Source organism: Scomber scombrus, chromosome 11, assembly GCF_963691925.1.
Source record: "Scomber scombrus chromosome 11, fScoSco1.1, whole genome shotgun sequence".
NCBI lineage: Eukaryota > Metazoa > Chordata > Actinopteri > Scombriformes > Scombridae > Scomber > Scomber scombrus.
The window spans coordinates 31,036,608-31,108,696 of record NC_084980.1 but is presented as its reverse complement, the minus strand read 5'-3'; the positions used below and the strand labels follow the sequence as shown (position 1 = coordinate 31,108,696).

The window sequence follows — 72,089 nt, the reverse complement described above, 5'->3', positions numbered from 1 at the left end:
TGGTATGAACACAGCTCTGTTTCTGTGATATCAATCCAACATTGACATGATTCTTTAACAGCTCACTGATACTGTTTGTTGCTGTTTTACAGAATGCAGAGCACAACAAGACAACGTGCTGCAGCCAAAAGGAGATGTGACTGCTACTGAAGGACAGACAGTAACACTTGGATGTCAATATGTAAGCAGTGGTACAAATAATTTCATCTTCTGGTACAAACAGGATGGAAATAACAGACCCAGATTCATCCTGAGCCACTATAAACTGGATGAAGGGAACACAGTAGATGAGTTTAAGGAAAGATTTTCATCAACTTTGAATTCAACCTCAAGATCAGTTCCTCTGAAGATCCAGAAGCTGCAGCTGTCTGACTCTGCTGTGTACTACTGTGCTCTGCAGCCCACAGTGACAGGAAACACCAAAACTCTGTACAAAAACCTTTGGAGCAAAGACAACAAAATACTCCACAACATCCACTAGAGGGAGTCACACACTGTTAAACTTCAGAGGTTTGCATTGGTCAGCACTTTATTTAAGTTCATATTCTTCTTGTGGATTGTCAGTAGAGAAAAATATTGATTGTTTTATTAAAATAATTCTAAAAATTAGAAACCAATGACTTTGACTTCTACTGGGCCTGTTGAGGATTTGTAATAATTCTGTGATTCGTCCGTTCTGCTGAAAATATGCATTATGAAAATATTGTAATTGTGTTTCTGAGATAATGATTACAGTCTCTACTCTGCTCTTACTCTACAGAGTTATACATGAAAATCATTTGGTATCAACTATTGCATTAAGGTCATCATTTAGTATCTGTGAAATATAAGGGACCCTCTTTGGAAACTGACCTGTTTGACACATCACATACTTAATAACAGTTAACTGATAAATTCAATGAGCTCATATTTGTATGGAGCAGTCTCTGACTACATTAATATCTATAAAACATGTAGATTAAAGTCACAGCATAGATGGGGGACTCGAGTCAGACTTAAGTCGCCAGATTGAGGACTTGTGACTTGATTGATCAACAGTGAGAAAAGACTTGACTTGGACTTGCATGAAATGACTCGACAAGTCATTGCTGTCTTGGTTAATTGGTGAATAATAATAATAAAAAATATTTTCGATTGGATGTTTCCTGTTGCATGTGGGCGAACCTGGCAACCGGTAATCTCTCTACTACGTGATGCACCCGCCCATCTTACAGTAGAGCTGCTGTTTGAAAGATGGAAGGTGCAGCCAGTGTTCCCAAAATTATTAAATTTGGATTTAAAGACTATTCAACTCAACAAAAGAAACGATTCGCCGTGTGCAAGGTGTGCAGCGCAAAAATATCCGACACGTCCAGCACCACGTCAAATTTCATCCGCCATGAATAAAATAACACACAATTTGACTGAAATACGGTAGCCTATCTGAAATTGCCAGATTGATTCACTTGGCAGATCAGGTCTAGGGTTAGGCTAGTTGCTAGTCCAAATTCTGATCCTGCTGGTCCTAGTGAGTATTTATAATTATTCTTTAGCCTTATATCCCCTTCCTCTATTTGTTAGCCCTTTTGTACAAAGGAGGGCTCTTAAAGTTTTAAGACGGTTGTCTTCCAGCTTATTATATTTCTATGACTTGACTTGACTTGACTCGACTTGACTCTCAAAAAAATGACTTGAGACTTGCATATGTGTGACTTACTCCCATCTTTGGATCACAGTTTGTTGTGAAGAGACAGACAGCAGCAGGAAGAACGAACAGAGCTGAAGAGGAGGAGAAAACCTGTGACTGAAGTTCAGAGAAGACACAAACTTTCACTGTGGACTTCAGAACAAACACAGCTGGTTTTAAGATGCTGTCAGTGCACTTTAGTCTGTTTCTGACTTTGTTTCTCATCACACTGACAGGTAGGTGAACAAATTAACTACTGCGTAATATTTTATTGCTTTGACTTAAAAAGGATGAAACATTTTAAACATTAACTCTAACAGAGTTATCTCTTCCTTTAGGTGTCAGCTGTGAAGAACTCACTCCAGTCAACAATGAAGAGTACAGTTTAGAAGGCAGCTCTGTTACTCTGTCCTACAAATACTACAAAACTATAGCGAGTAGTGATGAGTTCTTCTGGTACCAACAATATCCAGGAAAACCACCAGAGTTCATCATGTACATCTCAGGATTGAACATTTCTAGACCTGCAGACTCACTTAACAAAAGGTTCTCTGCTAAACTGTCTGGAGAAAATCATGTAGACCTGCAGATCTCCTCTGCTGCAGTGACAGACTCTGCTCTGTACTACTGTGCTGTGAGGCCCACAGTGACAGCAAACCCACAGTCTCTGTACAAAAACACAAGCTGACACACTGACAAGCTGCTGGAAGCCTTTTTTCCACACTGTTGTACTGAACTTTTTACCTCCACTAGAGGGCCACATTATCAAGTAGGCGGTGCACTACTTCTGCACTGTGTTCAACCATTCTGTCAATAATAACTGCTGCTGTGAAGAGAACAATTCTCACACTGAATGTTGAACATCACATAGTTTCTCCTGTTGATTTAAACCTTGTTGTAGAGATGGAACATTGGCTGTGGATTATTCTTGCTGCTCTTTTCTTTGGTAACATAGAAAACACTTCATGTTTTTATCATCTTGTACAAATATATGTAAATTGTACTGACTGACTTTTCCAGCTTTTTATTTCTAGTATCCAGAGTTCAGAGCATAAATGTGTGTTTTGATCAGTTTGTGTCCACAGAGTAACACTGTACAGTTGACATTTTCCACTGTCTTCTCCTCTCAGCCTCATGAACAATGTTAGTCTAATGGCTTCATTTTCTCTACTTTTTCCAGGACTAATAGCTGGAGACAAAATCTATCCTCAACAACATGAAGTCAGTGGAAGAGAAGGACAATCTGTCACACTCACATGTACATATGAGACAACTGAGGATAATGTTGGGCTTTTCTGGTACAAACATCTTTCTGATCTTCAGGCACCTGAGTTTATACTCTGGAAAGGAGCAAAGGGATACACATCTGAATATATTCCTGATAATAATAAAGATAGATATGAATCCAAAACATCGCCAACATCAACTGAGCTGACCATACAGAGACTAACCCTGGCAGACACAGCTCTCTACTACTGTGCTCTAGACACACAGTGATAGAAAGTGTAGAAGAGGCTGTACAAAAACCTGAACACAGATATGTGACTACTCTTCAAAGAGGAGGGAAGTGGTATTCAAACCACAGCTTCATATCAGATGGATTCTGCTAATTCCTGTTTTATCAGAGTCACTGTGGTTACAGCTGCTAATGAAACACTGTGGGAGGATTCACATGAGCAGCAAATCCACATCAATGACAAACCAGCTGGATGATGCTTCAAACACAAGACACCATTTCATAAACCAAAAGATTAAATAAAAAAACAAACTAACAGATTATTCACATTACATTTTGAATGTTTGCAGCTTTAATCATTTTACTGTCTTTTGGTTTTAATCAAGTTATCAAATTTTTTTCGTCACTATTCAGTCATGATTTGTCTGTCTTGCAACTTTTTCTTCCTTCATCACTTCTCTTCTCTCTTCTACACTTAAAGCTAAGAAACCGCGTCCAGCTGATAACAATGATGTTAGACCTGTGGCCCTGACTTTGATTGTTATGAAGAGTTTTGGGAAATACATGTTGTCTTTGCTTAAGGCAGAGGGCAGTTTGGCACTTGACCCATACCAGATGCTTATAGGTAGGGGAGAGGTACTGATGACACCACCAACAGCATCACCCACTTTACTGCCAAGCACTTGGAATGCCCTAAAGCATATGCACGGATCTTATTTATTGATTTTAGCTCAGCTTTTAACACACTCCAACCCCATCTGCTCATCTCAAAACTGAGGCAGAGGAGTGTCAACCCTTTTTTAATCAAGTGGTATTTTTCCTTCTTAACCAATGGAAGTCGAAGCAGGTAAGAGTTAATAACACCCTCTCAGAGTGCAAATCAATCAGCACAGGTGCCCCGCAGGTTTGTGTCAGCTCCCCGTTCCTTTTTACACTTTATACAAATGAATGTACAAACAGCCACCCAGGGAACCTTGTTTTTAAATGTTCTGATGATACGGCCATCCTTAGTTTACTGCACAAAGATTCAAGCCCTTCAGCCTATTTTTCTGAAATAGAAAACTTTGTGCAATAGTGTGATGCTCATCATCTCATTTTGAATGTAAAAAAAAATAAATAAAGAGATGGTCTTAGACCCGAGATCAGTAGGGGACTATAGTCCTGTTGTCATACATGACTCACCCATTGAGCAGGTCAGCTCATACAAGTATCTGGGAGTCACTTAGATGACACTTTTAGTTGGAGTGTCCATGTTGAAAGTCTGTGTTCCCATTTACAGCAAAGACTGTATTTTTTGCGCAGACTGAGAGTATGTTGTGGACAAAAGCATCATGTTTTTATTCTACCAGGCGGTCCTAGAGAGCTTAGATATGGGATGTCAGCCTGGTTTTACAACCTTACTGCAAAACTGAAACCTAAACTCGCTTATCTGGTGCACACGGCCATGAGGCTGATAGGAAGAAGTAACTATCAGAGCTTGCAGTCTATATATGAACAAACTGTTCTTAGGCAAGCCCAAAGGATAGTGACTGAGCCATCCCATAATATGAGCTCCTACCATCGGGCAGACGATATAGAGACACTAACCATAGGCGCCGACTTTTGTTTTTGCCCGTGGGTGCTCGCGGTTCCCAACTGGGGGTCGCGACCCATAAATTGCATAATAACGTTTCATATAGTCCTATTTATTTTCCCTGTGCATATCGCATCAATATTTTACAATAAAATAACCTATTTAAATTTAAATCGAAAATGGAATTACACGGCAAACGCTTGACGCGACACAACCGATGGCACTTATGACCAAAACTATTTCCCGGGATGAAAACAAGGTAAAGCAGTCAAGCTGAGCTTTGTAATATGACAAATCAATCTGTAGCCAGCCTAGTACATGTGTTGTAGTGTGGTAATATCACTTTGCTAAAAGATCTAGCCTACATTTTATCAAGGGTGGTGCTTTTATCCCTGCATTGAGTTTGGATAGGCTGCTAACGGATGGGTGCGCGCCATCTCCATTGGCACTTTTAATCTGACTCCCCTCCTCCAAATTTTCGACACTCAAAGGTTTCAGACATCATGAAAATATTTCTATTAACTGGTTTAGAGTTAGGCTAAAATAATGTCCAGGACAATAAAAGAAACGCTTATTTAATGCCTGAGCGAACAGAACGCACAGAGGCGAAACGTTGTTCGCTCTGAATAAAGGAGCGTAAAGTCAAACAAGTGCTTTCCATTTGAAACGTTTATTTACCTCTTATTGCAAGGCGAGTAGCCTAACTTTGGCACTGTCAACGTGAGTCCTAGGCATTGCATTTTTTTTTAACTGAGTAGCTTAATTTATTTAGCTGAGTAACCATGAAGTTGTATCAGGAAATTCAACAGGTAAAACAACAGGCTGATACTGAACGCTGGTTGATTGCAATCAAACAAGTTAAACACAATCACATTGCCCAAGATAACTGATTCCATTCATAAACTAGGCTAAATCAGTTGATTTAGACAGGTCTTGCTACTGGTTGTAGCCTATAACAGATTTAAACATGAGTGCGTTTGAAACGCTTCACAAAAATAGCCTATCTTTAACAGATGAGATGACAATAAAATAAAATAAATCAAGAGTGAAAATCATTAGGCTACATTACATTATCATAGCCTACATTTCATTGCATTCGTGAGACGCTTTATAACCAAAAATTAGAAGTAAGGAACTGAGAACGATGTTGCTGTAAGATTTAGAATGGTCATAAATGTATCATCTGGAATCGTGTCCCAAAGCTGATCTGCTGCATAGCACCACACTGCGGTTTGACAGGTGTTTCCAACAAGTTTTTCTGCTGAAATCTTAAAGACATTTTTGGTGTGTACCTGTACAGCAGCTGCTTCGTTGGGCAGGAGAGTGGTAGCGTGTGTGTGTGTGTGGGTGTGTCTGTGTGTGCGCGCACGCGTATCAGGGCAGCGATCCACACCCTTGGCACAGGTCCAAAACCTCCTTTATTAAGTAAATGACAACACTTCTCTGCGCAGCTTTATGCAAACATATTTTAAATAGAGCGCTATATATCCCAATCGGACGTCTATAATAAGTCTAAGTAGGAACAACGGTAGGAGTTACAGTGTTTTAACAGAGAAACCGCTAGTCTCGTCCGAAGTACGTGTTTGATTAAAAAAAAATGTCAGCTGGATCCCGTGGGTGCTCATGAATTCCCGTGGGTGCCCGGGCCCCGGAGCACCCACGGTTTCGGCGCCTATGACACTAACTTCAAACTCAACCGTCTTAAGAATTCATTTGTTCCAACCTCCATCAAACTCCTAAACAATGCTGCTTGAGGACGAAGATTGTGCAACAATTTTATAGTGCTTTTATTATAGTGATCTTTTAGCATGTATTTTTCCCATTGGTGTATGTATGTGTTGAGTGTAATATTATGGGATATTTGCAATACTGTTATGTAACTGTTGTTGGGATGGTAAGGCTGGTGATGTACTGTTTGTTGTCATTGTGGCTGTTTAGGCATTTATGGCGCATTTGCTGAGTCCAAGACAATTTTCCCTAAGCGGGACAATAAAGATTATTGTAATGTATTAAAGATTAACCACTGCAATGAGCTGCATCTACATTTGTCTAAATGCTTCATGCCTTCAACTAAATGTTTCTAAAACAGTCTGTATGTATGGTCATATAACTGGTGGGATATCAGTATACACCCCCCCTGCAGGGATCAGTGATGTCACAGTGATGTCATTAAGGGGGAGGGGCTTCCTTTACAGATGGGAGAAGCCCAGCTGTCCCCATCAGAAAGTAAGCAGACTTCAGAAAGTTGACTGTGAGGATTACTGAGCTGTTTATCTTTCAACATGTTGCTTTTAGTGGCAGCTCTGCTCCTCTGTATATTCACTGGTGAGTCACATTTTCATTTCATCTCTTGGACTTAAATTCAATGGCAACAACATTCATATGTGATCATGTAATTAAAGCAGCTACATAGTTACTGAAGCACAGAACAAGAAGCCCAAGAAAATGTCCATTTGTTCACTAACTGCTGGATTTAAATATTCTCATGCAGGTGTCAGCTGTGAAGATCTCACTGCAGTCAATAATGAAGAGCACAGTTTGGAGGGCAGCAATGTTACTGTGTCCTATAATTATCCAAAACTTTCAACCAGTGATTCTTTCTTCTGGTATCGACAATATCCAGGAAAACGACCGGATTTGCTCATCTCTCACTCAGGTTCTGGAAATGTAATTAATAATCTAACCTCTGTAATGGAGATTTGAGTGAATCAAAAACAAATCCACCTTCAGATCTCCTCTGCTGCAGTGACAGACTCTGCTGTGTACTACTGTGCTCTGCAGCCCACAGTGACAGGAAACACCAAAACTCTGTACAAAAACCTTTGGAGCAAAGACAACAGAATACTCCACAACATCCACTAGAGGGAGTCACACACTGTTAAACTTCAGAGGTTTGCATTTACTGCAAATATTTCCTTTGCTCCTGTTGATATAATCACAATTTATTAGAAGAGATTTACATTCATGTAGTATTGTAGTCATGCTATCCATGACTTGAGACTTGACTTAGACTTGCATGAAATGACTCGACAAGTCATTGCTGTCTTGGTTAATTGGTGAATAATAATAAAAAAAAATATTTTCGATTGGATGTTCTGCTGAACATATTTTGCATTATGAAAATATTGTACTTTTTTTCCTGAGGTATTGATTACAGTCTTTACTCTGCTCTTACTCTACAGAGTTATACATGAAAATCATTTGGTATCAACTATTGCATTAAGGTCATCATTTAGTATCTGTGAAATATAAGGGACCCTCTTTGGAAACTGACCTGTTTGACACATCACATACTTAATAACAGTTAACTCATAAATTCAATGAGCTCATATTTGAATTTGAACTTTTTCCCAAAGTTATTCCCAAAATACCGGGAAATTTCTCCATTGAAAATGGGATTATTTTTTTTAAACCACAAAATGTCACCTTTTTTTCAGAGTCACCTACCTCTGTCATACCTGCACGTAGAAATGTGATTCACACTTTAAAACGGAGGAAAACTTGTGCTCTCTCCAAAATACCAAACAGTTTTTACATAACATGTAAACTTTTCAAACTATGAGCAGTCAAACGAGGAGTGGAAATCACTTTTTCTTCAAAGTTAGAGTGGAAGCGTCAGTTAGCTTGAGTGTGAGAAGCAGTAAAAAATGAACCTAATTTTTTATTTTTAACTTGAGCTCACGGCCAAACTGTGAATAGGAAACAAATAATTTTTTGTCAAAATGTCGACATAGTTGTTGGGATTCATAAAATGTGACATTGACAGGCGGGGTCTGCACAAAATTTAAACGGGGGGGCAGAGACCGGCGGCAATACCTGTCTCGCTCCCCATTGACCCTAATGAAATCGTCTTTAAAAAAAAAAAGAATCTCACTCTGTCTTCGCACTGAGCTTATTCGCTCATTTTAATGAATATCTGAATAAAATAAACACTGTCAGAATCTGCCGGCTTCTGTGTCTCTGACAGTGTTTTCGGTTTTTGGACAGGAGTTACGGTTTACTCACAGTTTGCAATTGTTCGGGACCTTGTCAGAAGCCAAATTCTGGGGCATTTTGAGAATTTCCAAGCAGATTCTTACATCGCCGTAGCAACCGTAGAACCTTGGCTGCCCTTAGCAACCTGTTGCTGGGCAGAAACTGAGCTACTTTTTTGCGATTGGCTAATTCATGTCTGTCTGTTTTGCCAGTTAACCGAGCTAGTATTGATACTCTCTCTCTCTCTCTCTCTCTCTAGAGTGGGTAGAGGTGGTGACTTTGATTGACAGGTGACACTTGGTAGGGGGCGGGGCTTCAGCGAACTTGGCAGGCACTCCCACAGTGTTTGGGAGCAGAGAAAGTGGCTGAATTTTACACAACTTTGAAGCCTAATTTCACAAATTTGGCTTTTTTTTTTTTTAAATCATTCACATTCAGCAGGGTGGTTAACAACACACTTTCTGTGGTAACATATTTATTCATACTTACTTTACACGGACCTTAGGACTAATGTTAGACTAATGTTAGAACCGCCCACCTCATTAACATATGGAGACAGAAATAAAGCTCTCCACTTTGATCCTTCTCTCGAGGTAAGAAACTGTCTTCTTCATTAAGCTTGGCTAGCTTTACATTAGCTGCTCACAGAAGGCCTATTCAGAATTGTAGACTTTATTTCATCGCAATGTATTTGAATCAGTGAAAACATAAAATAAAAAAGTATAATAAAATCTACTCTCTTAATGATAAGATTTACTTAATAATTTCATAACAGTGATGTTCCTGTCTGTGAAAAAAGTGAAATAGACTTTAATTAATTAGTTTAAATAAATATAATTTATGCTTAAATTTGATGAACATTTACTTAATATTTCAGGGATGTTAAGTTGAGAATAAAGTACATTACACTTGATACTGACTAGTAAGATGTACTTAATACTGCGACAGTAAAAGTTACTTAGTGTTAGTGCAAAAGGATTGTATTACATAAAGTTGTTTTTTTAGAGTCCATGATTAGGCTATATACACATTTATAAACAATATACAGGGGGCGCTATAGTAACAATATAACAAAAAAATGTCTTGGAATCAGAATATGATCAGTGTGACTTGCCGGGATGAGTACATGTTTTATTTCCAGTCAATTTCCAAGCAGATTTCCAGTCATAAAAAAGTATAATGAAATCTACTCTCTTAATTTCACATTTTATTATTGTCAATTTGTGTATTAAAAATCAATAAATAAATTTCATTTCATAAGTTCTTTGGAGCAAAGACAACAGAATACTCCACAACATCCACTAGAGGGAGTCACACACTGTTAAACTTCAGAGGTTTGGTATCAAACACTTTGTAAAGCTGCTCTTTCTCTCTTTCAGAAGAAGTGAATTCTTGTGGTGTACCACAGGGATCAATACTGGATCTCACAACATGCTGATGACACATCTTTATATGTTCCATTAAAATCCTGTAATGTCAGCAGCTGGTCTTGTATCTTAGATTGTTGATAACAAGAAGAATACTGCTGTCAGTATGAGTCTGACCTTTGACCCTGAGCTTTCCTTTAATTTACAGCACAATAATATTGAACAGTGATGTGTTGTGTATAGGGATATTTCTGTAACTTCCTGTATATAAGGATCAGTAAATAACACTTCCCACATCCAGCTGATAGAAAATGCTGCTACCAGTCTGTTAACCAGGAGGAAGTGTAACTGAGAGAAGTGAAAATACAGATCTAAGAGGAGACGGAGAGATTCAGGGAGGAGCTAAGCTGTTACTGAACTATAGAAGAGAGAGGAACTTCCATATTCAGCAGAGTTCAATACACAAACCACAAACATTACCTTTATTCAACATGCTGTCAATGGATCATTGTCTACTTTCTTTGGTGTTTCTATCCATTTTAACAGGTATGTTACATTATACATGTTATAACATTTGGGATTAATCCATTGTGACTTTTACATGTTATAACAGAGTTATCTCTTCCTTTAGGTGTCAGCTGTGAAGAACTCACTCCAGTCAACAATGAAGAGTACAGTTTAGAAGGCAGCTCTGTTACTCTGTCCTACAATTACTCTCAAGCTGCAACTGGTCTTGATAATTTCTTCTGGTATCGACAATATCCAGGAAAACCACCAGAGTTCCTCATCTCTCATTCATGAATAGGAACTGCACTATCAAATCCAGTACCTGGACTGTCTTTTAATGTGAGTGGAGATAAAACCCAAATGGATCTTCTGCTGCAGTGACAGACTCTGCTCTGTACTACTGTGCTGTGAGGCCCACAGTGACAGCAAACCCACAGTCTCTGTACAAAAACACAAGCTGACACCCTGACAAGCTGCTGGAAGCCTTTTTTCCACACTGTTGTACTGAACTTTTTACCTCCACTAGAGGGCCACATTATCAAGTAGGCGGTGCACTACTTCTGCACTGTGTTCAACCATTCTGTCAATAATACCTGCTGCTGTGAAGAGAACAATTCTCACACTGAATGTTGAACATCACATAGTTTCTCCTGTTGATTTAAACCTTGTTGTAGAGATGGAACATTGGCTGTGGATTATTCTTGCTGCTCTTTTCTTTGGTAACATAGAAAACACTTCATGTTTTTATCATCTTGTACAAATATATGTAAATTGTACTGACTGACTTTTCCAGCTTTATATTTCTAGTATCCAGAGTTCAGAGCATAAATGTGTGTTTTGATCAGTTTGTGTCCACAGAGTAACACTGTACAGTTGACATTTTCCACTGTCTTCTCCTCTCAGCCTCATGAACAATGTTAGTCTAATGGCTTCATTTTCTCTACTTTTTCCAGGACTAATAGCTGGAGACAAAATCTATCCTCAACAACATGAAGTCAGTGGAAGAGAAGAACAAACTGTCACACTCACATGTACATATGAGACAACTGAGGATAATGTTTACCTTTACTGGTACAAACATGATTCAGACCTTCAGGCACCTGAGTTTATACTCTACAAAGGAGCAAAATCATATAGCAGTTATCAATATATTCCTGCTGAGAATAAAGATAGATATGAATCCCAAACATCACCAACATCAACTGAGCTGACCATACAGAGACTAACCCTGGCAGACACAGCTCTCTACTACTGTGCTCTCGACACACAGTGATAGAAAGTGTAGAAGAGGCTGTACAAAAACCTGAACACAGATATGTGACTACTCTTCAAAGAGGAGGGAAGTGGTATTCAAACCACAGCTTCATATCAGATGGATTCTGCTAATTCCTGTTTTATCAGAGTCACTGTGGTTACAGCTGCTAATGAAACACTGTGGGAGGATTCACATGAGCAGCAAATCCACATCAATGACAAACCAGCTGGATGATGCTTCAAACACAAGACACCATCAAACACAATAGTTCCTTGATTCTTTCTAAACCTTTCCAAGCTAATTGCTGTACCGAATATCTCAGAGCTTGTCACCATCACGTCCTCTTTTTATCACATAACAAGAGGGTTGTCCCGCCCACTGAGGTTCAACTCAACCAATGAGATTATTTCTGTCTCCAGAGCAGAAATGTTTGAGGAAGTCAAATCCCAATCAGCTTGATGCTGAGGAGAAGGGCTGTGCAGCAGAGAGGCTGTTTAGTTTCTTCATTCTACTGCAGTGGAAGAACATTGATCATCTGCTGTCTGTTTGCTTTCAACAACTCCAAAGACATGTTGCTTTACCTCTTTATACTTTTATCTCACTTTATAGGTGAGTGTTAGAACACAGATCAAAGTCTCATTTTACCTGATGTATTAACCACATATCTGTTTTTCACAGCTGGATGATTTTGTGGAAGTCAATTCACAAACAGAAAGAACATGTTGGCTTTTTAATGCATTTTAAATTATCAAAGATGACAGTAAAAGTCAAGAACCTCTGCTGAGTCTCTTTTAAAATCTCTTGCAGACTAACTGACATGAATGATTCATTTTGCAGCATTGGGCTCCATGAACAGCATAAAGCCAGAAAATACTGAAGAACATGTTGCAGAGGGAGGAAACATCAAGCTGTACTGTAGATATGAAGGTGCTATCTACAATATCCAGTGGTACCGACAATACCAGAGATCCAGACCAGAGTTCCTGCTCTACATCACAGAGGACGGATCGATTTATCCAACTGATTCTGATTTCTCAGCTCACATTAACTCAACAGAGAAACGTGTTGATCTGCAGATCTCCTCTGCTGCAGTGACAGACTCTGCTGTGTACTACTGTGCTCTGCAGCCCACAGTGACAGGAAACACCAAAACTCTGTACAAAAACCTTTGGAGCAAAGACAACAGAATACTCCACAACATCCACTAGAGGGAGTCACACACTGTTAAACTTCAGAGGTTTGCATTTGCTGCAAATATTTCCTTTGCTCCTGTTGATATAATCACAATTTATTAGAAGTGATTTACATTCATGTAGTATTGGTCGGCATTTTATTTAAGTTCATATTTTTGGTGTGAATTGTCAGTAGAGGAAATATTGATTGTTTTATTAAAATAATTCTCAAAATTAGAAACCAATGACTTTGACTTCTACTGGGCCTGTTGAGGATTTGTAATAATTCTGTGATTCGTCTGTTCTGCTGAAAATATTGTAATTTTTTTGCTGAGATATTGATTACAGTCTCTACTCTGCTCTTACTCTACAGAGTTATACATGAACATCATTTGGTATCAACTATTGCATTAAGGTCATCATTTAGTATCTGTGAAATATAAGGGACCCTCTTTGGAAACTGACCTGTTTGACACATCACATACTTAATAACAGTTAACTCATAAATTAAATGAGCTCATATTTGTATGGAGCAGTCTCTGACTACATTCATATCTACAGCGGGGCAAAAGTATTTAGTCAGCCACCAATTGTGCAAGTTCTCCCACTTAAGATGAGAGAGGCCTGTAATTTTCATCATAGGTATACCTCAACTATGAGAGACAAAATGAGAAAATAAAATCCAGAAAATCACATTGTCTGATTTTTAAAGAATTTATTTGCAAATTATGGTGGAAAATAAGTATTTGGTCAATAACAAAAGTTCATCTCAATACTTTGTTATATTCACTTTGTTGGCAATGACAGAGGTCAAACGTTTTCTGTAAGTCTTCACAAGGTTTTCACACACTGTTGCTGGTATTTTGGCCCATTCCTCCATGCAGATCTCCTGTAGAGCAGTGATGTTTTGGGGCTGTTGCTGGGCAACACGGACTTTCAACTCCCTCCAAGGATTTTCTATGGGGTTGAGATCTGGAGACTGGCTAGGCCACTCCAGGACCTTGAAATGCTTCTTACGAAGCCACTCCTTCGTTGCCCGGGCGGTGTGTTTGGGATCATTGTCATGCTGAAAGACCCAGCCACGTTTCATCCTCAATGCCGTTGCTAATGGAAGGTTTTCACTCAAAATCTCACGATACATGGCCCCATTCATTCTTTCCTTTACACGGATCAGTTGTCCTGGTCCCCTTGCAGAAAAACAGCCCCAAAGCATGATGTTTCCACCCCATGCTTCACAGTAGGAATGGTATTCTTTGGATGCAACTCAGCATTCTTTCTCCTCCAAACACGACAAGTTGAGTTTTTACCAAAAAGTTCTATTTTGGTTTCATCTGACCATATGACATTCTCCCAATCCTCTTCTGGATCATCCAAATGCTCTCTAGCGAACTTCAGACGGGCCTGGACATGTACTGGCTTAAGCAGGGGGACACGTCTGGCACTGCAGGATTTCAGTCCCTGGCGGCGTAGTGTGTTACTGATGGTAGCATTTGTTACTTTGGTCCCAGCTCTCTGCAAGTCATTCACTAGGTCCCCCCGTGTGGTTCTGGGGTTTTTGTTCACCGTTCTTGTGATCATTTTGACACCACGGGGTGAGATCTTGCGTGAAGCCCCAGATCGAGGGAGATTATCAGTGGTCTTGTATGTCTTCCATTTTCTAATAATTGCTCCCACAGTTGATTTCTTCACACCGAGCTGCTTACCTATTGCAGATTCAGTCTTCCCAGCCTGGTGCAGGTCTACAATTTTGTTTCTGGTGTCCTTTGACAGCTCTTTGGTCTTGGCCATAGTGGAGTTTGGAGTGTGACTGTTTGAGGTTGTGGTAAGGTGACTATTATACTGATAACGAGTTCAAACAGGTGCCATTAATACAGGTAACGAGTGGAGGACAGAGGAGCCTCTTAAAGAAGATGTTACAGGTCTGTGAGAGCCAGAAATCTTGCTTGTTTGTAGGAGATCAAAAACTTATTTTACTGAGGAATTTACCAATTAATTCATTAAAATCCTACAATGTGATTTCCTGGATTCTTTCCCCCCATTCTGTCTCTCATAGTTGAAGTCTGTCTTCGATGAAAATTACAGGCATCTCTCATCTTTTAAGTGGGAGAACTTGCACAATTGGTGGCTGACTAAATACTTTTTTGCCCCACTGTATAAAACATTTAGATTAAAGTCAAAGCATATTACATTTACTGTTCTCACAAAGTAATATTTACATAATTTATGAAGAAGCTACAAATTCCAGATAATTCTGCTTTTGTCAGGTGATCACAGTTTGTTGTGAAGAGACAGACAGCAGCAGGAAGAACGAACAGAGCTGAAGAGGAGGAGAAAACCTGTGACTGAAGTTCAGAGAAGACACAAACTTTCACTGTGGACTTCAGAACAAACACAGCTGGTTTTAAGATGCTGTCAGTGCACTTTAGTCTGTTTCTGACTTTGTTTCTCATCACACTGACAGGTAGGTGAACAAATTAACTACTGCATAATATTTTATTGCTTATTGAATTAAAAAGGAATTTCACTGATGAAACATTTTAAACATTAACTCTAACAGAGTTATCTCTTCCTTTAGGTGTCAGCTGTGAAGAACTCACTCCAGTCAACAATGAAGAGTACAGTTTAGAAGGCAGCTCTGTTACTCTGTCCTACAATTACTCCAAAACTATAGCTAGTGGTGATGACTTCTTCTGGTACCAAGAATATCCAGGAAAACCTCCAGAGTTCATCATGTACATCTCAGGATTGAACAACTCAAGACCTGCAGACTCACTTAACAAAAGGTTCTCTGCTAAACTGTCTGGAGAAAAGCGTGGAGTTAAACTGCAGATCTCCTCTGCTGCAGTGACAGACTCTGCTCTGTACTACTGTGCTGTGAGGCCCACAGTGACAGCAAACCCACAGTCTCTGTACAAAAACCTGACAGCTCCTCACTCAACATTTACACACTTCAACTCCTCCTTTTATTCAACAACAGCGCCATCAGGTGGACACTGACAACATGATTCACTGATCAAATGAAACTTACTACTGTGTCTTTCTTTTTACATTTTCATAAACACGTCTAATCCAGCTCATAGTGAGCTTGATTATAATTTTCTCTACACAGAAGAACTTGACAAGAACGTCCTTTTTCTCCACAGTTTGTGTTTCTGTCATTGTTGATCAGATGTGGTGACAGACCTCATGTTAGCTCCAGGAGACGTTATATGATAGGACACTTAACACTTTGATATAAACATCTCTTTTATATCTCCAACAAATAAATGAAGCTTATTGAGAGGATGATGATGATGATGGTGGAATACCAGGGTGGTTCACTGATTAAAGAGACCTTCCTGTTTAATAAAGTTGACAGGTTCAATCTCCTCATGATGAGATGCTCTGGATAAGAGCGGCAGCGAAACAGTTGAAATGTAATTGTGATGTAAATGTTGAGAGTTCCTCAACAGATGATAAAGAGGAAGGGCCAATGATGTGAAGGCCCAGATCCATCAGAGTATCAATGTTCTTCCTCTCTCTCCTCCCCTCTCACTGCAGACATGAAACACTGGCTGAGAAACATCCTGATTCTGACTCTCTGGCTAGGTAACTCTTTAAACCTGCTGATTGTTCTCCTTTAATCAATCATCTTTATTGATTCATCTCTTCCTCTGCATGTTCTGTTCTTCCCCAGAGTGTAAAGGACAAGACAGAGTGATCCAGCCACCAGGAGATGTCATTGCTACTGAAGGACAGACAGTTACACTTAATTGTACATTTAAGACAACTGACTCAAGTCCATATTTGTTCTGGTACAAACAAGAAGTGAATGATTTCCCAAAGTATGTTTTGCAACGTTTCAAGTCTGGAACAGGCGTTAATTCTCCTGATTTCAAGAGAGACAGATTTGATGCTACAGTCAACGGGACATCAGTTCCTCTGAAGATCCAGAAGCTGCAGCTGTCTGACTCTGCTGTGTACTACTGTGCTCTGCAGCCCACAGTGACAGGAAACACCAAAACTCTGTACAAAAACCTTTGGAGCAAAGACAACAGAATACTCCACAACATCCACTAGAGGGAGTCACACACTGTTAAACTTCAGAGGTTTGGTATCAAACAGTCTAGATTATTTTCACTGGGGAGAAAAATGACAAAGGCATGACAGTTGCTTCTGACTAAGACAGGAGTACAGAGAGTTATAATAATCAAGTCTAGAATAAATAAAAGCTCAGTTGTGCAGTGTGGACCAATCAGTAGAATCTCTGTTTTATTATTATTAAGCTGCAGGTAGTTTTGATGCATCCATTCTTTAATTTCAGGTAAACACTTTAACTGGTGGATTAGGCTGTTTAGGACATTTGGGGAGAAGATGATGTATATCTGGGTATCATCTGCATAACAGTGGTAGGATATATTATGTGTTTGTATTATGTGACAGACATTATGAGTCAGAGCTGTGAGAGCAGGGAGGAGGAGATTAAGGGAGGAGCAAAACTGTCACTGAAGTACAGAAAGACACAAACTTTCACTGTGGTGTTTCATACTAAACAACACACACAGTTTCTTGTTGTCTTCAAGATGGTGTCAATGCAATTAAGTCTGTTTTCAACTGTGTTTCTGATCACACTAACAGGTAGGAGACACACTTCATATTTACTTCTATTGATGTTTGCTTCAAAACTGAGCATGAAGTTGTACATATTCCTTTGATGAGTCTTTGACAACATGTTATAACAGAGTTATCTCTTCCTTTAGGTGTCAGCTGTGAAGAACTCACTCCAGTCAACAATGAAGAGTTCAGTTTAGAAGGCAGCTCTGTTACTCTGTCCTACAAATACTCCAAAGTAGCTGATGGTAATGATAATTTCTTCTGGTATCGACAATATCCAGGAAAACCACCAGAGTTCATCATGTACATCTCCGGATTGAACAGCTCAAGACCTGCAGACTCACTTAACAAAAGGTTCTCTGCTAAACTGTCTGGAGAAAAGCGTGGCGTCAACCTGCAGATCTCCTCTGCTGCAGTGACAGACTCTGCTGTGTACTACTGTGCTGTGAAGCCCACAGTGACAGGAAACACCAAAACTCTGTACAAAAACCTTTGGAGCAAAGACAACAGAATACTCCACAACATCCACTAGAGGGAGTCACACACTGTTAAACTTCAGAGGTTTGGTATCAAACAGTCTAGATTCTTTTCCCTCATGAGACAAAGCTTACATTTAAAAAAATCAGACACATCCTGTCTCAAAATGAGGCTGAAAAACTAATCCATGCATTTGTTACTTCTAGGCTGGATTATTGTAATTCATTATTATCTGGCTGTCCTAACAAATCTCTAAAGACTCTCCAACTGGTCCAGAATGCAGCTGCACGCGTTCTGACAAAAACTAGAAAGAGAGATCACATTACTCCTATTTTAGCTTCACTGCATTGGCTTCCTGTAAAATCTAGAATAGAATTTAAAATCCTTCTCCTCACTTTTAAAGCTCTTAATGGTCAGGCTCCATCATACCTTAAAGAGCTTATAGTACCTTATGACTCTACTAGAACACTGCGCTCCCAACATGCAGGCCTACTTGTGGTACCTAGTATATCTAAAAGTAGAATGGGAGGCAGAGCCTTCAGTTATCAGGCTCCTCTCCTGTGGAACCATCTCCCAGTTTCGGACATTTAAGAGTAGGCTTAAAACCTTCCTTTTTGATAAAGCTTATAGTTAGGGCCGGCCAGGCTTGTCCTGGACCAGCTCCTAGTTTATGCTGCTATAGGCTTAGACTGCCGGGGGACTCCTACCTCCATGATGCACTGAGCTCCTCTCTCCTCCTCTCTCTCTCTATCCATCCATCTATATCCAATAACATTCATGTACTATTAATGCATCAATAAGCTAAACTTCTTCCCCAGACTTGTCTATGTTTTCTCGTCTCACAGGTAATCTGGGCCTGTAGACGTCCGGATGACAGATTCCAGTCCCGGACCTTCAATGTGCTTCTCTCTCTCTCCTCTCTACCCCAACCGGTCGAGGCAGATGTTCTCCCACTTTGAGCCTGGTTCTGGTTCTGAGGTTTCTTCCTGTTAAAAGGGAGTTTTTTCTTGCCATTGTCGCTAAGTACTTGCTCATGTGGGAATGTTGGGTCTCTTTAAAATTAAAACCTGAAGAGTACAGTGTAGAACCTGCTCTATGTGTAAAGTGCCTTAAGATGACTTTGTTGTGATTTAGCGCTATACAAATAAAGATTGAGATTGATTGACAGCTGTGATGAAGACTTTTAGAAATGAATGTAATTTGACATATGAGTCTCCTCCTACTGACTGCAGAGGTGGCTGCATGGCAGAGAGCTGTTTGATTCCAGCTGTGAACATCAGACCAAACACAACTCACAAAACCACTCAACACTTATTCACACTGAACATTCAGTTACAGCATTTCACTTCTGGAAACATGGAAACACTCGCTGTCATTTTACTCTTTTCAACTCTTGTAGGTACGTATGTTTTTGTCATTGTGTGATATTTTACAAATGATGGATATTTCACTCTGGAACAGAACTTTAATACAACATGTTTCCTTCACTAGGTAACACCTTGGAAGATGATTTCTATAGAAATCAGTCAAATGAACAGTTGATCAGTTTGTGTCCACAGAGTAACACTGTACAGTTGATATTTTCCACTGTCTTTTCCTCTCAGCCTCATGAACAATGTTAGTCTAATGGCTTCATTTTCTCTACTTTTTCCAGGACTAATAGCTGGAGACAAAATCTATCCTGAACAACATGAAGTCAGTAGAAGAGAAGGAGAATCTGTCACACTCACATGTACATATGAGACAACTGCGGGGGGTGTTCTCCTTTTCTGGTACAAACATCTTTCTGACCTTCAGGCACCTGAGTTTATACTCTGGAAAGGAGCAAAATCAGGTAGCAGTTATCAATATATTCCTGATGAGAATAAAGATAGATATAAATCCAAAACATCACCAACATCAACTGCGCTGACCATACAGAGACTAACCCTGGCAGACACAGCTCTCTACTACTGTGCTCTAGACACACAGTGATAGAAAGTGTAGAAGAGGCTGTACAAAAACCTGAACACAGATATGTGACTACTCTTCAAAGAGGAGGGAAGTGGTATTCAAACCACAGCTTCATATCAGATGGATTCTGCTAATTCCTGTTTTATCAGAGTCACTGTGGTTACAGCTGCTAATGAAACACTGTGGGAGGATTCACATGAGCAGCAAATCCACATCAATGACAAACCAGCTGGATGATGCTTCAAACACAAGACACCATCAAACATACACAAACAGCCAAAACATTCAAACCACTACCTTGTTACAGACACTCACACATGAGACCTCTGAAGGTGTCCTCAGGTATCTGGTACTAAGATGTTAACAGCAGATCCTTTAAGTCCTGGAAGTTAAGAGGTGGGACCAATATGGATCACACTTCTTTATTCAGCACATCCTACAGATGCTCAATCAGATTGAGATCTGAGGAACTTGGAGGCCGAGGCAACACCTAGAACCCTTCATCATGTTCCTCAAACCAACAGTTTTGGTAGTGTGTCAGGGTGCATTGTCCTGCTGAAAGAAGTCACTGCCATCAGGTAACAGCTTTGCCATGAAGGGAGGTACTTGTTCTGTAGCAATGTTTAGGTATGTAGTTCATGTCAAAGTAACTTCCACATGAATGTCAGGACCCAAAGTTTCCAAGCAGAACATCACTCAGAGCATCACACTGCCTCTCTGCCAGCTGGCCTTCTTCCCATAATGCATCCTGGTGCCATCTCTTCCCATGTAAATGATGCACATGCACCCAACCGTCCACATGATGTAAAATAAAACCTGATACATCAGACCAGGCCACCTTCTTCCACTGCTCCATGGTTCAGTTGTAACACTGACGTTCCCATTGTAGGAGCTTTCAGTGGTGGACAGTGGTCATCATGGGCACTGTGACCGGTCTGCAGCCTCACAGCCTCAAACACAACAAGCTGTGATGCTCTGTGTGTTCTGACTCCTGTATATCATAACCAGCAACGACTTTTTCAGCAATTTGAGCAACAATAGCTCTTCTGTTGGATTGGACCAGATGAGCTGGTCTTCTTTTCCACGTGACCATGACCCAGTCAAAGGTTCATTGGTTGTCATTCCTTGGACCACTTTTGTTAAGTAGTGACCACTGCATACTGGGAACACCACACAAGGCCTGCTGTCCTGGAGATGCTCTGACCCAGTCATATAATCATCACAATTTGGCTCTTGTCAGAGTAACTCAGATCCTTACGCTGGTCCATTTTTCCTGCTTCCAACACATCAACTTCAAGAACTGACTGTTCACTTTCTGCCTTTCTTTCTTTAATCACAGCCTCCAGTTGATGCACTGCAAAGAGATTCCAGATTAATCAGAACTGTCATCAAAAGTTTCCAAAACTTCATCAAAAATTACAGAAAATAATCCTTCAAGTTGAAATTTCAGTTTCTTGTAAAAGTGAAAACTTTACTTAAATGTGTAGATGTCCAGTTATTTTCAGGATGTTTGATGGATTGAGCCGAACAACATAATGAACCCAACCAGCAGCCATCCTGATGATGTATGAAAGTGTATGTTTCGTTGCTGCCTCCACTGTTTGAACTACCAGTGTGATGAGATATGGTCACTGACTTCATGTTGTCTTCAGGTACTGACAAGTGTCAGTTGTCAGTGTTTTACTGTTATCTACCTGATAAAAGTCTGAAGTCATGAAAGCCAGAATCACAGCAGTGGAAAACACAATATTATTCAGAGCTAAACTGCCACTGAACTACAGAAAAGACTGTTACAAGAGTTTTTAATATAGAAAAAGAGTTCATCTTCATCTTTACATAAAGCTTTGATGTTGACAATGAAGACATAAGAGAAGAAGAAAAGTCTTGTGATGGTGGTATAACTGGTGGGATATCAGTATACACCCCCCCCCCCCTGCAGGGATCAGTGATGTCAGTGATAAGTGATGTCATTAAGGGAGGAGGGGCTTCCTTTACAGATGGGAGAAGCCCAGCTGTCCCCATCAGAAAGTAAGCAGACTTCAGAAAGTTGACTGTGATGATTACTGAGCTGTTTATCTTTCAACATGTTGCTTTTAGTGGCAGCTCTGCTCCTCTGTATATTCACTGGTGAGTCACATTTTCATTTCATCTCTTGGACTTAAATTCAATGGCAACAACATTCATATCTGATCATGTAATTAAAGCAGCTACATAGTTACTGAAGCACAGAACAAGTAGCCCAAGAAAATGTCCATTTGTTCACTAACTGCTGGATTTAAATATTCTCATGCAGGTGTCAGCTGTGAAGATCTCACTGCAGTCAAGAATGAAGAGCACAGTTTGGAGGGCAGCAATGTAACTGTGTCCTATAATTACTCCAAACTTACAACTAGTGATTATTTCTTCTGGTATCGACAATATCCAGGAAAACCACCAGAGTTCCTCATCTCACACAATGGTTTGGGGAATGTATTAAATAATCTAACCTCTGTAATGGAGATTAAAGTGGAACAAGTGCAAAAACAAATCCACCTGCAGATCTCCTCTGCTGCAGTGACAGACTCTGCTGTGTACTACTGTGCTCTGCAGCCCACAGTGACAGGAAACACCAAAACTCTGTACAAAAACCTTTGGAGCAAAGACAACAAAATACTCCACAACATCCACTAGAGGGAGTCACACACTGTTAAACTTCAGAGGTTTGGTATCAAACAGTCTAGATTCTTTTCACTGGGGAGAAAAATGACAAAGGCATGACAGTTGCTTCTGACTAAGACAGGAGTACAGAGAGTTGTAATAATCAGTAAAAGCTCAGTTGTGCAGTGTGGACCAATCAGTAGAATCTCTGTTTTATTATTATTAAGCTGCAGGTAGTTTTGATGCATCCATTCTTTAATTTCAGGTAAACACTTTTACTGGTGGATTAGACTGTTTAGGACATTTGGGGAGAAAATGATGTATATCTGGGTATCATCTGCATTACAGTGGTAGGATATATTATGTGTTTGTATTATGTGACAGACATTATGAGCCAGAGCTGTGAGAGCAGGGAGGAGGAGATTAAGGGAGGAGCAAAACTGTCACTGAAGTACAGAAAGACACAAACTTTCACTGTGGTGTTTCATACTAAACAACACACACAGTTTCTTGTTGTCTTCAAGATGGTGTCAATGCAATTAAGTCTGTTTTCAACTGTGTTTCTGATCACACTAACAGGTAGGAGACACACTTCATATTTACTTCTATTGATGTTTGCTTCAAAACTGAGCATGAAGTTGTACATATTCCTTTGATGAGTCTTTGACAACATGTTATAACAGAGTTATCTCTTCCTTTAGGTGTCAGCTGTGAAGAACTCACTCCAGTCAACAATGAAGAGTTCAGTTTAGAAGGCAGCTCTGTTACTCTGTCCTACAATTACTCCAAAGAAGCTGATAGTTTAGATAATTTCTTCTGGTATCGACAATATCCAGGAAAACCACCAGAGTTCATCATGTACATCTCAGGCAGTAACATCACAAACAAAGCAGACTCCCTGAAGTCTGAAAAAAGATTCTTTACTGAACTATATGATAAAAAGCGTGGAGTCAAACTGCAGATCTCCTCTGCTGCAGTGACAGACTCTGCTCTGTACTACTGTGCTGTGAGGCCCACAGTGACAGCAAACCCACAGTCTCTGTACAAAAACCTGACAGCTCCTCACTCAACATTTACACACTTCAACTCCTCCTTTTATTCAACAACAGCGCCATCAGGTGGACACTGACAACATGATTCACTGATCAAATGAAACTTACTACTGTGTCTTTCTTTTTACATTTTCATAAACACGTCTAATCCAGCTCATAGTGAGCTTGATTATAATTTTCTCTACACAGAAGAACTTGACAAGAACGTCCTTTTTCTCCACAGTTTGTGTTTCTGTCATTGTTGATCAGATGTGGTGACAGACCTCATGTTAGCTCAAGGAGACGTTATATGATAGGACACTTAACACTTTGATATAAACATCTCTTTTATATTTCCAACAAATAAATGAAGCTTATTGAGAGGATGATGATGGTGGAATACCAGGGTGGTTCACTGATTAAAGAGACCTTCCTGTTTAAAAAAGTTGACAGGTTCAATCTCCTCATGATGAGCTGCTCTGGATAAGAGCGGCAGCTAAACAGCTGAAATGTAAATGTGATGTAAATGTTGAGACTTCCTCAACAGATGATAAAGAGGAAGGGCCAATGATGTGAAGGCCCAGATCCATCAGAGTATCAATGTTCTTCCTCTCTCTCCTCCCCTCTCACTGCAGACATGAAACACTGGCTGAGAAACATCCTGATTCTGACTCTCTGGCTAGGTAACTCTTTAAACCTGCTGATTGTTCTCCTTTAATCAATCATCTTTATTGATTCATCTCTTCCTCTGCATGTTCTGTTCTTCCCCAGAGTGTAAAGGACAAGACAAAGTGATCCAGCCACCAGGAGATGTCATTGCTACTGAAGGACAGACAGTTACACTTAATTGTACATTTAAGACAACTGACTCAAGTCCATATTTGTTCTGGTACAAACAAGAAGTAAATGGTTTCCCAAAGTATGTTTTGCGACGTGATACTATTGGGGAAGGAGATAATGCTGCAGAGTTCCCCAAAGACAGATTTGATGCTACACTCAACAAACCATCAGTTCCTCTGAAGATCCAGAAGCTGCAGCTGTCTGACTCTGCTGTGTACTACTGTGCTCTGCAGTCCACAGTGACAGGAAACACCAAAACTCTGTACAAAAACCTTTGGAGCAAAGACAACAGAATACTCCACAACATCCACTAGAGGGAGTCACACACTGTTAAACTTCAGACGTTTGAATCTTCACATATTTGACTCAGCCTTGCAAAAGAAGAACGAAGAAAAGACTCATCTGTGTCCAACAATGTGAAACCTGTATCATGATGGTGACTGCAGCATCAGTGTGGAACAACTGGTGGGTCGGTGTATAAAGAACAATCTGTCTCTTAACGTCGATGAGACTAAAGAGATAATTGTGGACTTCAGGTCAAAGGTCATCTTCTATCAGGGCACTGTTGAGAGTGTCCTGATGAGCAGCATCACTTCCTGGTATGGAAGTTGTAGTGCAGCCAACAGAAAGACTCTGCAGCATGTTGTGAGGATGGCTGAGAGGGTCATCAGAGTCTCACTCCCTGCTATTGAGGACATTTACACAGACAGATGCAGGAGAAAAGCTCTCTGCATAGTGAAGGACTCCTCCCACCTCTCTCATGGACTGTTCAATCTCCTCCCGTCCAGCAGGAGATATCAATCCATCACATCAAGAACAACCAGAATGTGCAACAGATTTTTCCCACAAACCATCAGACTTCAGAAAGAGTTCAATTTCTGTTTCATCAGATTAGAGAATCTTGCTCCTCGTGCTCTCAGAGTTCTTTAAATCTTATTTTACAAACTCTCTGCAGGCTGTCATGTCTTTTACTCCAGAGTAGCTTCTCTGTATCTGCTCTATCATAAAGGTCTGACTGATGGAGAGCTGCTGAGATGGTTGTCCTTCCAGCAGGTTCTCTCTGTAGAGGACTTCTGAAGTGCTGTTAGACCCTTCTTGCCTGGTTACTCAGTTTCCTGGACAGCCAGCTATAGGAAGAGTCCTGGTGGTTCCAAACTTATTCACCATCATTCCTATTCATTACTTAGTTAGCAGCTCTGGGACTGGACAGCAGGTTTTAAATCGTTTTCTTACTTTCCTACTTTCTACATTTGTTAGTCCATACACCACATGTAGTAGCCCGTCTGTCTACTCTGAACACCAGGCCTAAGTGTTGGCTGCTTGTGTTGTGATTTTGTTTTTCCAGGTAAGAATAGTGCAGCCAGACAGGTTTGGTTTAGTGTATCTGGTTTTAGCATCAGTCAGTTATTGGGGATCTGTACGATTAGGAAGCAACTTTTATCTTTTATAGTGACACTAAACAATAAATGGCGGTTCTTACCTGACTACACCAGTGTTGTGTTGCTTCCCTCATCCTGAGATTCTTTCAGGGTTGTAACAGAGTTCCTTGGACCTTGTTGTACTTGAGGATGGTTGGTGGTGTGAGTGGGGAGGATGGACCAGCAGGCAGGAGTTGATTTGTCAGAACAGGAACATTTATTCAGACCAGCTAAAAAAAAGATTGAAAAACTAATTCATTAAGTTCATCATCTGCAGATAATTAGTGGGAAAACCTTCACAGTCCCCAAAACACTGACCCTCCTCCATTTTTCCTGGAGAAAGTAAAAAACAGAGCAACCAGTGTGTTGTTTCCAGAACCTTTTCTACCCTGTCAGCTGCTATCTGTGGACAGTCAGGGAGGGTCTTTGGACTTAGAGCCACTTTGACCCAGGTGGCATTAATCTCCCCTCGTTTGGAGTTAAATGACGAATAAACATCCACTTCTTTGGAACTGTTCAACATTACAGCAGGAAAAATACCCACAGAGACATTTTAAAGGGGAAGTGCACTCCTTCTTAAAGGGTCAAGCAGGTCAGGGAATTAAAGTCCCCCTACAGGAAACCTGTGTCAGCAAAAAGACGAGACACAAGTGAATTAGCAGTTGTGCAAGTTTTATCATCAAATGGTCTAGATGAGCATTGCCAGAGCTGAATTTAGTTCCCAGTCCAACCCTGACCCACAGTGACAGAAAACACCAAAACTCAAACAAAAGCTGACAGATTTTTGATGCTTCTCTAGTTTCACATGACAACAGATCAGTCATGTAAAAGCTGCTCCAGACAAAGTTTTCATGTTGACAATGAAGACATAAGAGAAGAAGAAAAGTCCTGTGATGGTGATATAACTGGTGGGATATCAGTATACACCCCCCCCCCCCCCCCCCCCCCCGCAGGGATCAGTGATGTCACAGTGATGTCATTAAGGGAGGAGGGGCTTCCTTTACAGATGGGAGAAGCCCAGCTGTCCCCATCAGAAAGTAAGCAGACTTCAGAAAGTTGACTGTGAGGATTACTGAGCTGTTTATCTTTCAACATGTTGCTTTTAGTGGCAGCTCTGCTCCTCTGTATATTCACTGGTGAGTCACATTTTCATTTCATCTCTTGGACTTAAATTCAATGGCAACAACATTCATATCTGATCATGTAATTAAAGCAGCTACATAGTTACTGAAGCACAGAACAAGAAGCCCAAGAAAATGTCCATTTGTTCACTAACTGCTGGATTTAAATATTCTCATGCAGGTGTCAGCTGTGAAGATCTCACTGCAGTCAAGAATGAAGAGCACAGTTTGGAGGGCAGCAATGTTACTGTGTCCTATAATTACTCCAAATATTCAACTAGCAATTATTTCTATTGGTATCGACAATATCCAGGAAAACCACCGGAGTTCCTCATCTCTCACTCAGCTTCTGGGGATGTAGTAACTCCAAAATCTGGACTGGAGATTAAAGTGGAACAAGAGCAAAAACAAATCCAACTGCAGATCTCCTCTGCTGCAGTGACAGACTCTGCTGTGTACTACTGTGCTCTGCAGCCCACAGTGACAGGAAACACCAAAACTCTGTACAAAAACTCCACAACATCCACTAGAGGGAGTCACACACTGTTAAACTTCAGAGGTTTGAATCTTCACATATGTGACTCAGCCCTACAAAAGACCCATCTGTATCCAACAATGTGAAACCAGCATTATGATGGTGACTGCAGCATCATTTCCACAGCTGAATCAGAGAAGTGTAACAGAAGGGTTGAATCGGTCGACTCTTTCTCTCTTGATAATGATTCCTGTCTCTCAGCTCAAAGTATCTGCTGATGTACTGATCCCATAGCAGCGCTCTCTTTTCCCCACATTAACATCTGTGCACCTCACTGCTGGAAACTCATTCAAACAACTTCAACATGAGGTCACATGAGGTCATGCATTGCTGTGGCACCAACACATTTAGATAAATATGATGAGTTTGTCAGCAGGCTGATGGATCTCAGTGTTCAACTGAAACTTTACACAACTGAAAGCCGTGTTAAACTGTGATGAAGTTCATGATATCATTGGTGCTTCATGAAGCTATAGAGGTGATTTCCTGGCCCCACCCACTGAGGTTCAACTCAACCAATGAGATTATTTCTGTCTCCAGAGCAGAAATGTTTGAGGAAGTCAAATCCCAATCAGCTTGATGCTGAGGAGAAGGGCTGTGCAGCAGAGAGGCTGTTTAGTTTCTTCATTCTACTGCAGTGGAAGAACATTGATCATCTGCTGTCTGTTTGCTTTCAACAACTCCAAAGACATGTTGCTTTACCTCTTTATACTTTTATCTCACTTTATAGGTGAGTGTTAGAACACAGATCAAAGTCTCATTTTACCTGATGTATTAATCACATATCTTTTTTTCACAGCTGGATGATTTTGTGGAAGTCAATTCACAAACAAACCTGCTGATTGTTCTCCTTTAATCAATCATCTTTATTGATTCATCTCTTCCTCTGCATGTTCTGTTCTTCCCCAGAGTGTAAAGGACAAGACAAAGTGATCCAGCCACCAGGAGATGTCATTGCTACTGAAGGACAGACAGTTACACTTAATTGTACTTTTGAGACCAGTGATACAACTCCATATTTGTTCTGGTACAAACAAGAAGTAAATGATTTCCCAAAGTATATTTTGCGACGTGATACTATTGGGGAAGGACATAATGCTGCAGAGTTCCCCAAAGACAGATTTGATGCTACACTCAACAAGCCATCAGTTCATCTGAAGATCCAGAAGCTGCAGCTGTCTGACTCTGCTGTGTACTACTGTGCTCTGCAGCCCACAGTGACAGGAAACACCAAAACTCTGTACAAAAACCTTTGGAGCAAAGACAACAGAATACTCCACAACATCCACTAGAGGGAGTCACACACTGTTAAACTTCATAAACACAGTCTAAACATCGTGCAGTGCTGATACATACAGCTGTATAAATACAGGTATATAGTCTGCATAGATTTGTTAACATAAGGACAAACTATGAATTGGCAAACACTATGATGGAATAAGTCAGTTACAATCAACAAGTATTACAGCAGAAAATGATTCATGAATATTATTCATCAGCTATGAGATGTGTTCTGTTTAACATGACCACATTTAACATGACATGGTGCTGTCACACCTGTCCCGTGTCTACAAGCACAATTTTGTAGTTCACAGGGTCAACCTGCTCAACTGTGCAGTACGGGCCAATCCACCGTGGGGCAAATCTAGCAGTATAATTATTGGAGGCCTTGGACAGGGGAGGGGCTTTCATTCAGACCTTGTCTTTCTCTTTGAATTTGACATGTTTTTAAGGTACGTTTGAACCTGTTTTCTTCTTGGCTGCCGCAGGTTTGACTGTACAAAGGCTTGGACATTTTTCGGAGCACTGGACACCTGTGATGAAGGCTCTGACAAAAGGTCCCTTTGAAGACCCTCTAGGCAGCAACTCAGCTGGAGTAAAGCCAGTGGCTTCATTGACTGTTATGCTTCTGCCCAACATGAGAAACTATCATGAACGGTGATCAAGGATGAACACAGTGAGTGAAGATCAATACACAGCAGGCAGTAGAAGATTGATTATGACAGATACAGGAAACATCCACTAGAGGGAGTCACACACTGTTAAACTTCAGAGGTTTGGTATCAAACAGTCTAGATTTTTTTCCCTCATGAGACACAGCTGTGATGAAGACTTTTAGAAATGAATGTAATTTGACATATGAGTCTCCTCCTACTGACTGCAGAGGTGGCTGCATGGCAGAGAGCTGTTTGATTCCAGCTGTGAACATCAGACCAAACACAACTCACAAAACCACTCAACACTTATTCACACTGAACATTCAGTTACAGCATTTCACTTCTGGAAACATGGAAACACTCGCTGTCATTTTACTCTTTTCAACTCTTGTAGGTACGTATGTTTTTGTCTTTGTGTGATATTTTACAAATGATGGATATTTCACTCTGGAACAGAACTTTAATACAACATGTTTCCTTCACTAGGTAACACCTTGGAAGATGATATTACAGCCAGCAGTGCAGAAGTGTTTTCATCAGAGGGATATACTGTTACTCTGTCCTGTAACTATTCAGTTAGAGCTGAAAATCTCCAGTGGTATCGACAAGATCCTGGATCAGCTCCTCAGTTCCTTCTCCTGATCACTGATACAACATCTCCTACTGTGGTTGAAGCAAAACCTCCAAATCCTCGACTGACTGCTAAACTGAATGAGAAGAGAAATAAAGTCGATCTGCAGATCTCCTCTGCTGCAGTGACAGACTCTGCTGTGTACCACTGTGCTCTGCAGCCCACAGTGACAGGAAACACCAAAACTCTGTACAAAAACCTTTGGAGCAAAGACAACAGAATACTCCACAACATCCACTAGAGGGAGTCACACACTGTTAAACTTCAGAGGTTTGGTATCAAACAGCTTGTAAAGCTGCTCTTTCTATTTTTCAGAAGAAGTGAATTCTTGTGGTGTACCACAGGGATCAATACTGGATCTCACAACATGCTGATGACACATCTTTATATGTTTCATTAAAATCCTGTAATGTCAGCAGCTGGTCTTGTATCTTAGATTGTTGATAACAAGAAGAATACAGCTGTCAGTATGAGTCTGACCTTTGACCCTGAGCTTTCCTTTAATTTACAGCACAATAATATTGTACAGTGATGTGTTATGTATAGGGATATTTTTGCAACTTTCTGTATATAAGGATCAGTAAATAACACTTCCCACATCCAGCTGATAGAAAATGCTGCTACCAGTCTGTTAACCAGGAGGAAGTGTAACTGAGAGAAGTGAAAATACAGATCTAAGAGGAGACGGAGAGATTCAGGGAGGAGCTAAGCTGTTACTGAACTATAGAAGAGAGAGGAACTTCCATATTCAGCAGAGTTCAATACACAAACCACAAACATTACCTTTATTCAACATGCTGTCAATGGATCATTGTCTACTTTCTTTGGTGTTTCTATCCATTTTAACAGGTATGTTACATTATAGATGTTATAACATTTGGGATTAATCCATTGTGACTTTTACATGTTATAACAGAGTTATCTCTTCCTTTAGGTGTCAGCTGTGAAGAACTCACTCCAGTCAACAATGAAGAGTTCAGTTTAGAAGGCAGCTCTGTTACTCTGTCCTACAAATACTCCAAAGTAGCTGATGGTTTAGATAATTTCTTCTGGTATCGACAATATCCAGGAAAACCACCAGAGTTCCTCATCTCTCATTCAGGAACAGGAAGTCCAACATCAAATCCAGTACCTGGACTGTCTTTTAATGTGAGTGGAGATAAAACCCAAATGAGTCTGCAGATCTCCTCTGCTGCAGTGACAGACTCTGCTCTGTACTACTGTGCTGTGAGGCCCACAGTGACAGCAAACCCACAGTCTCTGTAAAAAAACACAAGCTGACACACTGACAAGCTGCTGGAAGCCTTTTTTCCACACTGTTGTACTGAACTTTTTACCTCCACTAGAGGGCCACATTATCAAGTAGGCGGTGCACTACTTCTGCACTGTGTTCAACCATTCTGTCAATAATAACTGCTGCTGTGAAGAGAACAATTCTCACACTGAATGTTGAACATCACATAGTTTCTCCTGTTGATTTAAACCTTGTTGTAGAGATGGAACATTGGCTGTGGATTATTCTTGCTGCTCTTTTCTTTGGTAACATAGAAAACACTTCATGTTTTTATCATCTTGTTCAAATATATGTAAATTGTACCGACTGACTTTTCCAGCTTTTTATTTCTAGTATCTAAAGTTCAGAGCATAAATGTGTGTTTTGATCAGTTTGTGTCCACAGAGTAACACTGTACAGTTGACATTTTCCACTGTCTTCTCCTCTCAGCCTCATGAACAATGTTAGTCTAATGGCTTCATTTTCTCTACTTTTTCCAGGACTAATAGCTGGAGACAAAATCTATCCTCAACAACATGAAGTCAGTAGAAGAGAAGGACAATCTGTCACACTCACATGTACATATGAGACAACTGAGAACTCAGGCACCTGAGTTTATACTCTACAAAGGAGCAAAATCATATAGCGGTTATCAATATATTCCTGATGAGAATAAAGATAGATATGAATCCAAAACTACGGCAACATCAACTGAGCTGACCATACAGGGACTAACCCTGGCAGACACAGCTCTCTACTACTGTGCTCTAGACACACAGTGATAGAAAGTGTAGAAGAGGCTGTACAAAAACCTGAACACAGATATGTGACTACTCTTCAAAGAGGAGGGAAGTGGTATTCAAACCACAGCTTCATATCAGATGGATTCTGCTAATTCCTGTTTTATCAGAGTCACTGTGGTTACAGCTGCTAATGAAACACTGTGGGAGGATTCACATGAACAGCAAATCCACATCAATGACAAACCAGCTGGATGATGCTTCAAACACAAGACACTATTTCGAATGTACTTTTCAAAGAGATCATGTAGCATCTCAAATACACACATACTCACATCAGGACAAACAGTTCAGTCTGTTAGTGTAAGTATCTTCATATTTTCCAGTCAAGTTCATCCACACCAAACTCTCTCATCCATGTCTTTATGGACCTCGCTTTGTGTACTGGTGCACAGTCATGTTGGAACAGGAAGGGGCCATCCCCAAACTGTTCCCACTGAGTTTGGGAGCCTGGAGCATTCAGAGTTCCTTTCACTGGAACTAAGGGGCCAAGCCCAGCTCCTGAAGAACAACCCCACACCATAATCCCCCCTCCACCAAACTTTACACTTGGCACAATGCAGTCAGACAAGTACCGTTGTCCTGGCAACTGCCAAACCCAGACTCGTCCATCAGATCGCCAGAAGGTGAAGCGTGATTCTTCCCTCCAGAGAAGCGTCTCCACTGCTCTAGAGTCCAGTGGCGGCGAGCTTTAAACCACTGCATCCGATGCTTTGCATTGCACTTGGTGATGTTTGGCTTGGATGCAGCTGCTCGGCCATGGAAACCCATGACGCTCTCTACGCACTGTTCTTGAGCTAATCTGAAGGCCACATGAAGTTTGGAGGTCTGTAGCGTTTGACTCTGCAGAAACTTGGCGACCTCTGTGCACTATACGCCTCAGCATCCGCTGACCCGCTCCGTCATTTTACGTGGCCTAACACTTCCTGGCTGAGTTGCTGTCGTTCCCAATCGCTTCCAATTTGTTATAAAACCACTGACAGTTGACTGTGGAATATTAAAGAGCGAGGACATTTCCAGACTGGACTTGTTGCACAGGTGGCTTCCTATCACAGCACCACGCTGGAACTCACTGAGCTCCTGAGAGCAAAACATTCTTTCATTAAGGTTGTAGAAACAGTCTGCATGCCTTGGTGCTTTATTTTATACACCTATGACAATGGAAGTGATTGGAACACCTGATTTCAATTATTTGGATGGGTGAGTGAATGCTTTTGGCAATATAGTTTATAACTGGTGGGATATCAGTATACACCCCCCCCCCCCCTGTAGGAATCACTGATGTCACAGTGATGTCATTAAGGGAGGAGGGGCTTCCTTTACAGATGGGAGAAGCCCAGCTGTCCCCATCAGAAAGTAAGCAGACTTCAGAAAGTTGACTGTGAGGATTACTAAGCTGTTTATCTTTCAACATGTTACTTTTAGTGGCAGCTCTGCTCCTCTGTATATTCACTGGTGAGTCACATTTTCATTTCATCTCTTGGACTTAAATTCAATGGCAACAACATTCATATGTGATCATGTAATTAAAGCAGCTACATAGTTACTGAAGCACAGAACAAGAAGCCCAAGAAAATGTCCATTTGTTCACTAACTGCTGGATTTAAATATTCTCATGCAGGTGTCAGCTGTGAAGATCTCACTGCAGTCAAGAATGAAGAGCACAGTTTGGAGGGCAGCAATGTTACTGTGTCCTATAATTACCCAAAACTTTCAACCAGTGATTATTTCTATTGGTATCGACAATATCCAGGAAAACCACCAGAGTTCCTCATCTCTCACTCAGCTTCTGGAAATGTAATAAATAATCTAACCTCTGTAATGGAGATTAGAGTGGAACAAGTGCAAAAACAAATCCACCTGCAGATCTCCTCTGCTGCAGTGACAGACTCTGCTGTGTACTACTGTGCTGTGAGGCCCACAGTGACAGGAAACACCAAAACTCTGTACAAAAACCTTTGGAGCAAAGACAACAGAATACTTCACAACATCCACTAGAGGGAGTCACACACTGTTAAACGTCAGAGGTTTGGTATCACACAGCCTGTAAAACTGCTCTTTCTCTCTTTCAGAAGAAGTGAATTCTTGTGGTGTACCACAGGGATCAATACTGGATCTCACAACATGCTGATGACACATCTTTATACACTACCGGTCAAAAGTTTTAGAACACCCCAATTTTTCCAGTTCTTTATTGAAATTCAAGCAGTTCAAGTCCAATGAATAGCTTGAAATGGTATAAAGGTAAGTAGTGAACTGCCAGAGGTTAAAAAAACAGACAAGGTTACCCAACACTGAAAATTATACAAAAACACTTAAAAATGTAGGTCCTTCCTACAGAGAAATTACGAAGAAAGTGAAGGTGTCAGTGAGTACAGTTTCACTCAGAAACTGGGGAAACTCTGAATGGAAGAGGTCTGGCAGACCCAAAGCCACAACAGAGTCAGAAGACAAGTTTCTGAGAGTCAACAGCTTGCGTGATAGGCGGCTCACAGGACAACAGCTTCAAGCTTCATAGTGGTCGTAGTAAGCAAGTCTCAGTTTCAACTGTGAAGAGAAGTTGCAGGTTTGACAGGTCGAGTTGCAGCTAGAAAGCCATTGCTAAGAGTCAGAATAAGAAGAAGAGGCTTGCCTGGGCCATGAAACACCACCAATGGACTACTGAAGACTGGAAGAAGCTGTTATGGACTGATGGATCAACATTTAAAATATTCTGTTCATCACGCAGGAGCTTTGTACGCCGTCGAGTAAGAAGGATGGTTCCTCAGTGTGTGACATTAACTGTTAAACATGGAGGAGGAAGCATGATGGTCTGGAGCTGTTTTTCTGGATCCAGGGTCGGCTACCACAGCATTCTGCAGCGATGCCATGCAGAACCCTCTGGTATGCACGTAGTTGGTCAGGGGTTCATCCTACAGCAAGATAATGACCCAGAACATAAGTCCAAGCTATGACACAACTACCTTAGGGAAAAAGACCATGATGGTGAGCTTGAAAACATTTTTTCAATAAAAAACTGGAAAAATTGGGATGTTCTAAAACGTTTCACCGGTAGAAAAAGAATAGAATAGAATAGAATAGAATAGAATAGAATAGAATAAAATACAAAGTCTTTATTGTCATTGTACAAAGCACAACGAAATTGAGATGCTGTCTTTATAGTGCAGAAACAAAAATAAATAAATAATTGCCATTATTTAATGCAGTTTAGTGCATTTATGGCTTTAGCGTAAAAGCTGTTTTGAAATCTATTTGTGCGTACTCTCAATGTCCTGTAGCGTTTGCCTGAGGGCAGCAGCTCAAACAGCGAGTGTCCTGGATGAGATGAGTCCCTGAGAATATGGAGAGCTTTCCTGAAACAGCAGGAACTGTACAGATCTTTCAGGGAGGGGAGAGGGCAGCCGATAATCTTCTGGGCTGTGGTGATGACCCTCTGGAGCGCTATCCTCTCTGCAGCTGTGCAGCTGGAGAACCACACACACATGCAGTAGGTCAAAATGCTCTCAATGGAGCAACAATAAAAGGACATGAGCAGTTTTTGTGAGAGTTGGTTATTCCTGAGTACTCTCAGGAAGTACAATCTCTGCTGTGCCTTCTTAATGATAGCAGTGGTGTTGATGCTCCAGGTCAGGTCATCCTCCATGTGAACTCCCAGAAACCAGAAGTCTGTGACCCTCTCCACACAGTCCCCGCCGATGAACAGGGGCGGAGTGTTTCTCCTGTAGTCTATGACCAGCTCCTTTGTCTTGGTAGTGTTCAGTGCCATGTTGTTTTCTGTGCACCACACTGACAACTGCTCCACCTCGTCCCGATATACAGACTCATCCCCCCCAGAGATGAGCCCCACCACAGTGGTAACATCAGCGACTTTGATGATGCTGTTGCTGGAGTGGACAGGGGTGCAGTCGTGGGTGTAGAGGGTGTAGAGTACGGGGCTCAGCACACAGCCCTGAGATGATCCAGTATTTAGGCTGAGCGCTAATAGTTTCATAACAGTGATGTTCCTGTCGGTGAAAAAATGAGATAGACTTTACTTAATATCCATTAGAGGGAGTCACACACTGTTAAACTTCAGAGGTTTGGTATCAAACAGCTTGTAAAGCTGCTCTTTCTTTCAGAAGAAGAAGTGAATTCTTGTGGTGTACCACAGGGATCAATACTGGATCTCACAACATGCTGATGACACATCTTGATATGTTACATTAACATCCTGTAATGTCAGCAGCTGGTCTTGTATCTTAGATTGTTGATAACAAGAAGAATACTGCTGTCAGTATGAGTCTGACCTTTGACCCTGAGCTTTCCTTTAATTTACAGCACAATAATATTGTACAGTGATGTGTTGTGTATAGGGATATTTCTGTAACTTCCTGTATATAAGGATCAGTAAATAACACTTCCCACATCCAGCTGATAGAAAATGCTGCTACCAGTCTGTTAACCAGGAGGAAGTGTAACTGAGAGAAGTGTAAATACAGATCTAAGAGGAGACGGAGAGATTCAGGGAGGAGCTAAGCTGTTACTGAACTATAGAAGAGAGAGGAACTTCCATATTCAGCAGAGTTCAATACACAAACCACAAACATTACCTTTATTCAACATGCTGTCAATGGATCATTGTCTACTTTCTTTGGTGTTTCTATCCATTTTAACAGGTATGTTACATTATACATGTTATAACATTTGGGATTAATCCATTGTGACTTTTACATGTTATAACAGAGTTATCTCTTCCTTTAGGTGTCAGCTGTGAAGAACTCACTCCAGTCAACAATGAAGAGTTCAGTTTAGAAGGCAGCTCTGTTACTCTGTCCTACAAATACAAAAAAAAGCTGAAGCTGATGATTATTTCTTCTGGTATCGACAATATCCAGGAAAACCACCAGAGTTCCTCATCTCTCATTTAGGAACAGGAAGTCCAACATCAAATCCAGTACCTGGACTGTCTTTTAATGTGAGTGGAGATAAAACCCAAATGAGTCTGCAGATCTCCTCTGCTGCAGTGACAGACTCTGCTCTGTACTACTGTGCTGTGAAGCCCACAGTGACAGCAAACCCACAGTCTCTGTACAAAAACACAAGCTGACACACTGACAAGCTGCTGGAAGCCTTTTTTCCACACTGTTGTACTGAACTTTTTACCTCCACTAGAGGGCCACATTATCAAGTAGGCGGTGCACTACTTCTGCACTGTGTTCAACCATTCTGTCAATAATAACTGCTGCTGTGAAGAGAACAATTCTCACACTGAATGTTGAACATCACATAGTTTCTCCTGTTGATTTAAACCTTGTTGTAGAGATGGAACATTGGCTGTGGATTATTCTTGCTGCTCTTTTCTTTGGTAACATAGAAAACACTTCATGTTTTTATCATCTTGTACAAATATATGTAAATTGTACTGACTGACTTTTCCAGCTTTTTATTTCTAGTATCCAGAGTTCAGAGCATAAATGTGTGTTTTGATCAGTTTGTGTCCACAGAGTAACACTGTACAGTTGACATTTTCCACTGTCTTCTCCTCTCAGCCTCATGAACAATGTTAGTCTAATGGCTTCATTTTCTCTACTTTTTCCAGGACTAATAGCTGGAGACAAAATCTATCCTCAACAACATGAAGTCAGTAGAAGAGAAGGAGAATCTGTCACACTCACATGTATATATGAGACAACTGCTGGTGATCCTTGGCTTTACTGGTACAAACATCATTCTGATCTTCAGGCACCTGAGTTTATACTCTGGAAAGGAGCTAAATCACGAAGTCATCAAGAATATATTCCTGATGAGAATAAAGATAGATATAAATCCCAAACATCGCCAACATCAACTGAGCTGACCATACAGAGACTAACCCTGGCAGACACAGCTCTCTACTACTGTGCTCTAGACACACAGTGATAGAAAGTGTAGAAGAGGCTGTACAAAAACCTGAACACAGATATGTGACTACTCTTCAAAGAGGAGGGAAGTGGTATTCAAACCACAGCTTCATATCAGATGGATTCTGCTAATTCCTGTTTTATCAGAGTCACTGTGGTTACAGCTGCTAATGAAACACTGTGGGAGGATTCACATGAGCAGCAAATCCACATCAATGACAAACCAGCTGGATGATGCTTCAAACACAAGACACCATCAAACACAATAGTTCTTTGATTCTTTCTAAACCTTTCCAAGCTACTTGCTGTACTGAAAGTCTCAGTGCTTGTCACCATCACATCCTCTTTTTATCACATAACAAGAGGGTTGTCCCGCCCACTGAGGTTCAACTCAACCAATGAGATTATTTCTGTCTCCAGAGCAGAAATGTTTGAGGAAGTCAAATCCCAATCAGCTTGATGCTGAGGAGAAGGGCTGTGCAGCAGAGAGGCTGTTTAGTTTCTTCATTCTACTGCAGTGGAAGAACATTGATCATCTGCTGTCTGTTTGCTTTCAACAACTCCAAAGACATGTTGCTTTACCTCTTTATACTTTTATCTCACTTTATAGGTGAGTGTTAGAACACAGATCAAAGTCTCATTTTACCTGATGTATTAACCACATATCTGTTTTTCACAGCTGGATGATTTTGTGGAAGTCAATTCAAAAACAAACCTGCTGATTGTTCTCCTTTAATCAATCATCTTTATTGATTCATCTCTTCCTCTGCATGTTCTGTTCTTCCCCAGAGTGTAAAGGACAAGACAAAGTGAACCAGCCACCAGGAGATGTCATTGCTACTGAAGGACAGACAGTTACACTTGGTTGTACATTTGACACAACTAGAGCAAGTCCCTCTTTGTTCTGGTACAAACAAGAAGTAAATGATTTCCCAAAGTATGTTTTGCGACGTGACACTATTGGGGAAGGACATAATGCTGCAGAGTTCCAGAAAGACAGATTTGATGCTACACTCAACAAGCCATCAGTTTATCTGAAGATCCAGAAGCTGCAGCTGTCTGACTCTGCTGTGTACTACTGTGCTCTGCGGCCCACACTGACAGGAAACACCAAAACTCTGTACAAAAACCTTTGGAGCAAAGACAACATAATACTCCACAACATCCACTAGAGGGAGTCACACACTGTTAAACTTCAGAGGTTTATACAATACAATAAGATAGCAGCAATAGGAGAGTAGCAGCATGGTGCAGGTGGTTAGTGACCACTCAAAGCGCTTTTACACCACATGTCTCATTCACACACTGATGGCAGGAGCTACCACACAGGCTGCCAACCTGCTCACCAGGAGGAAACTAACCATTCATACAGACACCCCCTCAAAAGCCCCCTGCAACCCCACGGACACTGTCTTTCAGGTGACACCCACACAGGTCCTGAAAGCTCTGAGGCAGGTGAACCCCCACAAGGCTGTTGGACCAGACGGCGTCCCTCCTAGAGTTATGAAGGCCTGCGCAGAACAACTCACTGGTGTGTATGTAGACATCTTCAATCTGTCTTTAAACCAAGCAGTAGTCCCCCGTATTTTTAAATCTTCCACCATTGTACCAGTTCCAAAATAAACAAATCCATCCACCCTGAATGACTTCAGGCCAGTGGCACTCACGCCAGTCACCATCAAGTGTCTAGAAAAACTGGTTCTCACACACATCGATCACATGGTCCCGGGCACGACCGACCCCCTCCAGTTCGCCTACCGCCCCAACCGCTCAGTGGACGACGCAGTGGCCATTGCTCTACATCACATCCTGCAACACCTGGACAGCAGAGGAACATACGTCAGAGCGCTGTTCCTGGATTACAGTTCTGCTTTTAACACAATCCGCCCGGCAGGCTGACTGAGAAGCTGAAATACCTCAGTGTCCCGACTCCCACCTGTAAGTGGATCTTGGATTTCCTGACTGAAAGAACACAGGTGGTGAGGATGGGAAGGAGGGTGTCTGCAGAGCTCACCGTCAGCACAGGATCACCACAAGGCTGCTGTCTCAGTCCTAAACTCTTCACCCTGTACACACACGACTGTGTCTCCACCCAGGACAACACCATCATCATTCAGTATGCAGATGATACCACCATCCTGGGCCTCATCAAGGGGGGGGACGAGTCGGGCTACAGGAGTCTGGTGAATGACATTCTTGTCTATGGTGAGGTGAACGACCTAAGCCTCAACACAGAGAAGACAAAAGAAATAATAATGGACTTTAGAAAAAAAACCACCCCTGCAGCCCGTCATCATCAAGGGGACTGAGGTGGAGAGGGCTGACAGTTACAGATTCCTGGGACTACAAGTAACATCAGATCTGACCTGGACTTTGAACACTGCTGCCACAGTGAAAAAAGCCCAGCAGAGACTGTACTTCCTCAGGCTGCTCAGAAAAGCGGGTCTGCACTGTCTCCCTCTCACCCAGGTCTACAAAGGACTGATAGAGAGCATCCTCACCACCGGCATCACTGTCCGGTACGGAAACACCACACAGACAGAGAGGAAGGCTCTGCAAAGAGTCACAAAGTCTGCAGAGAGGATTAACGGAACTGAACTCCCCTCCATGGACACAATCTACGCAAAACGCTGTCAAAAAAGAGCAGAGAGAATCATCAGAGACACACTACATCCAGCTCACTCCCTGCTCAAACACAAACACTGCACATACAACCTCAGACACAGACGAGCGGACAGCATCACCACAAACAGAACATGCTTCTTTAACAGCTTCTTCCCTACCACAGTGAGATTCTTGGCCAAAACAAAATGAACTGATGTCCTGACCTATCTCATATCACATCATATTATATTATATTATATTATAATGTCTCCTGGGCCTGTGCAATATAACTGTGCAATTTACACTGCTTTCACTTTCCCTTTATATAGGGTTTTATGCACTTTTTCTTTTATTTCTAGAGAAGTATATCTTTTATAGATTCATGTGTCTATTTTTAACTTGACTCTTTGAACAAACAAACACACAATAGCTGCTATGTATGCATGCACAATTGGCAAATAAAGTTCTTGAATCTTGAATCTTGAATACACCGTTGGCACAGCAACGGGAGCAATTTGGGGTAAAGTATCTTGCCCAAGGACACATCGACATGTGGACTAGAGGAGCCGGGAATCGAACCGCCAATCTTCCAATTGGTGGACGACCGCTCTACCTGCTGAGCAACGGCTGAATGATGAAGTTATGAAGGATATGTAATTATGTGGAAGTTTTACTGAGATTTACTTTAAAAGGACATTTTAATAACTCAATCTGACGTCAACCCTTGATTAATGCAATATTTGGATCCTACTTTCATCGCTGGTCGGACGGCCTCAGCTCAGCTGTCCTTTAGAACCACATGTACTCACACCAGAGTGGAGGATCTCAAGTAGCTCACACCGGTCCTGGGTGCTGTGAGGAAGGTCCGGGTCGGTTGGTCTCCTGCAGACTTCGCCCCTCTCTGTTCTGATGAGTCGGAGGGTTGACAAAGTTAATCTACTGAAAAGCTCTCGTAGGTTGATGATAGATGGAGAAAAGTGTCCAATTTATCTTGTTTACTGTTTAATGACTTTTCAGAGAGATCTCAGCGCTGAACACTCGTCAAAATCCTCCAAAGACCGGCTGAATGCAAAGCTTAAAGTGAAGTTTTTACTTTCAAGGCCTTCTCTTTGTACGTTTGCTGACGAAAAATACAAGATTGAAAAAACGTACAATAAAAATTGGCGCACAAAAGAAGATAAAGAATAACTAGAACACTAAAAGAATAAGAATAATATAAGGTGCAAAAGTAACAGTGTGAGATAAAAACATATGTTTTTATTATGGCTTCAAGGCTCCACTTTCTCCTCACTGCTGTTTTATCCTAAAGGAGTCAATGATTACATTTCATTTAGCATCTGTCAAATATAGTTAGTATCTTTACTGTTTAAAACAACATTATTGATTCAAACTACATTGAAGACATTATGAGTCAGAGCTGTGAGAGCAGGGAGGAGGAGATTAAGGGAGGAGCAAAACTGTCACTGAAGTACAGAAAGACACAAACTTTCACTGTGGTGTTTCATACTAAACAACACACACAGTTTCTTGTTGTCTTCAAGATGGTGTCAATGCAATTAAGTCTGTTTTCAACTGTGTTTCTGATCACACTAACAGGTAGGAGACACACTTCATATTTACTTCTATTGATGTTTGCTTCAAAACTGAGCATGAAGTTGTACATATTCCTTTGATGAGTCTTTGACAACATGTTATAACAGAGTTATCTCTTCCTTTAGGTGTCAGCTGTGAAGAACTCACTCCAGTCAACAATGAAGAGTACAGTTTAGAAGGCAGCTCTGTTACTCTGTCCTACAATTACTCCAAAGAAGCTGATAGTTTTGATCATTTCTTCTGGTATCGACAATATCCAGGAAAACCACCAGAGTTCATCATGTACATCTCAGGATTGAACATTTCTAGACCTGCAGACTCACTTAACAAAAGGTTCTCTGCTAAACTGTCTGGAGAAAAGCGTGGAGTCAACCTGCAGATCTCCTCTGCTGCAGTGACAGACTCTGCTCTGTACTACTGTGCTGTGAGGCCCACAGTGACAGCAAACCCACAGTCTCTGTACAAAAACCTGACAGCTCCTCACTCAACATTTACACACTTCAACTCCTCCTTTTATTCAACAACAGCGCCATCAGGTGGACACTGACAACATGATTCACTGATAAAATGAAACTTACTACTGTGTCTTTCTTTTTACATTTTCATAAACACGTCTAATCCAGCTCATAGTGAGCTTGATTATAATTTTCTCTACACAGAAGAACTTGACAAGGACGTCCTTTTTCTCCACAGTTTGTGTTTCTGTCATTGTTGATCAGATGTGGTGACAGACCTCATGTTAGCTCCAGGAGACGTTATATGATAGGACACTTAACACTTTGATATAAACATCTCTTTTATATCTCCAACAAATAAATGAAGCTTATTGAGAGGATGATGATGATGGTGGAATACCAGGGTGGTTCACTGATTAAAGAGACCTTCCTGTTTAAAAAAGTTGACAGGTTCAATCTCCTCATGATGAGCTGCTCTGGATAAGAGCGGCAGCTAAACAGCTGAAATGTAAATGTGATGTAAATGTTGAGACTTCCTCAACAGATGATAAAGAGGAAGGGCCAATGATGTGAAGGCCCAGATCCATCAGAGTATCAATGTTCTGCCTCTCTCTCCTCCCCTCTCACTGCAGACATGAAACACTGGCTGAGAAACATCCTGATTCTGACTCTCTGGCTAGGTAACTCTTTAAACCTGCTGATTGTTCTCCTTTAATCAATCATCTTTATTGATTCATCTCTTCCTCTGCATGTTCTGTTCTTCCCCAGAGTGTAAAGGACAAGACAGAGTGATCCAGCCACCAGGAGATGTCATTGCTACTGAAGGACAGACAGTCACACTTGATTGTACATTTCAGACCAGTGGAAGTCCCACTTTGTTCTGGTACAAACAAGAAGTAAATGATTTCCCAAAGTTGTTATTGCAACGTTTCAAGTCTGGAATAGAAGCTAATCCTGCAGAGGAAGAGAGGATTGATGCTACAGTCAACGGGACGTCAGTTCCTCTGAAGATCCAGAAGCTGCAGCTGTCTGACTCTGCTGTGTACTACTGTGCTCTGCAGCCCACAGTGACAGGAAACACCAAAACTCTGTACAAAAACCTTTGGAGCAAAGACAACAGAATACTCCACAACATCCACTAGAGGGAGTCACACACTGTTAAACTTCAGAGGTTTGGTATCAAACAGTCTAGATTCTTTTCACTGGTTAACACATCATTGGCACAGCATTGGTAACAATTTGGGGTTAAGCATCTTGCCCAAGGACACATCAACATGTGGACTGGAGGAGCCGGGAATTCGAACCATCAATCTTCTGATTAGTGGACGACCTGAGCCACAGCTGCCCCATTTCAGATATACTGGCAGTTATCTAAGCAACCTCTGTCTGCCTCCTACTGCTTTAGAAATAAACAAGATATTTACATGAATCACTTATAAAGTTTTCTTCTGAGTCTGAACAAAAAGAATCACAGGAGCTAGATGGTTTTATCACTAACTGCATAAGGAACTACAGTCATGTGTAAAAATTAGGACATCCCGTTAAATACTCTGTTCTTTATTAAGACATTTTCAAATATCGATGTCTAATCTTGGTTTTATTTATCTCTGGAAAAGAAAGTGATTTAATTGCAGGTAAACAACAAAAATTAACCGTGTTTTACTCATTAAACAAAAGATAAACAAAAAAAGTTAGGACACCCTACCCCCTAATAGCTAGTGTTACCCTCTTTGGCTGAAATAACTTCAGTGAGACGATTCTTGTAGCCATCTACCAGTCTCTGACATCAGTCTGAGGAAAGTTTGCCCCACTCCTCAACGCATATTCTTTCAGCTGTTAGATGTTTGAGGGGTTTCTTGCATGTACACCCCCACAGCATCTCAATGGGATTAACATCTGGGCTTGGACTCTGCCATTCCAGGACTCTCCAGAGTCCAGTTCCGCTTCAGCTTTAATTTTTATTTAACAGATGGTCTCACATGTTCCTCAAGCCCCCTCTCATACACAGTAGAATTCATGGTGGATTCTATGATGGTGAGCTGGCCAGTGTCGTGTAAAATTAAAGTCTAATACTTCGTTGTTCAAAAGATGTTGGAGTCTCAAAATATTCAATCAGAAATCACCAGGAGTCATTCAGCTGAGTGCAGAGTTTTATTAGTGGCCATAAAACCACAACAACACAGACAGCGTCTATGTAGAAATGATACAAAGTTCAGGGTTTCTATTCATATTGATCATTTTGCTGACCATCGTGGTAAAGTGGGAATTCCTCCACAGCCGAGTAAAATTTCAACCAATCAGCTTTCTTTTAAAACAACTTTCTTGGCACCGATCAATACGATGGCCACTTCTTCACTTTTGGAGGCTGCTTCATCCGGTTCCTGGTTTTGCAGGTACTTCTGCTGGGCATGAGTTTTTCACCTACGTCAACAGCTTTGAAATTTGGCCTTCAGACTTCTGTTTCTTTCTACTGGTGTTTTTCCACAGCTCATTCAACTGCTGCTCAGTTACTTTCAACTGTATTTACTACAGGCCATATCAATTCCAATACTGTTCAATTACTTTTTCTTACTGCATTCTCTTTTTAAAAATAATAATAATAATAATGAAGGTGTGGTATATTTAATCACATACATTTTAGTTTATGTTTATCAGATCATCAAATGTGTTTATTCACTCAATAAGTGCAGAATCACATACACCTCTTCTTTTAACATAATGCCCTCAGTTTTGATTATCTTTAGCAAATAATAGTCAACAATCAAGAACCCTTTTAGCAGATACAACATTGTTCACTGTTGGTATTTATCACACAAATTGTACACTACACCAGCAAAGCATCCCCAAACCATGACACTTCCACCTCTGTGCTTCACAGCTGGTATGAGGTTCTTTTCCTGGAATGCTGTATTTGGTTTATGCCAAACATGTCCTCTGTTCTGGTGTCCAAATAATTCAATCTTAGACTCATCTGTCCAAAAAACATTATCGCAAGAGTCCTGGTCTTTGTCTATGTTCTCTCTGGCAAACTTCAGTCTGGCCTTCACGTTTTTCTTACAGAGCAAAGGTTTCCCCTCCTTGCACACCTTCCTTGAAAATTAAACTTGTGTAGTCTCTTTCTGATTGTAGAGGCATGCACTTTCACATCAACAGTAGCAAGAGTCTGCTGTAGGTCCTGTGATGACATTTTAAGGTTTTTGGTGATTTCTTTTAGCATCTTGCAGTCTGCTCTCGGGGTGAACTTGCTTGGACGGCCAGACCCGGGCATGTTGGCAGTTGTTTTGAATGTCCTCCACACTATTTTCCGGACAGTGGAATGGCTGATTTCAAATTATTTTGAGATCTTTTTAAATCCCTTACCAGACTCATAAGCTGCTACAATCTTCTTTCTGAAGGCCTCAGACAGTTCGATCTCACCATGGGGCTCACTTTAACTTCAACAGTCAGGGCACACCAAACTAAATGTCTGAGGTTTAAATAGGGCAAGCCTCCTTCAAAATGCTCAGTAACAATGTTCTGATAATGTGAACCTGATGTGATACACCATGAATACACACTGAAGCATTAAACTCTGACATTACTGTTCATTTATATTCTCACACATCATAAACTCAACAGGGCTACACTTTAACAGCTGAAGCTTTGACCAAGTTTAGAATCAGCTGATTTATAGAAACTGAAGCTTCCACAACAACTCCACCATCTTTACATTTGACCTCTGACAGCTGCAGAGAACCAAAAGACACTAAACTGTAATTTATATTCAAACATTAAATCTCCAGTGATGAAAACATACAAGACAAGCTATGCTAGGAAAGGAGAGAGGCACAAACATGTGTTTAGTGTAAAGTTGTCAGTAGGAGGAATAACACAGGGCTGTGAATGAGCTCTGTCACTGTGATCAGACTCCTCCTTTAAATCCACCAACTTAGTGTTGATGAAGACTAAACAGAGATCAGAGTCTTCTTTATACTCGCTGTAGCTCAGAGTTACTCAACACTGCAGATATGACGTCTCTGTTCATCTCAGTGTTGCTGGCTGCTATGTGCCTTGGTATGAACACAGCTCTGTTTCTGTGATATCAATCCAACATTGACATGATTCTTTAACAGCTCACTGATACTGTTTGTTGCTGTTTTACAGAATGCAGAGCACAACAAGACAACGTGCTGCAGCCAAAAGGAGATGTGACTGCTACTGAAGGACAGACAGTAACACTTGGATGTCAATATAACACCAGTTCATCACAACATTACCTCTTCTGGTACAAACAGGATGGAAACAACAGACCCAAATTCATCCTGAGCCGCTTTAAAGTTGGTCAGGGAAAAACAGAGGACGAGTTTAAGGAAAGGTTTTCATCGACGTTGGATTCAACCTCAAGATCAGTTCCTCTGCAGATCTCCTCTGCTGCAGTGACAGACTCTGCTGTGTACTACTGTGCTCTGTAGCCCACAGTGACAGGAAACACCAAAACTCTGTACAAAAACCTTTGGAGCAAAGACAACAGAATACTCCACAACATCCACTAGAGGGAGTCACACACTGTTAAACTTCAGAGTCTTGGTATCAAACAGTCTAGATTCTTTTCCCTCATGAGACACAGCTGTGATGAAGACTTTTAGAAATGAATGTAATTTGACATATGAGTCTCCTCCTACTGACTGCAGAGGTGGCTGCATGGCAGAGAGCTGTTTGATTCCAGCTGTGAACATCAGACCAAACACAACTCACAAAACCACTCAACACTTATTCACACTGAACATTCAGTTACAGCATTTCACTTCTGGAAACATGGAAACACTCGCTGTCATTTTACTCTTTTCAACTCTTGTAGGTACGTATGTTTTTGTCATTGTGTGATATTTTACAAATGATGGATATTTCACTCTGGAACAGAACTTTAATACAACATGTTTCCTTCACTAGGTAACACCTTGGAAGATGATTTCTATAGAAATCAGTCAAATGAACAGTTGATCAGTTTGTGTCCACAGAGTAACACTGTACAGTTGACATTTTCCACTGTCTTCTCCTCTCAGCCTCATGAACAATGTTAGTCTAATGGCTTCATTTTCTCTACTTTTTCCAGGACTAATAGCTGGAGACAAAATCTATCCTGAACAACATGAAGTCAGTAAAAAAGAAGGAGAATCTGTCACACTGACATGTAAATATGAGACAACTGATACTTATATTTACCTTTACTGGTACAAACATCATTCTGACCTTCAGGCACCTGAGTTTATACTCTGGAAAGGAGCTAAATCATATAGCAGTTCTCAATATATTCCTGATGAGAATAAAGATAGATATAAATCCCAAACATCGCCAACATCAACTGAGCTGACCATACAGAGACTAACCCTGGCAGACACAGCTCTCTACTACTGTGCTCTCGACACACAGTGATAGAAAGTGTAGAAGAGGCTGTACAAAAACCTGAACACAGATATGTGACTACTCTTCAAAGAGGAGGGAAGTGGTATTCAAACCACAGCTTCATATCAGATGGATTCTGCTAATTCCTGTTTTATCAGAGTCACTGTGGTTACAGCTGCTAATGAAACACTGTGGGAGGATTCACATGAGCAGCAAATCCACATCAATGACAAACCAGCTGGATGATGCTTCAAACACAAGACACCATCAAACACAATAGTTCCTTGATTCTTTCTAAACCTTTCCAAGCTACTTGCTGTACCGAATATCTCAGAGCTTGTCACCATCACATCCTCTTTTTATCACATAACAAGAGGGTTGTCCCGCCCACTGAGGTTCAACTCAACCAATGAGATTATTTCTGTCTCCAGAGCAGAAATGTTTGAGGAAGTCAAATCCCAATCAGCTTGATGCTGAGGAGAAGGGCTGTGCAGCAGAGAGGCTGTTTAGTTTCTTCATTCTACTGCAGTGGAAGAACATTGATCATCTGCTGTCTGTTTGCTTTCAACAACTCCAAAGACATGTTGCTTTACCTCTTTATACTTTTATCTCACTTTATAGGTGAGTGTTAGAACACAGATCAAAGTCTCATTTTACCTGATGTATTAACCACATATCTGTTTTTCACAGCTGGATGATTTTGTGGAAGTCAATTCACAAACAGAAAGAACATGTTGGCTTTTTAATGCATTTTAAAATGATCAAAGATGACAGTAAAAGTCAAGAACCTCTGTTGAGTCTCTTTTAAAATCTCTTGCAGACTAACTGACATGAATGATTCATTTTGCAGCCATGGGCTCCATGAACAGCATAAAGCCAGAAAATACTGAAAAAACATGTTACAGAGGGAGGAAACATCAAGCTGTACTGTAGATATGAAGGTGCTATCTACAATATCCAGTGGTACCGACAATACCAGAGATCTAGACCAGAGTTCCTGCTCTACATCACAGAGGACGGATTGATTCATCCAACTGATTCTGATTTCTCAGCTCACATTAACTCAACAGAGAAACGTGTTGATCTGCAGATCTCCTCTGCTGCAGTGACAGACTCTGCTGTGTACTACTGTGCTCTGCAGCCCACAGTGACAGGAAACACCAAAACTCTGTACAAAAACCTTTGGAGCAAAGACAACAGAATACTCCACAACATCCACTAGATGGAGTCACACACTGTTAAACTTCAGAGGTTTGCATTTACTGCAAATATTTCCTTAGCTCCTGTTGATATAATCAAAATAAATTAGAAGAGATTTACATTCATGTAGTATTGGTCTGCATTTTATTTAAGTTCATATTCTTGGTGTGTCATTAGAGAAAAATATTGATTGTTTTATTAAAATAATTCTTAAAATTAGAAACCAATGACTTTGACTTCTACTGGGCCTGTTGAGGATTTGTAATAATTCTGTGATTCGTCTGTTCTGCTGAAAATATTGTAATTTTTTTCCTGAGATAATGATTACAGTCTCTACTCTGCTCTTACTCTACAGAGTTATACATGAAAATCATTTGGTATCAACTATTGCATTAAGGTCATCATTTAGTATCTGTGAAATATAAGGGACCCTCTTTGGAAACTGACCTGTTTGACACATCACATACTTAATAACTGTTAACTCATAAATTCAATGAGCTTATATTTGTATGGAGCAGTCTCTGACTACATTAATATCTATAAAACATGTAGATTAAAGTCAAAGCTTATTACATTTACTGTTCTCACAAAGTAAAATTTACACAATTTATGAAGAAGCTACAAATTTCAGATAATTCTGCTTTTGTCACGTGACAGCAGAGATGGGGGACTCGAGTCTAGTGACTTGACTCGAGTCAGACTTAAGTCGCCAGATTGAGGACTTGTGACTTGATTGATCAACAGTGAGAAAAGACTTGACTTGGACTTGCATGAAATGACTCGACAAGTCATTGCTGTCTTGGTTAATTGGTGAATAATAATAAATAAAAAATATTTTCGATTGGATGTTTCCTGTTGCATGTGGGCGAACCTGGCAACCGGTAATCTCTCTACTACGTGATGCACCCGCCCATCTTACAGTAGAGCTGCCGTTTGAAAGATGGAAGGTGCAGCCAGTGTTCCCAAAATTATTAAATTTGGATTTAAAGACTATTCAACTCAACAAAAGAAATGATTCGCTGTGTGCAAGGTGTGCAGCGCAAAAATATCCGACACGTCCAGCACCAAGTCAAATTTCATCCGCCATGAATAAAATAACAGATAATTTGACTGAAATACGGCAGCCTATCTGAAATTGCCAGATTGATTCACTTGGCAGATCAGGTCTAGGGTTAGGCTAGTTGCTAGTCCAAATTCTGATCCTGCTGGTCCTAGTGAGTATTTATAATTATTCTTGAGCCTTATATCCCCTTCCTCTATTTGTTAGCCCTTTTGTACAAAGGAGGGCTCTTAAAGTTTTAAGACGGTTGTCTTCCAGCTTATTATATTTCTATGACTTGACTTGACTTGACTCGACTTGACTCGACTTGACTCTCACAAAAATGACTTGAGACTTGCATATGTGTGACTTACTCCCATCTCTGGATCACAGTTTGTTGTGAAGAGACAGACAGCAGCAGGAAGAACGAACAGAGCTGAAGAGGAGGAGAAAACCTGTGACTGAAGTTCAGAGAAGACATAAACTTTCACTGTGGACTTCAGAACAAACACAGCTGGTTTTAAGATGCTGTCAGTGCACTTTAGTCTGTTTCTGACTTTGTTTCTCATCACACTGACAGGTAGGTGAACAAATTAACTACTGCGTAATATTTTATTGGATTGACTTAAAAAGGAATTTCACTGATGAAACATTTAAAACATTAACTCTAACATAGTTATCTCTTCCTTTAGGTGTCAGCTGTGAAGAACTCACTCCAGTCAACAATGAAGAGTACAGTTTAGAAGGCAGCTCTGTTACTCTGTCCTACAATTACTACAAAACTATAGCTAGTAGTGATGACTTCTTCTGGTACCAACAATATCCAGGAAAACCACCAAAGTTCCTCATGTACATCTCAGGATTGAACAGTTCAAGACCTGCAGACTCACTTAACAAAAGGTTCTCTACTAAACTGTCTGGAGAAAATCATTTGGACCTGCAGATCTCCTCTGCTGAAGTGACAGACTCTGCTCTGTACTACTGTGCTGTGAGGCCCACAGTGACAGCAAACCCACAGTCTCTGTACAAAAACACAAGCTGACACACTGACAAGCTGCTGGAAGCCTTTTTTCCACACTGTTGTACTGAACTTTTTACCTCCACTAGAGGGCCACATTATCAAGTAGGCGGTGCACTACTTCTGCACTGTGTTCAACCATTCTGTCAATAATAACTGCTGCTGTGAAGAGAACAATTCTCACACTGAATGTTGAACATCACATAGTTTCTCCTGTTGATTTAAACCTTGTTGTAGAGATGGAACATTGGCTGTGGATTATTCTTGCTGCTCTTTTCTTTGGTAACATAGAAAACACTTCATGTTTTTATCATCTTGTACAAATATATGTAAATTGTACTGACTGACTTTTCCAGCTTTTTATTTCTAGTATCCAGAGTTCAGAGCATAAATGTGTGTTTTGATCAGTTTGTGTCCACAGAGTAACACTGTACAGTTGACATTTTCCACTGTCTTCTCCTCTCAGCCTCATGAACAATGTTAGTCTAATGGCTTCATTTTCTCTACTTTTTCCAGGACTAATAGCTGGAGACAAAATCTATCCTGAACAACATGAAGTCAGTAGAAGAGAAGGACAATCTGTCACACTCTCATGTACATATGAGACAACTGCTGGTGATCCTTGGCTTTACTGGTACAAACATCATTCTGATCTTCAGGCACCTGAGTTTATACTCTGGAAAGACAGTACTCAAGAATATATTCCTGATGAGAATAAAGATAGATATGGATCCCAAACATCGTCGACATCAACTGAGCTGACCATACAGAGACTAACCCTGGCAGACACAGCTCTCTACTACTGTGCTCTAGACACACAGTGATAGAAAGTGTAGAAGAGGCTGTACAAAAACCTGAACACAGATATGTGACTACTCTTCAAAGAGGAGGGAAGTGGTATTCAAACCACAGCTTCATATCAGATGGATTCTGCTAATTCCTGTTTTATCAGAGTCACTGTGGTTACAGCTGCTAATGAAACACTGTGGGAGGATTCACATGAGCAGCAAATCCACACCAATGACAAACCAGCTGGATGATGCTTCAAACACAAGACACCATCAAACACAATAGTTCCTTGATTCTTTCTAAACCTTTCCAAGCTACTTGCTGTACTGAATAGCTCAGAGCTTGTCACCATCACATCCTCTTTTTATCACATAACAAGAGGGTTGTCCCGCCCACTGAGGTTCAACTCAACCAATGAGATTATTTCTGTCTCCAGAGCAGAAATGTTTGAGGAAGTCAAATCCCAATCAGCTTGATGCTGAGGAGAAGGGCTGTGCAGCAGAGAGGCTGTTTAGTTTCTTCATTCTACTGCAGTGGAAGAACATTGATCATCTGCTGTCTGTTTGCTTTCAACAACTCCAAAGACATGTTGCTTTACCTCTTTATACTTTTATCTCACTTTATAGGTGAGTGTTAGAACACAGATCAAAGTCTCATTTTACCTGATGTATTAACCACATATCTGTTTTTCACAGCTGGATCATTTTGTGGAAGTCAATTCGCAAACAGACCTGCTGATTGTTCTCCTTTAATCAATCATCTTTATTGATTCATCTCTTCCTCTGCATGTTTTGTTCTTCCCCAGAGTGTAAAGGACAAGACAAAGTGAACCAGCCACCAGGAGATGTCATTGCTACTGAAGGACAGACAGTTACACTTAATTGTACTTTTGGGACAAGTGCTACAACTCCATATTTGTTCTGGTACAAACAAGAAGTAAATGATTTCCCAAAGTATGTTTTGCGACGTGATACTATTGGGGAAGGAGACAATGCTGCAGAGTTCAAGAAAGACAGATTTGATGCTACACTCAACAAGCCATCAGTTCATCTGAAGATCCAGAAGCTGCAGCTGTCTGACTCTGCTGTGTACTACTGTGCTCTGCGGCCCACAGTGACAGGAAACACCAAAACTCTGTACAAAAACCTTTGGAGCAAAGACAACAGAATACTCCACAACATCCACTAGAGGGAGTCACACACTGTTAAACTTCAGAGGTTTGAATCTTTACATATTTGACTCAGCCTAGCAAAAGTCTCATCTGTGTCCAACAATGTGAAACCTGGATTATGATGGTGACTGCAGCATCCTCCTGCTTCAACGCCTCCCACCCCTCTCATGGACGGTCCAATCTCCTACCGTCCAGCAGGAGATATCAAGACTCTTAAATATGTAATACTGCACTTTTACACATCTACATAATAACAAACTATTTAACATGTCTCTTTAATCATCTCATACGTTCCTTAGCTATGTTCAGTTATTTATTTCTTTTGCACTCTGGTCCTGAGGAGGTTTCCTTCCACTGTATGGATTCTATAAATGTGGCTGGAATGACAAAAAGTACATTTAAAACTTGATTTTCTTCAAAGAAGTGTAACAGAGGGGATGAATCTAGTAGTAATAGTAGTAGTAGTAATGTGTTTATTGGGACCATTTACAGTGTTAAACATAAATGTTTCTATTTGATGTCCTGTAGCAGAGTTAGCTTCCAGATCATTTTCATCTGCAGTCCTTTCAGAAGGTCAATATTAAAACATTACAGTCCAATAACAAACAGTAGAAAGTAACTAGAAAATACCAGGGACATTGTGAGAGCCACGGGGCTGCTGCCGGGATGAGTACATGATTTATTTCCAGTGTTCAAAAGTCACCCTGATCATATTCTGGTTTGGAGAATTGCACTAACACTAACTAAGAAACTTTTACTGTCGCAGTATTAAGTACATCTTAATAGTCAGTATCAAGTGTAACAGTAGATGTAAGCAGAGAGTAGCACACAGAGCACAAGGCAATAGCAACATGCTCTCACTCTAATATCCTATATATACAGAGAGAGAGAGAGACAGAGAGAGAGAGAGAGAGAGAGAGAGAGAGAGAGAGAGAGAGAAAGAGAGAGAGAGAGTATCAATACTAGCTTGGTTAACTGGCAAAACAGACAGACAGGAATTAGCCAATCACAGCAAGGTAGCTCAGTTTCTGTCCAGCAACAGGTTGCTAAGGGCAGCTAAGGTTCTACGGTTGCTACGGCGATGTGAGAATCTGCTTGGAAATTCTCAAAATGTCCCAGAATTTGGCTTCTGGCAAGGTCCCGAACAATTGCAAACTGTGAGAAAACCGTAACTCCTGTCCATAAACCGAAAACACTGTGAGAGACACAGAAGCCGGCAGATTCTGACAGTGTTTATTTTATTCAGATATTCCTTAAAATGAGCGAATAAGCTCAGAGCGAAGACAGAGTGAGATTCTTTTGAAAAAAAAGCTCCCCATTGACATTAGGGTCAATGAGGAGGGAGACAGGTATTGCCGCCGGTCTCGGCCCCCCCGTTTAAATTTTGTGCAGACCCCGCCTGTCAACGTCACATTTTATGAATCCCAACACCTATGTCAACATTTTTACTAAAGATTATTTGTCTCCTTTTCACGGTTTGGCCGTGAGCTCGAGTTAAACATAAAAATTAAGGTTATTTTTTACTGCTTCTCGCACTCAAGCTAACTGACGCTTCCACTCTAACTTTGAAGAAAAAGTGATTTCCACTCCTCGTTTGACTGCTCATAGTTTGAAAAGTTTACATGTTATGTAAAAACAGTTTGGTGTTTTCGAGAGAGCACAAGTTTTCCTCCGTTTTAAAGTTTGAATCACATTTTTACGTACAGGTATGAGAGAGCTAGGTGACTCCAAAAAAAGGCAAAAAAAAATGTTTTCTGGGTTTTTCAAAATATTCCCATTCATTTCCAATGGTGAATTCTCCTGTTTTTTTGGGAATAACTTAAAAATGGGAATTTCAACACCAAAGGTCATAGCACCTATTTCTCGATCGAGCCGCATGCTTTGATGTATATATTGTCGGGTTTTCTCAAAGCTGCGGGAGGAGTTACGCACCGAGGCACTCCTCTGCAGCATTACTGCTGTAGAGGAGTGCCAGAAGCTTTAAGCATTTGGTTCTAATCAAATTATAAAAGCTGAGTCTTCCTCTCTTGATAATGATTCCTGTCTCTCAGCTCAGAGTATCTGCTGATGCAGAGTACTGATCCCAGACCAGTGCTCTGCTTTTTCTAACATTCAAATCTGTGCTCCTTACTGCTGGAAACCCATTGGAATAACTTTAGGCTCCAGCCCGCTATGACTGAATGAATATAAGTAGTGAACATGTTGAAGTATTATAATGATTGATCTGATCATGGCAGATACTTGAGGTGATGGATCACCTGAGTATTACTGCAGGTAATTAAGGTACTTAAGTTTGAATATTATTCACTTTCTCAACTCAGTTACTTTCTGTACAGTACGCAGTTTGGACTTTTTCACTTGTCAGAAAGTTGTTTCTCTACAGATTCATTGTGCTGAGTTTTCTGCAGATTCCTCCTTCAGTCTGAGCTTCTTGGATGATGATGACTGCAGCATCACTGTCATTTCTAAAGCTTCCATCAGCCTGAATGGAAACAGACCACAGCAAGAGGAGGAGCTACACAACTGAATATGAAAGGCTTCATTTGGAACTGAACAGATACGGTGTTCTTTCTATTGTTCATTCACTACAAGTCAAATCATGTTACTTCATTTCATTTGGATGATGATGCTCACTTTTCATACTGGTAAGTACTCAGGACACAAATCAACATGTAACAGGAGATGGTAGACATGATTCAATAACTTCATTGTTTCAGGATTTACGTGATTACTACATTCAGTTTAAAGACATTTCATCATTTTAAACATAGAAACATCATGGTGAAATATATATTTGTTGTTTTCAGGATCCTCTGAGGATTTACTGAAACCACTTCAAGATGTAATGCTGGCTTTGGAAGGAGACAATGTGACTCTCTCCTGCAAATATTCTGGTTCTGTAAACTCCCTCTACTGGTATCAACAGAAGTCCAGTTCATATCCACATCTGCTCATCAGGGAGTATCAAGAGACAGTAGAAGGGTTTTCTTTGAAACATGACGAACAAGCAAAAATATTTCAGCTACAGATCTCCTCTGCTGCAGTGACAGACTCTGCTGTGTACTACTGTGCTCTGCAGCCCACAGTGACAGGAAACACCAAAACTCTGTACAAAAACCTTTGGAGCAAAGACAACAGAATACTCCACAACATCCACTAGAGGGAGTCATACACTGTTAAACTTCTAAATAACATGATTATAATATACAAGAGTGTGTTAATATATTAACTATTATATTGAATTCCACTATTAACAGATAACACAATTGAAATGAAGTATCTCCATGAACTGCTTCACATCAACATTGTACCAGCTTCCATTCTTTTTTCGATGATATGAGATTATATAATCCAGTAAAGTCCAGTCATCTTGGCAGCTTGTTTATTACATGTTAATTGCTGCTGAGATCCTTTACCCCTAAAATCCAAGTGAAAGTCAATCAAATGAAATCTAATCTTATTAAGCTGTCCGCTGATGTTCAGCTCTCTCCTCATATTCTGGGACAACCAGCAGGTCAACCCAAATGCAGAGACTGCAGGCTGACTGAAGCTGGACACAAAGACTTTTATTCTTGGACTGAGCCGGCAAAACAGAAACTGGCTGAGCTGAATGAGACTGAACACACCAGGGTGAAAAGAAGAGGACAGATGATCCAACAAAACTGGACTGCAAACAAGTTATTGAATACATCTTCTGATGCACCTGAACACATCCTCAGTGATGTAACCTGGGGTCATCGGGTGTTTCGGGTCTCTCAACATCATACACCCTCTCCCAGGCGACCCCACCGCGGTTGATCAGACCGTGGCCCGTGTTCAGGTGGCATTTGCTAGTCCCCATGGACCTTCTCTCCGGATCCAGAGCCATCTCGAGGCTTTCTCATCTGCTTCAGTGATGTTCTTGATAGCTCTGCTCCTCGCTCCTCCTGTGATGCCCAGCACACCGAGGGCTCTGTGGACTGAGTGACCCACAAATCCTCTACAGCCTACTTCGATGGGCATACACCTTGCCTTACAGCCCTGCTCTCCACAGTTTATCACCAGATGTTCATATTTGGTCCTCTTCCTTTCGTGAGCCTCCCCAGGCGATCCTCCCATGGCACTGTCAGCTCCATAATGATGACTTTCTTAGTGCTGATAGAGACCAGAAGGATGTCTGGCCTAAGGGTGGTGCTGACAATGTTCTGTGGGAATCTCAGCTATTTCTCCAGGTCCACTGAGAGCTGCCAGTCCTGGGCTGTTGCCAGGTCTCTCTCTCCCCTGCCTTAACAAAGGCGATTGCGCTGGTGGTGTTGCGCACTCAGCTGCAGCTGCTGTCCCCTTGCTGATGGCTTCTGCAATCGGCTTCAGCACCTGGTTATGGCACCTGGTATAACGGCCCTGGCCGAGTGCTGTTGGGCAGGAGCTCAAAATGTGCTCCAACGTTCCCTTTGCTGAGCACAGTGGGCAGTTCGGGGTCTCCACCTTACCCCAGGTGAAGAGGTTTGCTGGGCTAGGCAGGACATCGTACACTGCCTTTATCAGGAATGTGATGCGGTGTGGCTCAGCCTGTCAGAGGTCCGTCCAGGTGACTTTCCAATCCATGGCTTGCTCCCACCTTGTCCAAGCTCCCTGTTGCTTCAACCCAGCCGCTCTGCTTGATCTTCCTTCCTCCACTGCCGCCCTCACCTCCTCCTGAATCTGTCTCGTCTTATCCTTCCCTTTGCGCTCCTTGTTCCGCGGTGTTGGGAACATTCCCTTAAATACAGACAGAACTAATAATGGAATGGGAAACAGGTGACTCGAAACAAGGGTGGGCTGGGAGTTGATTGGCAGGGAAGACACTGGAAGCCGGCAGTCTTCATGATACTGATGCAGGGCAGGTGTGAAGGTAACAGCAGGCTGCGGAAAAACACTGAGCAGGACAGGGCTAACAAACATGATGCAGGGCAGGTGTGGAGTGTTAGGTAGCAAATGGTTCCTTATGTTTGGTCGTTTGCTCTTTCTGAATGTTCCAGTTACTGTTCACTAACCTTTCAATGGTATATTTGCAAGAAGCACATCTATCAACACCTAACTATTAATGTGAGGGTCAGTGGCATGGAGGTTGAGGCCAAAGGTCTTGTGATGCCTGTAAAGGACTGTTAACTGAGGAGGATCCTCACATCTGTTTGGAGCTGAACGACGTGGACATAGTCACTATATGTTTACATTGAGACACATATAGACACCTACAGAGGAGAAGACACATCATGTACACAGTCAGTATGGTATAAGGGTGAACTGTCCTCTGTTCTGGGGGAAAGCCTGACTATTAAGTCACTGTTTTGTCCTTCATGCATGAATAAAGCAGCTAAATCAAGAATGGACTTGTGGTCTGATTGTCTTCTATTCTTCACCTCTCCGTTGCCCAGAAATCATCATGTCATGGAGGGAAAAACGGGCTTGAGAGGAGTGCAGGAAGACAGAAGAGACACACAGAGCAAACTGAAAACCAAAACCCAGAAAACACAATACTCTTAATACAAGCCTGCATACAGTTAACTGTGCAAGAAAAGACATGAATATAAACCCATATACAGAAAACCAACATGAACCCAAGAGAACAAAATAACTGAATCCAAAAACCACAAGTCCATGACAGGTATAATATTCTATTCTCATACAAGTGATGGTGGACTGATTTTCCTCAATAGCAGATTTAAAGCTGAGGTGAATTTTCTTGTTTGATTTGAAGTCAATTCAATAATCTGCATATATTTGTTGACACCAGACACGCAGGTCCTGATTGGTTGATTTATTTTCTTTTTAATACAAGTTTCTCTGCTGTTCTTTCAGAAGAAGTGAATTCTTGTGGTGTACCACAGGGATCAATACTGGATCTCACAACATGCTGATGACACATCTTTATATGTTCCATTAAAATCCTGTAATGTCAGCAGCTGGTCTTGTATCTTAGATTGTTGATAACAAGAAGAATACTGCTGTCAGTATGAGTCTGACCTTTGACCCTGAGCTTTCCTTTAATTTACAGCACAATAATATTGTACAGTGATGTGTTGTGTATAGGGATATCTCTGTAACTTCCTGTATATAAGGATCAGTAAATAACACTTCCCACATCCAGCTGATAGAAAATGCTGCTACCAGTCTGTTAACCAGGAGGAAGTGTAACTGAGAAAAGTGAAAATACAGATCTATCTAAGAGGAGACGGAGAGATTCAGGGAGGAGCTAAGCTGTTACTGAACTATAGAAGAGAGAGGAACTTCCATATTCAGCAGAGTTCAATACACAAACCACAAACATTACCTTTATTCAACATGCTGTCAATGGATCATTGTCTACTTTCTTTGGTGTTTCTATCCATTTTAACAGGTATGTTACATTATACATGTTATAACATTTGGGATTAATCCATTGTGACTTTTACATGTTATAACAGAGTTATCTCTTCCTTTAGGTGTCAGCTGTGAAGAACTCACTCCAGCCAACAATGAAGAGTTCAGTTTAGAAGGCAGCTCTGTTACTCTGTCCTACAAATACTCTCAAGCTGCAACTGGTAGTAATTATTTCTTCTGGTATCGACAATATCCAGGAAAACCACCAGAGTTCCTCATCTCTCATTCAGGAACAGGAAGTCCAACATCAAGTCCAGTACCTAGACTGTCTTTTAAAGTGAGTGATGATAAAACCCAAATGGATCTGCAGATCTCCTCTGCTGCAGTGACAGACTCTGCTCTGTACTACTGTGCTGTGAGGCCCACAGTGACAGCAAACCCACAGTCTCTGTACAAAAACACAAGCTGACACACTGACAAGCTGCTGGAAGCCTTTTTTCCACACTGTTGTACTGAACTTTTTACCTCCACTAGAGGGCCACATTATCAAGTAGGCGGTGCACTACTTCTGCACTGTGTTCAACCATTCTGTCAATAATAACTGCTGCTGTGAAGAGAACAATTCTCACACTGAATGTTGAACATCACATAGTTTCTCCTGTTGATTTAAACCTTGTTGTAGAGATGGAACATTGGCTGTGGATTATTCTTGCTGCTCTTTTCTTTGGTAACATAGAAAACACTTCATGTTTTTATCATCTTGTACAAATATATGTAAATTGTACTGACTGACTTTTCCAGCTTTTTATTTCTAGTATCCAGAGTTCAGAGCATAAATGTGTGTTTTGATCAGTTTGTGTCCACAGAGTAACACTGTACAGTTGACATTTTCCACTGTCTTCTCCTCTCAGCCTCATGAACAATGTTAGTCTAATGGCTTCATTTTCTCTACTTTTTCCAGGACTAATAGCTGGAGACAAAATCTATCCTGAACAACATGAAGTCAGTAGAAGAGAAGGACAATCTGTCACACTCACATGTACATATGAGACAAGTGCGAATAATATTCATCTTTACTGGTACAAACATGATTCAGACCTTCAGGCACCTGAGTTTATACTCAGGAAAGGTGCAAAGGGATACACATCTGAATATATTCCTGATGAGAATAAAGATAGATATGAATCCCAAACATCACCAACATCAACTGAGCTGACCATACAGAGACTAACCCTGGCAGACACAGCTCTCTACTACTGTGCTCTAGACACACAGTGATAGAAAGTGTAGAAGAGGCTGTACAAAAACCTGAACACAGATATGTGACTACTCTTCAAAGAGGAGGGAAGTGGTATTCAAACCACAGCTTCATATCAGATGGATTCTGCTAATTCCTGTTTTATCAGAGTCACTGTGGTTACAGCTGCTAATGAAACACTGTGGGAGGATTCACATGAGCAGCAAATCCACATCAATGACAAACCAGCTGGATGATGCTTCAAACACAAGACACCATCAAACACAATAGTTCCTTGATTCTTTCTAAACCTTTCCAAGCTTCTTGGACTGACAAAGAGTGGGTCAGTGACAGTAGACTGATATACATCAACAGAAATTTAAGTATTTTATAGAGTACGGTCAAGGCATTAATCAAGAATTGAAAAGAGACGAAAGTGCAGGAATGTTGGGCATTTGCATTCAGATGGGAACCAGGGCCATCTTAATAAGTGTAAAGTGGTTCTCGGACAGTCAGATGTCAATGTTAAAACTGAGAAGGGCCAAAAAAGGAGGGGGTACTGTAGCAAAAGGTAAAATCATCAGAGGGCAGGAATAATCAAAGTCTATCTTTAGACATCATTTCGTTATCACGTCTCTACCAAACCAAATGTTAAGGAATTTCTACCTCAGATCCACTCAAGCTCATCTTATATTAACTGCAGGTTTTTGGAGGTCTGTCGTTACTCGTGTGCTGCAGTGGATTCCCTTCGTAGCCTCCTCACATCACATCCAAGCAAGCAGAACAACCCTCTTCAGTCTTCTCAATAAATGAATTAAAACAGATCTTCTTGATGGTATGGTCCTTGCAAGTTTATACATCAGTGCACATTGCTTTACTGACACTCCAGCTATAGAGTTTTTAATTCTAGGTGTTTTATTATTCTTTAATTATTGTGTTATTTCTGTGCATTTGCTGCAAATATTTCCTTTGCTCAGTGGACTGACGTTGCACCACAAACAGACATAGTTCTGAGATGTCTATTCTCAGCACAACATCAAAGTTCACATTTCCACCAAAGTACCAACAGCTGGCATTGCATCACCTCATTTGAAGGAACCTCTCACTAAGCAAGCAGAACAACCCTCTTCAATGATAATAAAATCAATCAATCATCAGCAGAAACAATTGAATTCCACATTGTGGATAAAAATGATGACATGTACATTGCAGTTTTAAATTCAAATATTTCTAATGGACCTAACTGCTCCAGACACAAACATAATGTAACTGAACAGATGAACCTCACTGAGTACAGAATAACAAAAGGTTATTCACTGGCCCCGCCCACTGAGGTTCAACTCAACCAATGAGATTATTTGTGTCTCCAAAGCAGAAATGTTTGAGGAAGTCAAATCCCAATCAGCTTGATGCTGAGGAGAAGGGCTGTGCAGCAGAGAGGCTGTTTAGTTTCTTCATTCTACTGCAGTGGAAGAACATTGATCATCTGCTGTCTGTTTGCTTTCAACAACTCCAAAGACATGTTGCTTTACCTCTTTATACTTTTATCTCACTTTATAGGTGAGTGTTAGAACACAGATCAAAGTCTCATTTTACCTGATGTATTAACCACATATCTGTTTTTCACAGCTGGATCATTTTGTGGAAGTCAATTCACAAACAGAAAGAACATGTTGGCTTTTTAATGCATTTTAAAATGATCAAAGATGACAGTAAAAGTCAAGAACCTCTGTTGAGTCTCTTTTAAAATCTCTTAACTGACATGAATGATTCATTTTGCAGCCATGGGCTCCATGAACAGCATAAAGCCAGAAAATACAGAAGAACATGTTGCAGAGGGAGGAAACATCAAGCTGTACTGTAGATATGAAGGTGCTATCTACAATATCCAGTGGTACCGACAATACCAGAGATCCAGACCAGAGTTCCTGCTCTACATCACAGAGGACGGATTGATTTATCCAACTGATTCTGATTTCTCAGCTCACATTAACTCAACAGAGAAACGTGTTGATCTGCAGATCTCCTCTGCTGCAGTGACAGACTCTGCTGTGTACTACTGTGCTCTGCAGCCCACAGTGACAGGAAACACCAAAACTCTGTACAAAAACCTTTGGAGCAAAGACAACAGAATACTCCACAACATCCACTAGAGGGAGTCACACACTGTTAAACTTCAGAGGTTTGGTATCAAACAGCTTGAAAAGCTGCGTTTCTTTCCCTCAGAAGAAGTGAATTCTTGTGGTGTACCACAGGGATCAATACTGGATCTGATAATATGCTGATAACACATTTTTATACAGTTAGGGTCCATAAATATTTGAGCAGTGACAGATATTTCATAATTTTGGCTCTGTAGACCACCACAGTGGATTTGAAGTGAAAACATCAACATGTGATTGAAGTGCAGACTTTCAGCCTGAACTCACTTTTTTCAAAGTCCACTTATTTCAGGGGTTCAAATGTAATTGGACAAACTAAATAATCATAAATAAAATGTTTGTTTTTCAAACTTTTTTGAGAATCCTTTGCAGGCAATAACTGCCTGAGGTCCAGAGCCCTGAACATCACCAAACACTGGGTTTCCTTCTTTCTGATGTTTTACTGCAGCTGTCCTCAGTTATTGGTTTGTTTGTGGGTCTTTCTGCCTTAAGTTTTGTCTTTAACAAGTTAAATGCTTGATTGGGTTGAGATCAGGTGATTGACTCGTCCTTTGCAGAATATTCCACTTCTTTGCTTTCAGAAACTCCATACTTGCGTCTGCAGTATGTTTTAGGTCATTTTCCATCTGTACTGTGAAGTGGTGTCAAATCAACATGATGAATCTGAGCAGACAGTTTATCCCTGTACACTTTATAATTCATCAAGCTGCTTCTGTCCTCTGTCATTAAAAGCCATGCATGCCCATGCCATCACACTGCCTCCACGTTGTTTTACAGATGATGTGGTCTGCTTTGGATCATGAGCCGTTCCAAGCCTTCTCCACACTCTTTTCTTCTCATCATTCTGGCTTTTTAGATGTTTATTGACACAGTCTAATCTGGCCTTTCTATTCCTGACGCTTATGAGTGCTTTGCACCTTGAGGTGAACCCTTAGTATTTCCTCTCATGAAGTATTCTCTTTATAGTAGACTTGGATAATGGCATGTCTGCCTCCTGCAGAGTGTTCTTCACTTGGTTGGATGTTGTGTTTAGTTTTTCTTTACCAAGAAAATGATCCAGTGATCATCCACCGCTGTTGTCTTCTGTGGACATCCCTCTGGCCTTTTTGTGTTACAGAGTTCACCAGTGTGTTTTTCCCCTCAGAATGTACCAGACTGTTGATTTGGACACTCCTCATGTTCAGGAGATCTCTGATGGATTGTTTTGTTGTTTTTACAACCTAAGGATGACCTGTTTCACTTGCATTGAGAGCTGTTTTGATTGCATGTTGTAGGTTCACAGGAACAGCTTCCAAATGAGAAGATCACACCTGGAATCAAATCCAGACCTTTTACCTTCTTAATTGATGATGAAATAACAAACGCATTGACCACACCTGTCCATGCAACAGCTTTTAAATCAATTGTCCAATAACTTATGGTCTCTTTAAAAAGAGGTTGGTACATATCAAAGAGCTGTAATTCCTAACCCTTCCTCCAGTTTGGATGTGAATACCCTCAAATTAAAGCTGAGAGTCTTCACTTTAAACCTGTATTCATTATATAACTGTGACTTGAATATGTTTTGGTTGACAGGCAAAAAACAAAACTTTTGTCAGTGTCCAAATATATATGGACGTTACTGTATGTTGATCTAGTTTTGGCAGCTGGTTCAAACACAAGACACCATGAAAAATAAACACAGACTGAGTGACTAAAGCATTGAAACTCTGAAATTACTAAGAATTTATATTTTCACACATCATAAACTCAACAGGGCTACACTTTAACAGCTGAAGCTTTGACCAAGTTTAGAATCAGCTGATTTATAGAAACTGAAGCTTCCACAACAACTCCACCATCTTTACATTTGACCTCTGACAGCTGCAGAGAACCAAAAGACACTAAACTGTCATTTATATTCAAACATTAAATCTCCAGTGATGAAAATATACAAGACAAGCTATGCTAGGAAAGGAGAGAGGCACAAACATGTGTTTAGTGTAAAGTTGTCAGTAGGAGGAATAACACAGGGCTGTGAATGAGCTCTGTCACTGTGATCAGACTCCTCCTTTAAATCCACCAACTTAGTGTTGATGAAGACTAAACAGAGATCAGAGTCTTCTTTATACTCGCTGTAGCTCAGAGTTACTCAACACTGCAGATATGACGTCTCTGTTCATCTCAGTGTTGCTGGCTGCTTCTGGGGATGTAATTAATAATCTAACCTCTGTAATGGAGATTAGAGTGAATCAAACACAAATCCACCTGCAGATCTCCTCTGCTGCAGTGACAGACTCTGCTGTGTACTACTGTGCTCTGCAGCCCACAGTGACAGGAAACACCAAAACTCTGTACAAAAACCTTTGGAGCAAAGACAACAGAATACTCCACAACATCCACTAGAGGGAGTCACACACTGTTAAACTTCAGAGGTTTGGTATCAAACAGTCTAGATTCTTTTCATTGGTTAACACATCATTGGCACAGCATTGGTAACAATTTGGGGTTAAGCATCTTGCCCAAGGACACATCAACATGTGGACTGGAGGAGCCGGGAATTCGAACCATCAATCTTCTGATTAGTGGACGACCTGAGCCACAGCTGCCCCATTTCAGATATACTGACAGTTATCTAAGCAACCTCTGTCTGCCTCCTACTGCTTTAGAAATAAACAAGATATTTACATGAATCACTTAAAAAGTTTTCTTCTGAGTCTGAACAAAAATAATCAAAGAATCACAGGAGCTAGATGGTTTTATCACTAACTGCATAAGGAACTACAGTCATGTGTAAAAATTAGGACATCCCGTTAAATACTCTGTTCTTTATTAAGACATTTTCAAATATCGATGTCTAATCTTGGTTTTATTTATCTCTGGAAAAGAAAGTGATTTAATTGCAGGTAAACAACAAAAATTAACCGTGTTTTACTCATTAAACAAAAGATAAACAAAAAAAGTTAGGACACCCTACCCCCTAATAGCTAGTGTTACCCTCTTTGGCTGAAATAACTTCAGCCAACCATCTACCAGTCTCTGACATCAGTCTGAGGAAAGTTTGCCCCACTCCTCAACGCATATTCTTTCAGCTGTTAGATGTTTGAGGGGTTTCTTGCATGTACACCCCCACAGCATCTCAATGGGATAACATCTGGGCTTTTACTCTGCCATTCCAGGACTCTCCATTTCTTAGTTTTCAGCCAGTCCTTGGTGGATTTAATGGTATGTTTTGGGTCATTTTCATGTTGCAGAGTCCAGTTCCGCTTCAGCTTTAATTTTTATTTAACAGATGGTCTCACATGTTCCTCAAGCCCCCTCTCATACACAGTAGAATTCATGGTGGATTCTATGATGGTGAGCTGGCCAGTGTCGTGTAAAATTAAAGTCTAATACTTCGTTGTTCAAAAGATGTTGGAGTCTCAAAATATTCAATCAGAAATCACCAGGAGTCATTCAGCTGAGTGCAGAGTTTTATTACCGGCCATAAAACCACAACAACACAGACAGCCTCTATGTAGAAATGATACAAAGTTCAGGGTTTCTATTCATATTGATCATTTTGCTGACCATCGTGGTAAAGTCGGAATTCCTCCACAGCCGAGTAAAATTTCAACCAATCAGCTTTCTTTTAAAACAACTTTCTTGGCACCGATCAATACGATGGCCACTTCTTCACTTTTGGAGGCTGCTTCATCCGTTTCCTGGTTTTGCAGGTACTTCTGCTGGGCATGAGTTTTTCACGTACGTCAACAGCTTTGAAATTTGGCCTTCAGACTTCTGTTTCTTTCTACTGGTGTTTTTCCACAGCTCATTCAACTGCTGCTCAGTTACTTTCAACTGTATTTACTACAGGCCATATCAATTCCAATACTGTTCAATTACTCTTTCTTACTGCATTCTCTTTTTAAAAATAATAATAATAATAATGAAGGTGTGGTATATTTAATTACATACATTTTAGTTTATGTTTATCAGATCATCAAATGTGTTTATTCACTCAATAAGTGCAGAATCACATACACCTCTTCTTTTAACATAATGCCCTCAGTTTTGATTATCTTTAGCAAATAATAGTCAACAATCAAGAACCCTTTTAGCAGATACAACATTGTTCCCTGTTAGTATTTATCACACAAATTTTACACTACACCAGCAAAGCATCCCCAAACCATGACACTTCCACCTCTGTGCTTCACAGCTGGTATGAGGTTCTTTTCCTGGAATGCTGTATTTGGTTTATGCCAAACATGTCCTCTGTTCTGGTGTCCAAATAATTCAATTTTAGACTCATCTGTCCAAAAAACATTATCGCAGGAGTCCTGGTCTTTGTCTATGTTCTCTCTGGCAAACTTCAGTCTGGCCTTCACGTTTTTCTTACAGAGCAAAGGTTTCCCCTCCTTGCACACCTTCCTTGAAAATTAAACTTGTGTAGTCTCTTTCTGATTGTAGAGGCATGCACTTTCACATCAACAGTAGCAAGAGTCTGCTGTAGGTCCTGTGATGACATTTTAAGGTTTTTGGTGATTTCTTTTAGCATCTTGCAGTCTGCTCTCGGGGTGAACTTGCTTGGACGGCCAGACCCGGGCATGTTGGCAGTTGTTTTGAATGTCCTGTACACTATTTTCCGGACAGTGGAATGGCTGATTTCAAATTCTTTTGAGATCTTTTTAAATCCCTTACTAGACTCATAAGCTGCTACAATCTTCTTTCTGAAGGCCTCAGACAGTTCGATCTCACCATGGGGCTCACTTTAACTTCAACAGTCAGGGGCACACCAAACTAAATGTCTGAGGTTTAAATAGGGCAAGCCTCCTTCAAAATGCTCAGTAACAATGTTCTGATAATGTGAACCTGATGTGATACACCATGAATACACACTGAAGCATTAAACTCTGACATTACTGTTCATTTATATTCTCACACATCATAAACTCAACAGGGCTACACTTTAACAGCTGAAGCTTTGACCAAGTTTAGAATCAGCTGATTTATAGAAACTGAAGATTCCACAACAACTCCACCATCTTTACATTTGACCTCTGACAGCTGCAGAGAACCAAAAGACACTAAACTGTAATTTATATTCAAACATTAAATCTCCAGTGATGAAAACATACAAGACAAGCTATGCTAGGAAAGGAGAGAGACACAAACATGTGTTTAGTGTAAAGTTGTCAGTAGGAGGAATAACACAGGGCTGTGAATGAGCTCTGTCACTGTGATCAGACTCCTCCTTTAAATCCACCAACTTAGTGTTGATGAAGACTAAACAGAGATCAGAGTCTTCTTTATACTCGCTGTAGCTCAGAGTTACTCAACACTGCAGATATGACGTCTCTGTTCATCTCAGTGTTGCTGGCTGCTATGTGCCTTGGTATGAACACAGCTCTGTTTCTGTGATATCAATCCAACATTGACATGATTCTTTAACAGCTCACTGATACTGTTTGTTGCTGTTTTACAGAATGCAGAGCACAACAAGACAACGTGCTGCAGCCAAAAGGAGATGTGACTGCTACTGAAGGACAGACAGTAACACTTGGATGTCAATATGACACCAGTTCAACATCACAACATTACCTCTTCTGGTACAAACAGGATGGAAACAACAGACCTAAGTTCATCCTGAGCCGTTTTAAAATTGGTGAGGGGAAAACAGAGGACGAGTTTGCAAAAAGATTTTCCTCTACGTTGGATTCAACCTCAAGATCAGTTCCTCTGCAGATCTCCTCTGCTGCAGTGACAGACTCTGCTGTGTACTACTGTGCTCTGCAGCCCACAGTGACAGGAAACACCAAAACTCTGTACAAAAACCTTTGGAGCAAAGACAACAGAATACTCCACAACATCCACTAGAGGGAGTCACACACTGTTAAACTTCAGAGGTTTGCATTTGCTGCAAATATTTCCTTTGCTCCTGTTGATATAATCAGCATTTATTAGAAGAGATTTACATTCATGCAGTATTGGTCAGCATTTTATTTAAGTTCATATTTTTGGTGTGAATTGTCAGTAGAGAAAAATATTGATTGTTTTATTAAAATAATTCTTAAAATTAGAAACCAATGACTTTGACTTCTACTGGGCCTGTTGAGGATTTGTAATAATTCTGTGATTCGTCTGTTCTGCTGAAAATATTGTAATTGTGTTTCTGAGATAATGATTACAGTCTCTACTCTGCTCTTACTCTACAGAGTTATACATGAAAATCATTTGGTATCAACTATTGCATTAAGGTCATCATTTAGTATCTGTGAAATATAAGGGACCCTCTTTGGAAACTGACCTGTTTGACACATCACATACTTAATAACAGTTAACACATAAATTCAATGAGCTCATATTTGAATTTGAACTTTTTCCCAAAGTTATTCCCAAAATACCGGGAAATTTCTCCATTGAAAATGGGAATTTTTTTTTAAACCACAAAATTTCACTTTTTTTCAGAGTCACCTAGCTCTCTCATACCTGCACGTAGAAATGTGATTCAAACTTTAAAACGGAGGAAAACGTGTGCTCTCTCCAAAATACCAAACAGTTCTTACATAACATGTAAACTTTTCAAACTATGAGCAGTCAAACGAGGAGTGGAAATCACTTTTTCTTCAAAGTTAGAGTGGAAGCGTCAGTTAGCTTGAGTGCGAGAAGCAGTAAAAAATAACCTTAATTTTTACTTTTAACTCGAGCTCACGGCCAAACCGTGAAAAGGAAAGTAAATAATTTTTTGTCAAAATGTAGACATAGGTGTTGGGATTCATAAAATGTGACGTTGACAGGCAGGGTCTGCACAAAATTTAAACGGGGGGGGCGAGTCCGGCGGCAATACCTGTCTCCCTCCTCATTGACCCTAATGAAATCGTCTTTTTGTTTTCAAAAGAATCTCACTCTGTCTTCACACTGAGCTTAGGCGCTCATCTTAAGGAATATCTGAATAAAATAAACACTGTCAGAATCTGCCGGCTTCCGTGTCTCTCACAGTGTTTTCGGTTTTTGGACAGGAGTTACGGTTTCCTCACAGTTTGTAATTGTTCGGGACCTTGTCAGAAGCCAAATTCTGAGGCATTTTGAGAATTTTTTCCAAACATATTCTCAAATCGCCGTAGCAACCGTAGAACCTTAGCTGTCCTTAGCAACCTGTTGCTGGACAGAAACTGACCTACTTTTTTGTGATTGGCTAATTCCTGTCTGTCTGTTTTGCCAGTTAACCGAGCTAGCTCTCAGCAATAGCATCCAGCAATAGTTTAGGGTAGAGATGGTGACTTTGATTGACAGGTGACACTCTGTAGGGGGCGGGGCTTCAGCGAATTCGGCGGGAACGCCCACAGCGTTTGGGAGCAGAGACCAGAGGCTGATTTTTACACAACTTTGAATCCTAATTTCACATATTTAGCTTTTTTTTTTAATCATTCACATTTGGCAGGGTGGTTAACAACACACTTTTCTGTGGTATGTCAAACTCAGAAAACATATTTATTCTTACTTTACAGGGACTTTAATTAGTTTAAATAAATATTATTTATGCTTAAATATGATGAACATTTACTTAATATTTTTACAGGGATGTTAAGTTGAGAATAAAGTACATTACACTTGATACTGACGAGTAAGATGTACTTAATACTTAAAACCAGAATATGATCAGGGTGACTTTTGAACACTGGAAATAAATCGTGTACTCGTCCCGGCAGCAGCCCCGTGGCACTCAACATTTCCCTGGAATTTTCTAGTTACATTTACTGTTCTCACAAAGTAATATTTACACAATTTATGAAAAAGCTACAAATTCCAGATAATACTGCTTCTGTCAGGTGATCACAGTTTGTTGTGAAGAGACAGACAGCAGCAGGAAGAACGAACAGAGCTGAAGAGGAGGAGAAAACCTGTGACTGAAGTTCAGAGAAGACACAAACTTTCACTGTGGACTTCAGAACAAACACAGCTGGTTTTAAGATGCTGTCAGTGCACTTTAGTCTGTTTCTGACTTTGTTTCTCATCACACTGACAGGTAGGTGAACAAAAGAACTACTGCATAATATTTTATTGCTTTGACTTAAAAAGGAATTTCACTGATGAAACATTTAAAACATTAACTCTAACATAGTTATCTCTTCCTTTAGGTGTCAGCTGTGAAGAACTCACTCCAGCCAACAATGAAGAGTACAGTTTAGAAGGCAGCTCTGTTACTCTGTCCTACAATTACTCTCAAGCTGCAACTGGTAGTGATTATTTCTTCTGGTATCGACAATATCCAGGAAAACCACCAGAGTTCCTCATCTCTCATTTTGGAACAGGACTTCCAATATCAGAACCAGTACCTGGACTGTTGTTTAATGTGAGTGGAGATAAAACCCAAATGGATCTGCAGATCTCCTCTGCTGCAGTGACAGACTCTGCTCTGTACTACTGTGCTGTGAGGCCCACAGTGACAGCAAACCCACAGTCTCTGTACAAAAACACAAGCTGACACACTGACAAGCTGCTGGAAGCCTTTTTTCCACACTGTTGTACTGAACTTTTTACCTCCACTAGAGGGCCACATTATCAAGTAGGCGGTGCACTACTTCTGCACTGTGTTCAACCATTCTGTCAATAATAACTGCTGCTGTGAAGAGAACAATTCTCACACTGAATGTTGAACATCACATAGTTTCTCCTGTTGATTTAAACCTTGTTGTAGAGATGGAACATTGGCTGTGGATTATTCTTGCTGCTCTTTTCTTTGGTAACATAGAAAACACTTCATGTTTTTATCATCTTGTACAAATATATGTAAATTGTACTGACTGACTTTTCCAGCTTTTTATTTCTAGTATCCAGAGTTCAGAGCATAAATGTGTGTTTTGATCAGTTTGTGTCCACAGAGTAACACTGTACAGTTGACATTTTCCACTGTCTTCTCTTCTCAGCCTCATGAACAATGTTAGTCTAATGGCTTCATTTTCTCTACTTTTTCCAGGACTAATAGCTGGAGACAAAATCTATCCTCAACAACATGAAGTCAGTAGAAGAGAAGGACAATCTGTCACACTCACATGTACATATG

General features: G+C 40.6%; 2 gene segments (V, D, J or C); both read left to right on the top strand.

The window, feature by feature from the left end:
- Nucleotides 1–23,155: 23,155 nt before the first annotated feature.
- LOC133990157 (T-cell receptor alpha chain V region CTL-F3-like) lies at nt 23,156–26,039 on the top strand. The segment is given in 4 exon segments: nt 23,156–23,210; nt 24,434–24,741; nt 25,853–25,919; nt 26,032–26,039. Coding segments are annotated over 4 exon segments (438 nt in total).
- A 17,343-nt stretch (nt 26,040–43,382) lies between these two features.
- On the top strand, nt 43,383–55,874 carry LOC133990156 (T-cell receptor alpha chain V region CTL-F3-like). The segment is given in 3 exon segments: nt 43,383–43,428; nt 43,517–43,800; nt 55,731–55,874. Coding segments are annotated over 3 exon segments (474 nt in total).
- Nucleotides 55,875–72,089: the final 16,215 nt, after the last annotated feature.